The 72,089-nt window shown below is 40.2% G+C and overlaps 2 protein-coding genes and 2 pseudogenes across 4 annotated transcripts; 1 reads left to right on the forward strand and 3 right to left on the reverse strand.

Annotated features, from left to right (window-relative positions):
- The first annotated feature begins 17,651 nt into the window (after nucleotides 1–17,651).
- LOC143543901 (replication factor C subunit 3-like) lies at nucleotides 17,652–20,785 on the forward strand (annotated as a pseudogene). Its single transcript, XR_013137164.1, has 11 exons — nucleotides 17,652–17,802; nucleotides 17,891–18,001; nucleotides 18,074–18,106; nucleotides 18,461–18,630; nucleotides 18,714–18,895; nucleotides 19,001–19,136; nucleotides 19,211–19,308; nucleotides 19,415–19,484; nucleotides 19,567–19,641; nucleotides 19,929–19,974; nucleotides 20,494–20,785. The product of XR_013137164.1 is annotated as a replication factor C subunit 3-like (transcript).
- Nucleotides 20,786–21,021: 236 nt separating this feature from the next.
- LOC143543900 (cationic amino acid transporter 2, vacuolar-like) lies at nucleotides 21,022–25,452 on the reverse strand (annotated as a pseudogene). The gene is made up of 14 exons (XR_013137163.1): nucleotides 25,019–25,452; nucleotides 24,078–24,279; nucleotides 23,911–23,995; nucleotides 23,686–23,826; nucleotides 23,478–23,596; nucleotides 23,296–23,392; nucleotides 23,045–23,217; nucleotides 22,890–22,956; nucleotides 22,651–22,809; nucleotides 22,300–22,571; nucleotides 22,090–22,198; nucleotides 21,874–21,986; nucleotides 21,688–21,763; nucleotides 21,022–21,387 (listed from the first exon to the last, which is right to left on the reverse strand). The product of XR_013137163.1 is annotated as a cationic amino acid transporter 2, vacuolar-like (transcript).
- Nucleotides 25,453–49,310: 23,858 nt separating this feature from the next.
- On the reverse strand, nucleotides 49,311–51,280 carry LOC143543883 (membrin-11-like). Its single transcript, XM_077036102.1, has 4 exons — nucleotides 50,955–51,280; nucleotides 49,965–50,085; nucleotides 49,707–49,856; nucleotides 49,311–49,630 (listed from the first exon to the last, which is right to left on the reverse strand). Exons 1-4 carry the CDS (start codon nucleotides 51,182–51,184, stop codon nucleotides 49,469–49,471), a joined length of 663 nt encoding a protein of 220 aa, XP_076892217.1. The 5' UTR covers nucleotides 51,185–51,280; the 3' UTR covers nucleotides 49,311–49,468.
- A 641-nt stretch (nucleotides 51,281–51,921) lies between these two features.
- Nucleotides 51,922–57,095, reverse strand: LOC143543902 (protein RRP6-like 2). The gene is made up of 14 exons (XM_077036119.1): nucleotides 56,295–57,095; nucleotides 55,140–55,295; nucleotides 54,866–55,024; nucleotides 54,700–54,783; nucleotides 54,522–54,601; nucleotides 54,381–54,431; nucleotides 54,186–54,294; nucleotides 54,016–54,098; nucleotides 53,867–53,912; nucleotides 53,701–53,788; nucleotides 53,451–53,620; nucleotides 53,178–53,336; nucleotides 52,802–52,903; nucleotides 51,922–52,696 (listed from the first exon to the last, which is right to left on the reverse strand). Exons 1-14 carry the CDS (start codon nucleotides 57,006–57,008, stop codon nucleotides 52,046–52,048), a joined length of 2,652 nt encoding a protein of 883 aa, XP_076892234.1. The 5' UTR covers nucleotides 57,009–57,095; the 3' UTR covers nucleotides 51,922–52,045.
- Nucleotides 57,096–72,089: the final 14,994 nt, after the last annotated feature.

Raw genomic sequence — 72,089 nt, forward strand, 5'->3', positions numbered from 1 at the left:
AACTCAACCATTGAAAGTTGAAACCGAATCGTTACTAACGGTCTAGTTCCAGTTTGGCTTCACAGTTTAAACTTTAATAATAAATTTAGTTTAAAATAATTAATAATTTAAATGTACCATCAATTTTAACTAAAAACCAACATAATATGATATTTGTAAGGCCCCGTTACCGGTAGCCCTACTTTCGTGTTGGATTTACTCATAAACGCAGTTCTAAATATCAGAGTTAATTAAAACATTCGCGGAATATAAAAGCTTTCATAAAACATTTCATAACAAAACACGTCTTGTCTTAAAACATCATTTTGTCTTTCAAAATAAACGAAACATTAAACTTAAACGTCTTGAGTCTTCCAATGCCAGCCTCTTATTCAGTGTCACGTGTCTCCTCAAGCGAGCTGCCTCATCCTACTCACCTGCGTGCATACTAAAAGTCAGCTACGCTGAGTGAGTTCTAGTTAATCATACACTATACAATACACATAAACTTATATTCTTTCATTCATACTTTCATACTTTCTTTTGTATTAACTTACTTTCAAATCTTACGTTATAAAGAGCATTACGCCCTACATTCCTCGAGTATTATTAGGGCTCGGTACCCTCCTTCCTCGAGTATTATTAGGGCTTGGTACCCTCCTTCCTCGAGTATTATTAGGGCTCGGTACCCTCTTTCCTCGAGTATTATTAGGGCTCGGTACCCTAGTTCTCGAATATTAGTAGGGTTCGATTCCCTCTTCATTACCATACAACCATACATCATACCTCGAGTATTATTAGGGCCTGGTACCCTCTTCGTAACCATACAACCATCATTTCCTTCTTTTATTAACTTTATCACATTCATACACATAAGCATACATATCATACTTACTTATACTTAGCGTTACAACCTGACAGTACGTGCAATATGTAACACCCCGACCAAAGGCGGATTATACATCGGGGCGCCACATATTGTTTCATTACTCGTGACACTATTGGGTGTCAATATTTAATAAATACATTCATTCGCGCACGCGCAAAGTAAACACAAGATAGCATAAAGCAACATAATTCAATATATTATAAGGCAAAATATTAGAACAACAAATAACTTGTCTTGATACATTTTAATCTAGGTCCAAAATAAAGAAAACTTCCTATGTGTCCACAAGCTCCAAAACAGCTACTGCAAACCTGAACATGTGTTAAAATAAACGTCAAACACTTGCGTGTTGGTGAGAAATCAAGTTTAATATCATACATAGATAACAATAAATCTGCGCGCAACACGTGTATGTCTGGTGTTTAACAAGGGTGCAATCAGATTGTGATCAAGCCTAAATAGATCATAACTCATAGTTCATAGTTCAATCCGTGCTCCCAATTGAGCACAAAAACGAGAAAACATCTGTGCAAGTGTAAACAAAGAAAACCGTAAACGATAGGTCTCCCGTGTTCATCTAATGGATCCATGAAAACTTCGGAATAGGCCGAACAAAGCGGTTAATGATACACACATACAAATAAACAGCCAAGTAAACGTCCTCAACACATGGGATACTGCGCGACTAAAGTTCATAAATAAGTTTAAGACTCTAAGTTTGTATGAACACATGAACATCCCAAAACATTAAAAATAGAAAGGGATTAGGTACGAGATTACTCACTTGATAACGATGCGGTGTAAGATAAAGCAAGAACCAACTTTAAACAAGCACAAGTTAACCTATAAACAAGATTATTGTTTTAATGATTTGTTTTAAGTCTTGAATATAAGTTAGCATAATTAATAAGTAAGTTATTATATATAATATATATTACCCGAAAAGCAGGGCAGAACAGGGAGGAAGACGGAGGCAGAGAGGAGGCGGCAGAGAGAGCAAGGAAGAGGAAGATAATAAGTGTTTGTGTGTGTAGTGTTAAGAAAATATTATTATTATTTATAGAGAAACCCTAGGGAACACAATCCCTAGAAAAGGGGAAAAGATCTCCAAAAAGCAAAAGATTCCAAAAGCAAAAGATATCAAAAGATATGGCAGCTGCAGGGGGCAAGATAAAGCTGACAGGGAACAGTAAAAAGGCATGGGAGGGTCAGATAAAGGTACTGGTCAAGCAAGGAAAAAGCAGATCTCAAAAGATTATGTCAGTCACTTTTTCTGCCAACCAATGGGGTTGGTGCGCATGCTGCGCCGAAAGTGGCTTTTCAGACATAAAGCAGATTAGGTCAACGGCTCAAAGATAAGACATCACCAAAAGCAAACGGCTAGATTCAACAGAAGAAAACTCAAAAGGGTTAAGCGCGAGAAGGCTGCGCGCGAGAAGGCTGCGCGCGAGAAGGCTAAGGCGCGCCGCGGGAAGAATCACATTTCTTAGCGCGCCGCGGGAGGAACTATAATTCCTAGCGCGCCGCGGGAAGAACTATAATTCTTCGCGCGTCGAGGGATGAACTACGATTCTTAGCGCGCTGCGAGAAGAACTACAAATCCTTAGCGCGTCGCGGGAAGAACTACCGTTCTTCGCGCGCTGCGAGAAGAATTATAATTCTTAGCGCGCTGCGAGAAGAGTTCGTCTCGCGCATCGCTGGAACAGATGGTCTTCACGCAGGCTTCCTTGAAAGGAGTCTGGTGCGTGGAGCTGCGCAGACAACCTTAGGCGGGAAGGAACAAAGGACAAGCAAAGAGTTAGAAGAAAAAGAGGGAAACAAGGCGTAAGGGCGGGACGGCGACAAGAGGGAAAAGAAGGCGGAAAGAGAGAAGGAGAGGGATGGGACGGCGGAAAGAAAGAGAGAGAAAAAGGCGGGAAGGAAAATATATTATTATTATTAAAAGTAAAATATAAGTATAAATAAATATTAAATCATAAAAGAAAGAGATCGGGTCAGAGAAACGGGTACCTGGGTCGGGTCGGATCGGGGCAGATGTCACAGTCTCCCCTACTTTAAGAAATTTCGTCCCGAAATTTATCTCGAAGTAGGTTGCGCAGAGAACAGGTGCGGGTACTTGATATTCATCTGATCTTCCCTTTCCCATGTAAACTCGGCTCCGCGCTTGGACTCCCAACGAACTTTCACGATAGGGATGCGACTGCGCTTGGTTTGCTTAACCTCGCGATCCATAATCTCAACAGGCTTCTCAACGAAATGCATAGTTTTATCAACTTGAACTTCATCAAGTGGAATGTGAAGGTTCTCGTCAGCTAAACACTTCTTGAGATTTGATACATGGAACGTTGGATGCACATTACTGAGCGCGGGCGGCAGGTCAAGTCTGTAGGCAACTTTTCCTACACGCGCGAGAATCTTGAATGGTCCAACATATCGAGGAGCAAGCTTACCTTTCTTCCCAAAGCGGACAACACCTTTCCAAGGCGACACTTTGAGGAGAACAAGATCACCAACTTGAAATTCGAGAGGCTTCCGCCTACGATCTGCGTAACTCTTCTGTCGGCTTCTGGCAGTCAGCAGATGATCACGGATCTTGGCGATTTTATCGGTTGTCTCTTGAACAAGTTCGGGTCCTGTGATTTGAGCTTCACCCACTTCGTTCCAACAAATCGGGGAGCGGCACTTACGACCGTAAAGTGCTTCAAATGGGGCCATACCGATACTGGAATGATAGCTGTTATTATAAGAGAACTCGATCAAAGGCAGGTGCGAATCCCAATTACCTCCAAAATCAAGAACACAAGATCGGAGCATATCCTCAAGAGTTTGAATAGTTCGCTCCGACTGACCGTCAGTCTGAGGATGATATGCCGTACTCATGTCCAAGCGAGTTCCTAGCGCAGATTGGAGAGATTTCCAAAAGCGAGATATAAAACGGCCTTCGCGATCGGATATGATGCTCAAAGGAGTACCATGGCGGCAGACAATCTCTTTGACATAAAGCTGCGCGAGTTGCTCAACACGGTAGTTTTCACGAATGGGCAGAAAGTGAGCAGACTTAGTCAAACGATCCACTATTACCCAAATGCTATCATGTTTGCTTGCTGTCAAAGGTAACTTGGTGATAAAGTCCATCGCTATACCTTCCCATTTCCACGTAGGATTTTCTGGTTGTTCGAGCAAACCAGATGGGCGTTGGTGTTCAGCTTTCACCTTAGAACAAGTCAGGCATTTAGCTACGAACACAGCAATATCCTTCTTCATACCGGGCCACCAATAAGTAATGCGCAAATCCTTGTACATCTTATCAGCGCCAGGATGAATAGAATATCGAGATTTGTGCGCTTCACTCAGGATATCAGCGCGAAGATTCTCATCAAAGGGAATCCAGATGCGATTAAGATAGCAGAGAATTCCACTCAGATTGGGCACAAAATGCGCTTCCGCGCCACACGCTAACTCGGCGCGAAGGTTACCATTACTGATGGATGCGCGCTGCGCGTCACGAATACGCGATTCAAGGTTGCTCTGAATCGGCGCAAAGTGAAGCTGCGTGCGCGGCAAAATACAGTTAAGCTGGCAGGGTTTTCGGCTGAGCGCATCAGCTACCACATTAGCCTTACCAGGATGATACCGGATCTCACAATCGTAATCGCTGATGAGTTCGTTCCATCGGCGTTGCCTCATGTTGAGTTCCTTTTGATCAAAGATATGCTGAAGGCTTTTATGGTCAGTGTAGAGGATACACTTAGTACCATAAAGGTAGTGTCTCCAGATCTTCAAGGCAAAAACAACTGCACCAAGCTCGAGGTCGTGAGTTGTATAATTCTTTTCATGAACCTTGAGTTGCCTTGATGCGTAAGCGATAACCTTGCCTCGTTGCATAAGAACACAACCGAGACCTTGGTTGGATGCATCGCAATACACGACAAAATCTTCATTACCCTCAGGTAGCGCAAGAACAGGAGCTTCACACAACAAACGCTTGAGCGTCAGAAAGGCTTCTTCTTGCTTCGAGCCCCAAATATACGGTTTACCTTTGTGCGTTAGAGCTGTTAAAGGCAAAGCGATCTTTGAGAAGTTCGAAATAAAGCGCCGGTAATAACCAGCTAAGCCCAGAAAGGAACGGATCTCAGAAGGAGTGGTCGGCGTAATCCAGTTCTTGATTGCTTCAATCTTGGATGGGTCGACATGAATACCCATCTTGTTTACAACATGACCAAGAAACTGTACTTCATCAGACCAAAATTCACACTTGGAGAGCTTGGCAAAGAGCTGCTCGGCTCTAAGCTTTTGCAATACCAATCGGAGATGTTGCTCATGCTCGGCCTTGGTCTTAGAATACACCAGAACATCATCGATAAACACAATCACAAATCGGTCCAAGAAAGGCCTACACACCCGATTCATCAGATCCATGAAAACGGCGGGTGCGTTGGTTAAACCGAAGGACATGACCAAGAATTCAAAATGGCCATAACGAGTTCGAAAAGCAGTCTTGGGAATATCTTCTTCGCGGATACGCAACTGGTGATAACCAGAACGGAGATCGATCTTGGAAAAACAAGAGGCACCTTGGAGTTGATCAAAGAGGTCGTCAATGCGCGGTAAGGGATACCGGTTCTTAATGGTGAGTTTGTTCAACTCGCGGTAATCAATACACATGCGAAACGATCCATCTTTCTTTTTAACGAACAACACCGGAGCACCCCAGGGCGAAGAGCTAGGGCGAATGAATCCTTTAGCAGTCAACTCTTGAAGTTGGCTTGCCAATTCTTGCATCTCAGCGGGCGCAAGACGGTAAGGAGATTTAGCTACTGGGGAAGCACCAGGGACAAGATCAACACGAAACTCGACTTCACTAGCGGGAGGGATACCAGGAAGATCATCAGGAAAAACTTCAGGGAAATCACGCACAACAGGGATATCGCGAAGCTTCTTCTTTTCTTCAGCAGGTTTAACCACATGGGCTAAAAATGCAATGCACTTCTTCCGCATGAGTCTTTGGGCTTCGGCGCAAGACATAAGCTTAAGACCACTGGAGGGTTTTTCGCCGTAGATATGAAGATCACCATTTTCTCGAGGTATGCGAATCATCTTCTTGGCGCAAATAACTTCGGCGCGATTATGCGTAAGCCAGTCCATACCAATAATAACATCAAAGCTTCCAAGAGGCATGGGGATGAGGTCGATCAGAAAATCGTTTTCGTTAAGGTTAAGCGTGCAATCTTTAATCACGGAGTTAATTAAAACAGTTTCGCCATTAGCCAATTCAACTGAAAAATTTTCTTTTAAGTTATCGCGCGGTCGCGCAAGCTTCTGCTTGAAGGCGCGAGAGATAAAACTTCGATCGGCGCCTGAATCAAAAAGTACAGAAGCATAAAATCCGTTAAGCAAAAATGTACCATTAACTACGTCATTATTCGCTTGCGCTTGGTGCGCGGTTATGTTAAAAGCTCGTCCACGCGTTACTTGGTTTGAAATCTGGTTCACCGGATTCGCTTGCGTGATCTGAACTTGTAGCCTTGGGCACGCGTTCCGGAAATGACTGGGATCACCGAAGTTAAAGCACGATCTGGGTCGTGGGTTTTGATATGTTGGTTGAGGGTTTTGCGGGTAGACTGGTGTTGGCGCAATTGGATTGGCGGGAAGGATTCTACAGAACTCAGCAGAGTGACCAACGCGGCCACATCGGTTACATTGACGACACGGGGTTTGGGTTGGGTGGTGAAGTCTACAGGTTGGGCAAAAGGGTTGATTTCCTGTATAAGGTTTCTTAGGTGGCGGGGCAGGGAGTGCTGGATTGGTTAAGGCATAGTTATGGATTATAGGAGTTGGGTAGGCTGACAGAGGGTTAGGCGCATAAACTGGAGGTTGGTAGATGGGTTGCTGGACAATGGGCGGGTTGGTAAGCGCATAGGCTTTGCGCCTGCGCTTGAGGTTGTTACGGTTAGAGGGTTCATGTAACATCCGGCCCCTCGCACCACCAATATTGTCCGCTCTGCCCACGAAGAACTCACGGATTTGTTTTTGGTTTCCCAAAACGCGTTGGTGATGTTAAGAGGCAGGACATTACTTATGAACCAGTGATCTCTCTTGTCCACGGCCGATATGGGATAGCCTAAGAGTGGGACGATGTTGTGTTTGCCAAGGGTGTTACAGACAACCCCCCTTTGGACTCATCGTCCTCGATGAGGCGTGTCCCAACATCCCGAACGGCACAAGAGTGGCTCTGATACCAACTGTAACATCCGGCCCCTCGCACCACCAATATTGTCCGCTCTGCCCACGAAGAACTCACGGATTTGTTTTTGGTTTCCCAAAACGCGTTGGTGATATTAAGAGGCAGGACATTACTTATGAACCAGTGATCTCTCTTGTCCACGGCCGATATGGGATAGCCTAAGAGTGGGACGATGTTGTGTTTGCCAAGGGTGTTACAGTTCAGGTTTGGTTTCTGTTGGTTCAGGAACAGTCTTGGTGGGTTTGGTCTTCTCAGATCCCCGCAGGAACAGGGTTCCTGCTCTGACATGGTTGTCGCTGAGCACAGCGGCCAACTCGATGGCGTCAGAGAGTGTAACTGGGTTTCTGGCCCATACAGAATCTTGAATTTCCATGGGGAGGCCCCCAAGGAATTTCTCTATGGCTCGGCGGGAAGGGGTAACAAGGTGAGGGACAAGCAAACTTAGTTCATGGAAGCGCGTCGCGTACTCGCGCGCTTCACCGCTGCATTGCTTCAAGTTCCAGAATTCTTCCTCCAAGCGCTTAACTTCGTTGGGATGGCAGAATTCTCGCGTCAGAATTTCCTTAAATTCCTCCCAAAGCATGCTGGAAGCAGCTTCTGCGCCACGCGCATGAGCTACTCCATTCCACCATGTAAGCGCTCTAGATTCCAGGACACTGGAAGCATATAGGGTTCGTCTGTCTGAGGGGCATTGGGTGTGGAGGAAAGTGTTTTCTATTTTCTCAAGCCACTGGAGCATCACGGTGGCTCCTTCAAGACCTGTGAACTTTGGAGGGTTACCCGCGTTAAAGGACTTAATGTTGTAACCAGAGGTGTTGGTACTGTTTTGGCTCAAAGCTTGGGCTATTGCGGTGGCCATTTCCTGGGAACGTTGCTGCGAACGTCTGCGCGCGGCTTCTTTCTTCTTGAGATGGCGAGCTGATAGCGGAGGCATTCTATAAAAGTTTTAATTTTAGTTAATATCTTGGTTTTAGCGCAAAGTATAACCTTACAAAGCTTGGTTTCGCAGAGTTAGATACTATCAAAAGTTAAAGTAAAATAAATGACTTTAAATGCAGACTTAATAAAGGTAACAAATTCGAATCAAGAATCGACAATTCATGTATCACCATGACTTTCCGAATTCCCAATTTAAAATATACGAGCAAACGAGTATTGGAGATTGACGATTCATGTATCACCATGACTTTTCAATCCTCAATATAAAATATACAAGAAAATGAGTATTGGAGGTTGACAATTCATGTATCACCATGACTTTTCAAGTTTCCAACCTCAGAACATAATCGTAAATGGAAATTGAAAATCAACTATTCATGTATCACCATGACTTTTCGGATTTTCAAATCCAACAAACGAATATGTAAGTAAAATCAATAAAAATCGAAATTCAACAAAAATCGAAATATCGCGGAATAAAACATAAAATCATATACTGCGCAAGCGCGAGCATATTCATAAATAACGAGTAATTAACAATAAGCGCGCAAACATGAGATTTCTCTCATGCGCGAGAAGGGACTCTTAGGTATTCTAGGCCGTTACGTCTAACCACCTATCCTAAAGTCAACGAGCTCTAATACCAATCTGTAACACCCCGACCAAAGGCGGATTATACATCGGGGCGCCACATATTGTTTCATTACTCGTGACACTATTGGGTGTCAATATTTAATAAATACATTCATTCGCGCACGCGCAAAGTAAACACAAGATAGCATAAAGCAACATAATTCAATATATTATAAGGCAAAATATTAGAACAACAAATAACTTGTCTTGATACATTTTAATCTAGGTCCAAAATAAAGAAAACTTCCTATGTGTCCACAAGCTCCAAAACAGCTACTGCAAACCTGAACATGTGTTAAAATAAACGTCAAACACTTGCGTGTTGGTGAGAAATCAAGTTTAATATCATACATAGATAACAATAAATCTACGCGCAACACGTGTATGTCTGGTGTTTAACAAGGGTGCAATCAGATTGTGATCAAGCCTAAATAGATCATAACTCATAGTTCATAGTTCAATCCGTGCTCCCAATTGAGCACAAAAACGAGAAAACATCTGTGCAAGTGTAAACAAAGAAAACCGTAAACGATAGGTCTCCCGTGTTCATCTAATGGATCCATGAAAACTTCGGAATAGGCCGAACAAAGCGGTTAATGATACACACATACAAATAAACAGCCAAGTAAACGTCCTCAACACATGGGATACTGCGCGACTAAAGTTCATAAATAAGTTTAAGACTCTAAGTTTGTATGAACACATGAACATCCCAAAACATTAAAAATAAAAAGGGATTAGGTACGAGATTACTCACTTGATAACGATGCGGTGTAAGATAAAGCAAGAACCAACTTTAAACAAGCACAAGTTAACCTATAAACAAGATTATTGTTTTAATGATTTGTTTTAAGTCTTGAATATAAGTTAGCATAATTAATAAGTAAGTTATTATATATAATATATATTACCGGAAAAGCAGGGCAGAACAGGGAGGAAGACGGAGGCAGAGAGGAGGCGGCAGAGAGAGCAAGGAAGAGGAAGATAATAAGTGTTTGTGTGTGTAGTGTTAAGAAAATATTATTATTATTTATAGAGAAACCCTAGGGAACACAATCCCTAGAAAAGGGGAAAAGATCTCCAAAAAGCAAAAGATTCCAAAAGCAAAAGATATCAAAAGATATGGCAGCTGCAGGGGGCAAGATAAAGCTGACAGGGAACAGTAAAAAGGCATGGGAGGGTCAGATAAAGGTACTGGTCAAGCAAGGAAAAAGCAGATCTCAAAAGATTATGTCAGTCACTTTTTCTGCCAACCAATGGGGTTGGTGCGCATGCTGCGCCGAAAGTGGCTTTTCAGACATAAAGCAGATTAGGTCAACGGCTCAAAGATAAGACATCACCAAAAGCAAACGGCTAGATTCAACAGAAGAAAACTCAAAAGGGTTAAGCGCGAGAAGGCTGCGCGCGAGAAGGCTAAGGCGCGCCGCGGGAAGAATCACATTTCTTAGCGCGCCGCGGGAGGAACTATAATTCCTAGCGCGCCGCGGGAAGAACTATAATTCTTCGCGCGTCGAGGGATGAACTACGATTCTTAGCGCGCTGCGAGAAGAACTACAAATCCTTAGCGCGTCGCGGGAAGAACTACCGTTCTTCGCGCGCTGCGAGAAGAATTATAATTCTTAGCGCTCTGCGAGAAGAGTTCGTCTCGCGCATCGCTGGAACAGATGGTCTTCACGCAGGCTTCCTTGAAAGGAGTCTGGTGCGTGGAGCTGCGCAGACAACCTTAGGCGGGAAGGAACAAAGGACAAGCAAAGAGTTAGAAGAAAAAGAGGGAAACAAGGCGTAAGGGCGGGACGGCGACAAGAGGGAAAAGAAGGCGGAAAGAGAGAAGGAGAGGGATGGGACGGCGGAAAGAAAGAGAGAGAAAAAGGCGGGAAGGAAAATATATTATTATTATTAAAAGTAAAATATAAGTATAAATAAATATTAAATCATAAAAGAAAGAGATCGGGTCAGAGAAACGGGTACCTGGGTCGGGTCGGATCGGGGCAGATGTCACACAATATCCGAAGATCATTCACGTACCGTCAAGCCATCATTCATACATATCACATCATTCACATAAGGCATACACTTATCTCTTAGGATAAGCGTATTAACAAACATATCGAGTATGCACACAGCCCCGAAAACATAACACATAATTGGGGCTAGAAACTCACCTGAACACGGTTACGTTCACCGTTAATCGTAATCCCTTTCTTCAGTTGTGCACGGCTGACTGTATAACAAGTATACGTATCAATTAACTATCACTACTCATATCATCTTTCTAGTCTTAACTACTACCCACAACGAACGGGGATCCGGGGGCAGCGCCCCTGGCAGCGGGGTCTAGGGGCGGCAGCCCCTAGCAGGGTCCAAGGGGCAGAGCCCCTGGCTGGGGTCGAGCTTGGAAAAATTTTATTTACGTTAACTGTCTTAACACATTTTCCATTAGGTTTTTAATTTATTTTCTAAGCGAACTTAACTTTAGGCGAAGTTAAACCTTAAGCGAACTTAGCTTTAGGCGAAGTTATCAGTTAGACGAACTTGGCCTTAGGCGAAGTTATCAGTTAGGCGAACTTGGCCGTAGGCGAAGTTACCAGTTAGGCGAACTTGGCCTTAGGCGAAGTTACCAGTTAGGCGAACTTGGCCTTAGGCGAAGTTACCAGTTAGGCGAACTTGGCCGTAGGCGAAGTTAAGCTTTGAAGGCGAAGTTATGCTTTGAAGGCGAAGTTAAGCTTTTGCAGACGAAGTTGTTCAGGTCAGCTACAGGTTTGGTTTTTATCAAGCATTTTGGCGATTTTAATACCCTTGTTATGGTTCGACATCACCCCCTACGTTCCCTAACCGTTTTCGTTCGTATATATATCCCGTATATACTATAAAGCTTGGACCTTTAAGGTAAAAACGTTCAATACTACGTAAACTTTAAAGGTCAAGAACATACCTTTTATACGTTCGGTGTGGTCGCGGTTTGCTTGGTTATCTCGTATATTAAAGATCTAATAATGGTCGGCTTGATTCTTGGTCTCGGATGTCTCTCTCTCTCTCCCGGCCGAATATGGTGTAGTGTATGTGTGTGTTTTTGAGTGTGTAGAGATTATGATGGAAATGAAATGAGGGTTTAGGGTTTTAGGTTGGTTTAGGGGATATTTATATCCCTTAAAGCCCATGGACCTAAGACCCATTCTCATTTAACCCATCTTAATTAATCTAAGTCCATGATCCGTTCTTTACTCGACATTAATTAATTAATAACGCGAAATCACTAAACGTAACTTTTTTTATTTAACATTATAAATTTTAGGTTGTTACAATATTTGAGATGATCATAAATAAAAAATGATAATTTTAGCCACATAAATAGTAAATATTAATGGAAGATCTAGGACGTGAAATAATAACAACAAAAATTACAAAATGAATCATATGGCAATTAGGTTAAATTACAGTCTTTTCTGGTTTCATATGACCGGTTGCCGATATAAACCGCGAACCAACTGTTCACTACGTTTTGAAAATTTTGAAACCGACCAACAAAACGAAAATAAAAAGGTAAAAGAAGTCAAACCAATGACCGATTTAAACGATTTCAAGGTTTTAACCTAACCATAAACACTTATATTTATACGTGATTAACAGGTTCAAACACCCGCTACATCGCGCGGGCACCTGTCTAGTAGTACATAATATATTAAAAACTTAATAAAAAAGTCACAAATAAAATTTATTATGTGAAATAATTAAATTTACGTATTACATATAATAATTTTTTATTTTTATTATATTTTCTACATGTGTGAAGCATGGTGATATAATGCTAAATACATATGTTTCCCTTGTTTATTTTATTTAATATTTTGATAGTTTTTATTCGTTTTTAGTCGAGATTTGTATACTACTAACATTTTTATGTTTCGTAGGTTCCGGGATTTGATCGTGATTAAAAAGGGCGAAAAACGAGCTAAAACGAGCTGAAACGGAGATCCGGAACGCGTCAGGAAGAACCAGAACAAAGAACCGGTCAGACCGGGCCGGTCAACCCATAAAAAAGCACGCCGCGTCGCGCGAAGGGGGAAGGTCAAATGCCCTCCGCACGGCGCCTAGGGGATACTGGGCTAGATTTATTTCGTTTTTGCTTCTTGTTGGGCCTTGTTTTGGTTATTTAAACACCTTTAACTTAAACCTGACATAACCTGAAAGCCACCAGCCGAATTGGAGAGTTCTTTGAGCTATTTTACGAGTCTTGTGGTGATTTTGAAGGCAAGAGGACAGCCGGTGAAGAGCTACACGTTTACCTTTGGAGATTACGGGTTTTATCGCCTTTAATTCTTCGTTCTTTAGATTTTCACCATGTTTTCGTTATTATTTGTTTTGTTTGATTTAGACTTTATGATGCTAGGCTAAATTCCAAAAACTACCTAGGTCGTGATGAACCTTAGTTCGGTCTGATTTTTATTTGGATTTCGTTTCGTTATGGATTTTATGTTCTAAGTAAACGGTTGAGTTTGATTTAATTGGTGTGTTTGATTGCTTGGTTTTGTTTACTTGAATTTCTTGTTTCACATTGCCCTTGTTGATTGTTTCATAGGATAGGGTTTTGTTAGGTCATTTACTGTGTGTTATTGGCTAGTTTTTGATTAATATGCATTAAAAGCATAGAAGCAATAAAATCAATTAAATAGATAAAAGTGAACTGCCAGCCTAGAAAGCTGTAAGGTGATAGGTTGTTGATAGATCTTTGCTTGTCGGGATTGCTAGATTTAGTTCTTCGTAAGGAGTCCGTCTATGTTTGATTGTCAGCTTAGTCTATTAAGTTAATTGAGTCTGCTTTGCTATCTTTTGAATTCCGCGCTGTAAGGTAGGTTTTCGTCATAAAAGATACTTAGACATAAGCTATTAAATAACCGTAAGGAAGTTTAATATAAAACTTGTGAGTCTTAAAACTTGTTAGAAATCCATATGCGTCTTCTTGAGGTTCAAGGGTCCTGTTCGGGTTTTCTGTCAAGGGTCTATTTTATGATCCCGATTCCATAACTTGCGTTTTTCCATTTAAATTAATAACCACAACATTGGGGATTCTGGCCTGGGTAGTATCTTTATCATCTGAATTGAGTTTATTATATTTTATTTAATTAGGGTTAAGTTTATTATATTTAATTAATTAGGTTTTAAGTAATGATTATGTTTTATTATTATTTAATTAATTAGGGTTTAGTTTATTAGCTTATTAATAATTAGTTTAAAAATCCCCCTCACATTATTATTAAATAGTCGTGTCTTTAGTCGAGTCTAATTAGCTAGTTTCGTAATTTAAAGAGTCTCGTGGGTTCGATATCCGGACTTACTTAGCTGTACTATAGTCGATCGGTTCACTTGCCGGTTAGTAGTTTAAGTTAAGTTTAAGGGTCTAGAGTATTACTTAGTGTCTAGATTAGTATAATTTTAGTTAATAATTATTTGACTACTTTTAGCACATCACATGGACATGCTGAAACCTAGTGAAGTAAATAAAGGAATACACACATCTCAGCCCGACTCATCCTAAAAATCACTAATTGAACTTAGAATAAAATACATATTACGAATTAGAATTATTCTTTTACAATCACCAGATTGGTGTCTTGGCTAGTGGTAAAAGTTTATGATTACAATCAAATTATTCTTTTAGTCTCATTTGAGATATGTGATAAAACAGATAGGAAAAACTATTTTAGTTGTTAAAGAAAAATAGAAAAGAAGAATTATTCTTTCTTCAAACGGTTGTATCGAACATACTCAACATAATAAAATAAAAAACTTTATAGTTGTAAATTAGTTAGATTCAAAAAGGATTAAAATAGCACAAATTGTATTGACTTTGTTTTATTTTTTTATTTAAATTATATGTTTAAGTTGAGAACTTTTCAGGGTTTAGCCTATGTTCGTCGTTAATTAAGAAAAAGTTACGCGGGGGAATCAATAGGGACGCATTGTCTGGCTACATTGAATGTAGATATATTTTGAGGAAAAAAGTTGTTCTCTTGATTTACTTTTATTTAAGGTATTGATGATGCCTACCTTCCAACTGATTCATTTGCATTGATTTCCCCCTTTAATTTACTTCTTTTACTTTTAAGTTTTTTAACTCATTAACACTCTTTTCTTTGGTCATTGAAAATAGTCTTTAAATTATTTTTACAAAATCAAAATTTATGGAATTAGTATGTTTAATGAAGGTTTTTTTAACGATGAATCAATTTCTTACTTTAGAGTGTTTAACTCTGTATTTCTCTCTCTCTAGTTTTTTTTCTTTTTTGAATGGTGACTTTCATAGTGGTTGAATATTCAGCCACAGCTCTCAGAGTGAGCCTCAACCGTCCCACTCGGGCCAAGACTATGTTGTCTTAACCGGGCCCACGCTTGGCATCCAAGTTTGGCTAGGCATTTCACGAGAAAATTTCGAGCCCCTTGCCACTTGACAGAAGTTGTTCGCCCACAAAAGCAAACTCTCTGGAAAGGGACACTCTAATAGAAAGCTCGTGTCAAGCTATAGAAAGAAATAACATATTCCCCAGTAATATGTACAATACACTTTCTAAATAGTGTTATCAATAATTGTGTGCAACTGCTAACGAACAATATGTTTACATATTGTATACTGTATACATACTAGCAAATACAAGTTTTAGTTGTGTTAATGCAAAATAATAATAATAATAATAATATCACACACCATTTGGATTTCTGAAATCTGAATAATGTTTTCACCGATGAGTGTGTTGGTGTTGATTTATTTTCAACAGTAAATACAACGTTAATTATGAAAATGCAATCACATTTGATATTCCCAACTCTTTCTCAAATGTTGATGGTTCTCATTTGAAGACATGGGTTAAATAAAATTCTTTTTCCATGTAAACAGCGTAGGTTTGTTTTGGACCATTTAGTTTTTTTTTTTTTTTGAAAAAAAATGACATGTTATAAAAACCGATAAGAAACTAGAAAAGACAAAGAAACGTTACTACGAGTTTAAAAAAAAAAGCAAACCCAGTTGCCATGAAATGTCGGAAAATTAGTTCTTGTCTAGAACAAACCCAATTGCTTCCGGGCTATGCGGCCTGTAGTCCGGAAACGACCCCCCCCCCTCCCCCCTCAAAAATACCCGGTGGATAGTAAAAGCGGGTGGTATAACCTAATAAAAAGAACTTATTGTGTGTTCAATACAGCTAGAAGCAAGACAAGTACAAGGCGAGAAGGTAAATCCATGTTTATAATACTGCTTTTCCAACTTTATTAAATTGAAGGTGCAATTTTAGAGAGAATAAAAACTTACCACGCATCAATTTTGGGTGAATTCAGTTCTATATGCGTGTTTTTCTCGCATTTTGCTATGTTCAATTGTATGATATTAAAAATTAATGATGATGAAAACTAGGGTTTCTCGTAAGTCGACACGAGCACATAATTTAGCAAGCAAGAGTAGTGAAATTGAGGTATCGTATGGTTGAGTTGAAAATTGTTTTTAGCTGTATTGTTTGATCAATTATTTTTAATGGAAACCATCCGACGAAAAATTGTTTGATCAAACTAATATTTTGTTAAGTTAGTAATTAGTACTCATTAAGATTTATTTAAGCTTGGTACCGGAAACAATGATACCGTAATTCACAAAAAATAGGTATCAGCACCGATAGCAAAATTTTGTATCAAACCGTACTATACGATCTCAAAATCTCAAAAGGTTGGTACCAAATTAAAACTGACGATACGCGATACTCATACAGGGCTCATTTATATCCTCACAAAAATATAGTAATATATAGAACCAATATAAATAAGAAAGAGAGATGATAGAAGAAATGGAACAAAGTGTGGTCAGGTTCTCAAATCACAATTGATGTCTCTTTCAATCTTTGTTGGTGGGGTAATTATGGATGATGTTTATGATATAGTTGCTTTTACTAATTGTTTTTTTAGGTACAACTCATAACTCGATCTTAAATCATTAAAAAATCACATGATGTAATCAATATATAAGTTTTAGCTACGCTTCTAATATGTTTAAAAATAGGAATATGGGATCAATTTTTGAAGACAATTTTAAGCAACATTATAAAATTGATTTACAAAAAGTAGTGTAGCAAAAAACGTTAATACAATTAAAGGGAAATACAGACTGATAAATACAACAAAACAAACAATTATGACCAGAACATGTCTGACATGAAACACGATAAAGTTGTGTATAACTGAAGACGAACATTCGGTGAAGATCAAATCATTCGTTGAAGATTAGAACCCTTGAGATATTAAATAAGAAGATACATGAAGTAACGATGAAAGACCGGCGAAAGTGATCGAGAGCGTGACGAACCAGATGATGAATTAAGACTAGTTTATTTTTATGTATTCTAGACCATGGACCTTGCCTTGAGCCCAAATGCAAATATCTAAGCCCAATTAAAACACCAATCAGCTGCAAGTCTTTAGCCCACAATCAAAACCTTAGCAGCCGAAATCAATTATCCTCAACATATATCATGAAATGAAAAATGAAAGACATAAAAAGTAAGTTAATCAGTCATTAGATAAGAAAACATATAGCATATGCTTGATATTGCAGGGAATTGAAACATTCATATATAACAAGAAAACATATAACATATGTTTGATATTGGCTTGGACCAATTTACTTGAAATAGTTAATTATTTTTTCATGTGCTGACGAACCCTGAGTTAATAGTTGAGTTGTTCAATCCAATCACGACTCAAAGTTTTATTCGTGAATTGTGATCGACCTCACACACAAATACTTATGTAACTTGAACATGAATTACTTATAAAGCTATTTCTCTTAAACATGTTAACAGTCGATAAATAATAATCAAGTTGTAAACATGTTAACGAGGTTAATGGATAGTAAAAAGATCAAACAGGCCACACGGATCAATCCAAACCCAATAAATATATATATTAACGGGCCCTGTTATTAAATTGGCTCCAAGAACAACCCCCATACTTCGCTTCCCGCCAGTTCTTCACCATACCAATCCACTGATCTTGAATCATGCTCTGGGTGGACAAATACAGACCTAAAACCCTAGACAAGGTTCTTGTACACCAAGATGTTGCTCAAAATCTCAAGAAATTGGTACTCTCTACTATTATTATTATATAACTTCAAAAGCTAGGGTTTTTATTTACAAAGCTTGGATTTTGATCATGTATGTATGTTTCAGGTCACCGAGCAAGATTGCCCACATCTATTGTTCTATGGCCCACCGGGTTCCGGCAAGAAAACCCTAATTATGGCCCTGCTCAGGCAGATGTTTGGGGCTAGTGCTGAAAAGGTTTTTTTTTTTTTTGCTAATATTAAAAATGATTTGTATATTATTTTTCTGAATTCGATTAATTTATTACAGGTGAAAGTAGAGAACAAAAGCTGGAAAGTGGATGTAAGTGTGTTCATTTTAAAGTTCAATTATACCTATACTTGATTATTATGCAAACAGTTTATTAATGCAAGATTGAAACCTGCATTTCAAGTACTTGAGTTGTAAATTGTAATCAGTGTTGTAGAACTCGCTAGGCACTAGTCAAGTAATGTAGTGATTAATCGGGATTAATCATATTGGAATTTATATGTAATTTTCCGGATATACATATATTATAAAATTTTCAATTTAACGACGCCTAGGTGCGAGTTTTACAACCATGCTTGTACTTGCAGTACTGGAAATACATATATTTACTGCATTTTTTAAGTTCATATGTTGTGGCTTAAGAAACGAAGTATGGTTTTTTTTTAGGCTGGAAGTAGAACTATTGATTTGGAACTCACAACTTTATCAAGCACCCATCATGTGGAAACTGAACCCTAGTGATGCAGGGTTTAAAGACCGGTACGTCGTTCAAGAAATCATCAAAGAAATGGCAAAGAACAGACCAATTGATACTAAAGGAAAGAAGGGTTTCAAAGGTTGGTTTTAAAGTATACTTTGATTGATTTATGTTAGTGATAGCCCGTCGTTTGATCTTTTTTATTTATGTATCTTGTATCAGTATTGGTGCTGAATGAGGTTGATAAGCTTTCGAGAGAAGCACAGCATTCTTTAAGAAGAACAATGGAGAAATACAGTGCCTCTTGCCGTTTGATTTTGTGTTGTGACAGCTCGTCAAAGGTTACTGAAGCGGTGCGGTCTCGTTGTCTTAATATCAGAATCAATGCACCAAAAGAAGATGAGGTCAGTATTTGAAATTTGAGTTTAAATGGAGTTTTATAATTAAACATATGAAAATCCAGAGTGTAAATTTGCAGTGAACTTAATATGCTTGAATTTGTATTTCAGATAGTGAAAGTTTTGGAATTTTTGGAAAGAAAGAGGGGTTACAACTTCCTCCTGGATTTGCTGCTCGTATAGCCAAAAACTCAGCTCGGAGTTTAAGGAGGGCAATACTGTCATTTGAGACTTGTCGTGTCCAACAGTTGAGATCAATTCTGAAATTTTATTTGTGTGTGGTTTTGGAAGCAATGTTAAAATGAGATTATTTTCACATAGGTACCCTTTTACAATAATCAAGTAATTCCTCCAATGGACTGGGAACAGTATGTTACTGAGATAGCATCTGACATTATGAAAGAACAGAGCCCAAAAAGGTTGTCATTTACTCATTTTCTTTGTACACTTTCTACAGTACGTATAAGTTATTTTATAATTATATTCCTGTCATTAAATTAATACATGGTTTTATTATTGATATAGGTTGTTTCAAGTTCGTGGAAAGTTGTATGAGTTGCTTGTCAACTGTATCCCTCCTGAAATCATATTAAAGGTTATAACCTCCTGTTGCATGATTACTCTTTTTTATCTTTTAGCAAGTTCTAATTAAAACTGAATGTTTTTTGTTAATTCAGAGGCTGCTTTTTGAATTGCTGAAGAAACTGGATGCTGAATTGAAGCATGAGGTCTGCCATTGGGCTGCATATTATGTAAGTTCATGACAATGTCTCATCAAAGACTCCTAAAACTCTAATATCTCCTTTTATGGAATTTTTATGCTGTTTACTACTTATTTTCCCCGTCATTATGTTATATCTATGGGTTTTCTATCTGTAGAAGTTACAATTTTTAAAAGAGTGCCGGGCATTTCTTGGTATTTGACAAATTAATAATCTTCCTGAACTATATGTAGTTGTGTAGAAGTTACTTTTGTAATTAGACACATGGAGTAAATAGTTTCTATAATGTTGATTTATTATTATTTTATATTTCTCAGGAACATAGGATGCGTCTCGGACAGAAAGCTATCTTTCACCTTGAAGGTATGTTGTGCATCTCATTAGTAATTTACGGTATTTGCTATTAACATGCGTGCATTAGGCTGAATTGTGAATCAGTTAAGCTTCTATCTTTTATCTTTTATCTTTTATCTTTTATCTTTTGTGATCAGCATCATTAGCATGTGCAGTTTACCTTTTGAAATCGTTATACAACACATAATTAGTTTATGCTTATGATAATATTTGACATGATTAAATATACCGATCCAAAATCCACCTTCAATACTAAGAAAATAATTACCAGATGCATCCGGCGTAAATTGCTACGATTAACATGCTTACATATTTAAAAATAATTAGTTAGCCATTAGTCTTTATTATAATGACAAGTTTTGCATATGTAACTTCAATGTTTAGACATACTTAAAAGAGGAAATGCTGCATTTTTATCAGGAAAAGAAGGGGATTTTATTTTTTCATGTTATTTCAAGAGTTTTTTTGTAATCGTTGAGTTACTAAAACAAGGTGGTTGATATATCTTTCTTTACATGCTATTTGCAGCATTTGTAGCCAAGTTCATGAGCATTTACAAAGGCTTCTTGATTGCAGCATTCGGTTGAGGTCCACCAAGACACTGTATGAACTTGTTATGTGTTTCAGACCCGACAGTATCGGATTCATCAATGTTGGCTTCTGAAGTTTTAGTTTTAGCTGTTATTGTTGAAAATACGTTTTGCACCCTCAGCTTTTGTTTTTAATTTGTACTGTTTTCTACTTGAAACAATCTTTCAGTTTGAGGAGTATTGCAACTTCTATGTTTTGAATGAGTATTGTCAAGCTGACCAACAAGCCCTTCTCATTTAATAATCCATCTCTTCGGAAGGTATAAACCAGCGGGGCCACTCGTGAGCTCTGCTTGTTAAAAGCTCGATTTGAGCTGATTTTAAATGAGCTTGAGCCCAAACTTTTTATATATGTAACTTTTATTTAATATATAAAGTATTTACATTTCAATTTATTATTTTATATTAAATTATAGCAAAATAACTGTATATATAATTCATAAAATAAACAACCTGGCGATATTAGAAAGCAAGATAATACAACAGGATTTCACAAACCTTAATATTCCACAAGTACATATGCATGTATAAATATATTTACATCAAATGAATGTCCTTTGGTTTTTAACTGAAGCACATATATATAATACAGGTTGCTTAAATCACAAGGTACACAACGCGAACACATGCCAAACAATCTAAGTTTGATCATGTTTCTTATTGTCCTGCTTCTTAAGAAGGCACTGATTCTACACTGCTCTGGTAAATTTCATCCACATGTGACGCAGGCACATAAACCGCATGTTGTATCGAGCTGTGGGTCCGCCCATAGACCACATATACAAATACTCCAATCAACAGCCATATTGACACTCGCAGCCAAGTATCCGCCCTACAGTTTTAATACAAAATTAGTCTTCCAATAATAATATTAATCTTTTTTTTTAATGAAATGAACAATCTTTTTTCATTTTACATCTTTTGACCTGTTTAACAGCCTGATCTATCCATTTATAAATAGATGGGTCAAAATTGTTACCTTTAATTATTATATTATATCATTTTTCAAAAGAGACCCATTACAATGTTGTTTATGGTGTTAACGATTCATCCCTTGTCAAATATTTGACTTTTTCAAAAGTCAAATGCTGACTAGGCAGAAAGATGCATAAACAATGACAATAGTACTCACCCAAGATTGAGAAGCAAATACATATTGATGAGAATTGAAAGGATCGGCAATAACGGAACAAATGGGCATATGAAACCTGAACACAGCAATTAGTATGATTCAAAATCTTCCATGAAAAGTCAACTATAGCCTGAAAACAATGAATATCTCCAGCAAGAAAAAAAAGATAAATAACAGATGTATTACCGCCCGTGTGCCCAAAGTTGTGCCTGGCATCATCCTGCTCAATGTAAGTGAGAACACCTAGACCCAATAATAACAGAATTCCACCAATTCCACATACTGTCAACCGCAAATAACTGTTCACAGAAGCAACAGCAACAATGGAGTCAATTTTTATACTCAACTAAAACATAGTCCAAATTTTAGGCTGGTTAACATAGAAACCGGAAACGAACCAACCTAGGAATACCAAGATTTGAGGCTGAATATGTAAGAATCAATGCTCCAACACAAGTAAGCATTATAGTCCACCCTGCAATTTTTCGTCTCCTTTTTTCATTAAATAAGGCTGCAAATATTTAAAAAAAAAAACACTCATTAACCCTTCAATTTTTGTATAATAAGATAGTGTATATGAATGCTAATAAATCTGGATTATAATTTATAAACCTTCAGCTGCTACTTTAGCAATTAGAGGATATTCGACTGAATCTGGATTATTTGTGTGAACGTTTATTTTTCCCCCGAGAAACGCCAATTTGACCATTGCTAACCTCAACATCGGCTTCATCAGTTCTAATAATATTGCTATAACGCAAAGAAACCGAATCTATGGCAGCCTGAAGTGAAGATGGAAGTGGGACCTCATCTGGCGGGACATACCGAAGTATCAGAACCGAAATTGCCACCATTGTGAATGCAAGAAGGGTGCCTACACTAACCTGCAACACAAAGAAGAAATTATTAATAATAAACATCTTATAATTTATTAAAAGTGACAGGATGATACATATTACATACCATCCCTGCCAACTGTTCAACATCCATCAAAAATGCCAGGGTGGCAGCGATAAAACCGGTAAGAATTGTACTCTTCACGGGAACTTGCGTGCGCGTGTTTACTTCTGAAAAGAATGACGGGAGCAAACCGTCTCTAGCCATTGCCATCAGGATTCGAGGCTTCACGACAGGAAAACCTCAGTTAGTCAAAAAAAATTACATAATGCACATATTGTCATTTAATATTATAAAAGAAGTACCTGAGGCAAAAGTGAGCCCATTAATGTCGAGCAGAGAGCGGTTACAGCTCCTATGGTTATAATATACCTGTGAAATGATCAAAGATTAATATTAAATGGAAATAAACAAAAGATTTGTAGAACGATAACCGGATGAAATAAATTTATTAACTTACGCGGCCCATTGAATACCATGGCTTGCAAACGCAGAAGAGATAGGGGTGTCGGGATCCATTTCATAATAAGGTACTAGACCAACAATTACTGCAGAGACCAACATATATAACGTGCAACAAATTGATAGCGCAGCCCCAATTCCTAACGGTAGATCCCGTTGAGGATTTTTCACCTGTAAAATTCATGAATTTTTTAAATACTTAATATTATTTTAGACAAATAGTCCAACATTTGATTAAACTATATGTACCTCTTCTGCTGTGCTGGCAACGGAATCAAACCCTATGTATGAGAAAAAGACGGTAGAAGCACCTGCAAGCATCCCATCTACTCCAAATGGGAAGTATCTATCACACAAAAAATAAAATAAAAAATTTTAAAAATGTTTTTATTGATGCGCATTTATAAGTATAAATTTTTTATGCCATTTACCCTGTAGGGAGTTTATAGCCAACCCATCCATTCTTAAACCCTAGATATCCACCGGCTATAATCACAAATATCATTGCACATAAGTTTGCAGTTGTCACGATCGATTGCACAAAAGTACTCTGCCACACAACACAATCAATTTTAAGAATCTTTTTAAAATATAAAAAAAGATTGAATTAATAAATAAATACAACACTATAATTACTACCTCCTTGATTCCTGCACATAATAATCCTGTAACAACAAACACCAAAATGGCTGCACACGGGTCAACCACAATATCAAGCCCGGGAACAGTATGTCGGGACAGAAAAGCCGGAAGACTATCCGGGCCTCCAAAAAGCAATGCCTAAAGGAAGAAATTCACGAACTTTGTATATAATTAGCATCTTTTCATATAAATCTTTTATTAAATAATGTAAAAGGCACACACCAGATTAGGAGAAATGCCACGGGCGACAGCAGATCCACCAATTGTATATTCCAAAATCAAAGCCCAACCAATTATCCAAGCAAGACTAAAAAATCAAGAAATAATAACAGTATCAACATCCAAAAAAGTTATACAACACGAATAAGTATTACAGTAACAAAACATACCCTTCGCCGACACAGATGTAGGAATAATGATACGCGCTCCCAGCCGAAGGGCAACGACTTGCCAGCTCAGCATAACAAAAGGCGGAAAGAGCAGCTGCTATTCCAGCTATCAGGAAAGAAAAGGCTAGAGCCGGACCCGAATGCTCTCGCGCTACAGTCCCCACGAGAATGTAGACTCCAGCTCCAATTGTTGAACCAACACCTAATTCATTTCATTTCATATTCCCAAAATTAATCATCTTTAACATCAAAAACCTTAATTTTTTAAAAAAAAAAATTAAACTTGATCTATGATCAAATAATAAAATAACAAAATTCTCTGTATTTTATGATAAAATCATAAAATGTTGAACAAACACCTAATTCATTTCATTCCATATTCCCAAAATTTATCACCTTTAACATCAAAACCCCTAAATTAAAAAAAAAAATCAAACTTGATCTATGATCAAATAATAAAATAGCATAATTCTCTGTATTTTATGATAAAATCATAAAATGTTGAACAAAAACCTAATTCATTTCATTCCATATTCCCAAAATTTATCACCTTTAACATCAAAACCCCTAAATTAAAAAAAAAATCAAACTTGATCTATGATCAAATAATAAAATAGCACAATTCTCTGTATTTTATGATAAAATCATAAAATGTTGAACAAACACCTAATTCATTTCATTCCATATTCCCAAAATTAATCACCTTTAACATCAAAACCCCTATTTTATTTTATTTTTTTTAAATCAAAGATTCCAAACTTGATGTATGATAAAACTATAAAATATCATAATTCTCTGTATTTTATGATAAAATCATAGAATTAGCCACTTTTAACATAAAATATCCAAACTTTAAAAAAAAATCAAATTCATTCAAAATCAAAAGAGAATGTTACAAAATCAAAGATTCAAACTTTATCAATAATAAAATCATAAAGTACCTATAGCAATTAAATGAAGAACCGATAATTCTCTAGCTAACTGATGATGTCCTGTGTCTGAAGATTTAGAGTGAATTGAATCAGCTCTCTTCCTTCTTACCAAACTTCTAAACCCTGATTTTGCTCCATCATTATTACTCCCCTGATTCGGATCCGAAACCAAACCCATCTAATAACCAACAAGATTCAACAATTACCAACTGGGTTTTGTTAATTAACCCTGATTATGAACAAAATCAAGGTTATTTGTTCTAAAGTTTGCAACTTTAAGCTGCCAGCATAGAAGTGATAACAAATATGAAATACCAAACTCAAATCTTGGATTAAAGATTAAAGATTGAATCTTTTTGAATCTTTAAGAATAAAGATGGATTTGTTGGCAGATTCTGAGGATCCCTAGATGGAGTATCGGTGGAAGTGTGGTGTTTGTCAGGGTGAGAATGGTTGTGTTTTGTGCTCTGTTTTTGAAGCACTGTTTTTTATTGGGTAAGTGGGGCCCACTGGTGGTGGTGGTCGGGCCAGTCTGGAATCTGCTTTGTTTATATCCAATCAAACTTTAACTTGTTCCATTATTAGGTTTTGGGATGTTTCAATTTGGTACCCATAGTTTTGGGTTTCAAAGGATGTTGGGTTTAAAAACAAATCAAGTAATGATTTTTTTTTTTTTAATTTTTGTTGAGTTTAAAACAAATTAAGCAATAAATAAAATCTTTTTGATTTTTAATAATGATAAAATTTAGTAATATAAAAAGTATTGTCATGTCAAACATGACATGTGTGTTTAGATTTGAGATCTTGATGTTATATTGGGCTATCAAAGAAAGTGTCATATTTTCTATGAAAACTCGAATGAGAAAAGCGATGAACACCTGATGAGAAGAATTTGGTTGGTTATTTTGTTTTAAATAAATAAGTTTAGGAAATGCTAATCGGAGGGAAAGCAAAGACTTGTGTCAGAGGCCGCAAGGTTACAATTTCAATATAACATTGTTATAGGACAATATAATACTGTATATCCTATAAATATTTCAACTTTATCTCTTACCATTTTTTTTCCCAAAGATTTTATACATGCATCCCTCTTAGGAACGAAGAAAGAAATAAATCGAGGGTAGTTAAAATTTGATTGTCCAACGAGTTCGCTAATGAGTCTCAATCTATCAATGGCATTTGGCTTTCATCGTCATATAAAGTTATAACCAAGTGTTATCCATTGATTTTGACCTTTGTCCTATTAATCTTTTCTGCAAGAAGATGGCAACTTTTGAAAATTGAAAAGAATTACTCTAAATTTTTTTTCAAATTGGTGGAAGAATCAAAATAATGACAGTGAAGAAAACTATGAAACACAGTTGATCATATGATTCTTGACCCTATTATTTTTCTTGATTATTGGTCTCATTATTTACATGTGAATCTTATCGCAATATCTTCATACGTTATATATTTTTGTCTTCAATCTTCATCCCATTATCTTCTTGATTTTTTCTATAAATTTATTTGGATATCACCATTCCTTGATCTATCCCAACTTTATCTTTAATGGTTTCCTTTATATATATATATATATATTTGTTTTTGTTGTTTATCTATACTTGGTCTCCACGGGAGGCTTTGTTTACTCTTTTGCAATAGATACATAATAGTTGGTTTTGTTTCAATGATATTCGAAAAGGTATATCATTTTTATTAAATGAAATGAAACATATGACCAAAATGAGAACTTTACATAGCCTAGGGATGAAATGAAAAGTTTTGATATAGATTACCGGGGGGGGGGGGGGGGGGAGAATCTTGGTCCTATAAAATAACATAGATTATGCTTTCACCATAATCTAGCGTCGTCATCAACAATATAAAATTACAAGTTCAAAAGGCAACGCGTAAGTGCGTCTTATTATATTTTAATCATAATTTCCCCATAGTTTTTATATTCTAAACAAAACACAACTTCCCAAACCCTTGTTTAACATATTATTGTTGTACAACTTAATATATAATCAGTTAAGCCAAATGGGATGGTCTAAGCTATCGACACACAATATTTATAATATAATATTTTTTCGTGTTAAAATGTTTTCTCTATGCTGCTTAAGTCTTAAGGTATTATATTTGTATTGGTAAAACTTTATTTAAAAAAAATGTTTTTGATAATTAGAGCTTTAGTTAGCAAGATAACCATCACCAGTCGTGTTAAATTCTTGATCACTACATGAGTTAACGATAACATGATACATGTTATACATCTATAAAATATAGATGATGATTAAATGTATATCGGAATTATTGTCTTGTTTTCTTTTAAAACAATCAAGCAATTCTTGGAAGGTAAGATTGAATCGTGAAACTCGATCAGCGTGTTAAAACTTCGTAATACGGTAATACCAATTTCCATTGTATGTAAGAAGTAAAGTTTTATGGTGAATCGTATAGTATTTATTATTTAAGCTATGTTAAGTTCAACATTTAAAAAATATATAACTAGTCTAATATTAAAATGATGATCCTTGTTTTTGGTCAACTTTGTAATGGACTGCTTACAAAGTCAAAGCCAACAATGAACAACTCATCCAAAGTTGATCAACGAAAGCAAACGGTTTCCCTGTCCAAGTATCCAATCGACTAATCAAAGAAGTTGGGTCTGAAAAGGTCAAGTTTTGACTTTCCAGTGTCTGATAGTATGTTTGTATAGAATCTCTAGGGAATGATAATAAAAAAAAATACAGAAATTCATTGAACTTATACAATTAACAATTATCAGCACCAATTTTGACCAACAAAGTCAAAATGAAAATTCTAATGTTTTAAAAGTAGAAATGGATTGTGGACATGTAACCCAAGTAAACGTTACTATTGAATATAATGTTTTAATAAAATAATCGTCTTTGATGCAATTGCCTAGACCAAAGTGTATATATTACATATAATTCAGTAATTCAAAATTTACAGTTGATTTGATCCAAATTATTTGCTACAATATGGTCTCAAACACTTATAAATAGATTTCATGCTAATGAAAGAATAACCATTCTACATGTGTGTTCTTAGGATATACTCAAAAGGTCTACAAACATTTCCGCTGGGTGTTATTGATTCTTGAAGATGTACTCAAACCCAGGCATGAAAATCGTATATCCCAATCACAAATGTTCCTTATTTATAGAAACCTTCACATCATTTCTTAACACATATTATTGGTTGTTAAAGGTGCACAAAAAACCAATCCTTTTGACTTCGTTTAACCTAGTTCCGACCGAACCAGTTCCAACAAAAAAAAAACTGTTTTGACTTTTGTTGACCAAACTGGTTTTGGGGAAAACACCAGTTTGTGCACTTCTATGGCTAAAGCATCCTAAATCTTTAAAAAAAATTCAAATTCATTCAAAATCAAAAGAAAATGCTACAAAATCAAAGATTCAAATTTTATCAATGATAAAATAATAAAATAGCATAATAATCGGAGGGAAAGTGAGGACTTGTGCCGGAGGCCACAGGGTCACAATTTCGAATGTGTTTCAGCTGGGATTTATTGCAATGGGCATTTGGGCACGGGTTTTCCTTGAAACGGGAAATGATTGGTTTGGACGGACTACCTGGTGTTGTTTGTGATTTTAATGCCATCTCTCCCCCTCACTCTCTTTAGCTCACGTGTGATATAATACCATCTATCCTTTAAGTATCCCTAATTTATTTCTCTCATTTTTTTTCAAATATTTTATACATGCATAACAAAGAAAGAAAGAAATCGAGGTTGGTTAAAATTCGACAGTCCAATGAGTTCGACAATGAGTCTCAATTTATCAACGACACTTAGTTTTCATCGTCTTACAAAGTTATAAGTCTTATCCATTGATTTTGACATTTGTCTTATCAAACTTTTTTGCAATAAGATGGGACTTTTGAAAAGAATTACTCTAAATTATTGACCTTTTTTCCTTTCAAATTGGTGGAAGGATCAAAATAATGATAGTGAAGAAAAACTATGAAACACAATTGATCATATGATTCTTGATCCTATTATTTTTCCTGATTACTGGTCTCATTATTTACATGTGAATCTTATCCCAATGTCTTCATACATTATATATTTTTGTCTTCAATCTTCATCCCATTATTTTCTTGATTTTTTCTACAAATTTATTTGGATATCACCATTCCTTGATCTATCCCTACTTTATCTTTAACGGTTTCCTCCATATTTGTTTGTCGTTTATCTACACTGGGTATCCACGTGAGGCTTTGGTTACTCTTTTGCAATAGATGCATAATTGTTGGTTTTGTTTCAATAATATTTGAAAAGGTATATAATTATCTTAAATGAAATGAAACATACGACCAAATAAGAACTTTACGAAACCTAGGGACCAAAGTGAAAAGTTTTGATAGAGAATATAAAGTGGGAAGAATCTACGCATGACCCAAGTACCCTACTAACTTAAATATAGAATTGAATATGACCCATTAGCTATTGGATCTTAATCTACACATGACCCAACTAACTTAAATAGATCATCCAATTGACTAAGTCACTAAAGTTAGATATTCATGTGGTGGTGTTCATAATATTCCAGTATTGAATACGTTATTATTACTATGGGTGTTTAAAAACTATCTAAATTCGTATTCGAATTATCCGACATCCGTATTCGAACTATCCGAAAATTCGGATATCCGAATCCCGGATATCCGAAAATTCGGATTCGGATAGTAGTTTTCCTGATTTTTCGGATATCCGAATTATCCGAATCATCCGGTATTTTAATTTTAATTTCAATTTCTTTTTGTATTATACACAAATCCCTAAGATATATCATATATCACATAAATTAACAGCACCACTCGCTCTCACTTAAAACATAGCAGCGACGACACTCTCACACTTAAAACATAGATCTGCAGCCAGCCGGCCATCGTCTCCGGCCGTCTGTATCACGGCCTCCCGTCTCCCGTCCATCATCTTCCACTCTAAACAAGTACCCGTCGCCATCATCACAACACCCGTCGCCGTCCGTCTCACTTAAAACAGCCTCTCGTCTCCCGTCGCCATCCGTCCTCAGTTCTCACAGCACCCGTCGCCGTCCAACATCCATTCAGCCACCCGTCGCTGTCCATATTATGCGATATACAAACTTGTATGTTTGATTTGGTGGTTGTATGTTTGATTTGGAAACTTAGAATTCTTAAGATAGATGTATGGTTTTGTTTAGTAAAACAAAGTTTTTTTTATTGTATTTTCGGATATTCTGATATCCGGTTTTGGATATCCGAAAATTTCGGATATCCGAAGTTTCGGATTCGGATAGTGATTCTCACTATCCGAAAGGTTCGGATATCCGGTTTTGAACAGCCATAATTATTATATGTATAGTTAGAGCATTCACAACCAAATCATCAAATTACTTGAGTAGAGTTTTTACAATTTAGGAATGGTTTAAAGTGTCGTGAGTATATGTGAGAGAAATGCAATAATTTTTCTATATGATTGAAAAACCATTGTTCACCATTTATAATTTTTTTAAAATATATTTTGAAAGTGATTATGAGGGAAGTAGAGAGAAAATATAGCAATAAATGTATAAAAAATATTATTTAATTGAAATGAAGAGATAAAAGATAATAACTTAGTGTAATTTTGGATTTGAGAATAGGGGAAGGGCTATGAATGCTTTTAGAACATTCTCATTAGGGATGAGCAAAATCGGTACCGGTACCGATTTGATACCGTCGGTACCGAATCGGTACCAAAGTTTTAAGTTTCGGGATCGGTACGGTACCGTCACCGGTTTTTCCCCGATTTTTTATCTTCGGTACCGGTATAATCCCGGTACCGTACCGGTACCGAACCGAATATTTCGGTACCGGTACCAAGAATTAGCGATTTTCTGGATCGGGATTTTCGGTACGGGTACCGGTCGGTACCGGTCCGATACAATGCTCATCCCTAATTCTCATCAAACCCTATATTTTATGAGAGATATTTATAACTTAGAGCGTGAGTTATGGTGTTGTGAGTAAAAAGTTTTTATATTTTAGAATACATAGTGATTTTTTAGTAAATTTGAAAATTTACTGTTCACTCCCCTACAAAATTTTAATATATTTTGAAGTCGTTGTGAGTTTAGAAAAGACAATATATAATGATAAATGTGTAAAAATTATTATTTAATTGAAATGAAAAGAGAAAATGCAGTTAGTATTAGTGTAATTACAAATAGGAGTTTGGATGAGAATGCTCTTATAACCTTAAAAATAAAATTACGACTCTTTGATTATTATGATTATTATTATTATTATTATTATTATTTTGAACAAAAGTTGGTCCGAATACCCAAAATCACCCTAACAAATAGATCGCCTTTGCACCCGAAAACATATGGGTGGTGACTCGGTCCACCTGCATTAAAAGAAACTCACAACTGAGAAAGCCTACTAACTCAACCTGAAACAAAATGCTGAAAGCAATACTCTAACTTACGACCTTCAATAACAAAAATTACGGAGCCTCCGCCAGACCAATTATTATTATTATTTTAAACAAATAAATGAATACTTTTTGGGAAAATTTCGAAAATAAGTGTTTATGATAACAAATTACAAGTTTTTGGTGTCATTTGCAACAAAATTCCAGAAATAGGTATTTTAAACTAGTCATAACGATTATATTATGATAACATACGAGTACTTTGTATAAACAATTAAAGCTTGTCACATTCCCTTAAACTAACCATAATGAGTAGATTCACTAATCATTTACTCGTCGCGACAAAATAAGTTTCATGTTTTGTAATCAACACCACGAGTAATTCATAAGTCTTTTAGTCGCGACGACTAGTTTACCTGGTTTACATTCTCTACATGAGTAGTTTGTTAGTAGTTAACTTATCGCGACTAATTTAACCTTGCAATATACTCGTCGCAACTAAAAGACTTATGAATTACTCGTGGGTGTTGATTACGAGGCATGGAACTTATTTAGTCATGACGAGTTAATGATTAGTGAACGTGCTTATTAGGATTATACGCGACAAACTTTAATTGGTTCTACAAACTACTCGTCACTGCTAGTTTATAATACGTATTTTTAAAATTTCTTGAAAATAACACATAAAATTTGAAATTTATTTTCATAAACGTTTATTTTCAAAATTTTCTGATATTGTGTCATCACTTACATAATTGAGTTATAAAAATAAAAATTATACACATAAAGTGACGTGATATTCTAGAACGTGACACCATCATCCGAAACCCTAATTTGTTTTGTTTTTACAACCTACCATAAATACTTTACTCATTTCACAAACACAACCTACCCACTATCGGCCGCCACCAACTTCACCACCGTTGACCGACGGCCGTGCTTTCAGGTGAGTTTTATCTTTATTATTTTACTTTGTTCACAAGAATTATAGTAAAATAGATACCTGTTTGCTTTTTGTTCATATGTCAAATATTAGTTATAGATATGAATTGATAACCAGTATTGTATGTATATGTAGATCCAAGCTCATATTGTTGTCATATATTAATTACAGATCTGGATTGATAACCATGAATATGTACCGTATGGCCGGGGATGATGATGATGATTGCGATGACGATGATCCAAGCATGGGTTTGTGGGCTATCTATGTTGTTTAAGTGGCCTAGACTACTTTCATAAATGTATCCAAGCATGGATTCGTGTCCCGATTGATGTGAATCTCCGATTCCGGCCGGAATCGAGCGATTGGGGTTCGGTTTTTGGTCACCTTAGCTGGCCATAACCAAATTAACTTCCGCAGGACGTGGAATCTTGGGCGCGTCTTCATATGCTATTGTTGTAAAATCCCGAAGTTTATAATTCGGGTGAAAAGTTATAAGTATGTTATGTATGTAAAATCTCGAAGTTTATAATTTGGATGTTTTGTTATATGTATTTTGTGTTCGTGTTATATATATAAAACAAATGTTTGTGTTCATTGTGTTCGGGTGAAAAGTTTATATAAAAAGGTGGAATATATACGTTCGTTTTGGTTGTTTTTGGGTGAAAAGTTTATAAAAAAAACGGTTCGTTGAGTTGTTTTCGGGTGAAAAGTTTACTAAAAAACGGTTCGTTTGTTGTTTTCGTGTGAAAAGTTTACTAAAAAACGGTTCGTTTTGGTTGTTTTTGGGTGAAAAAGTTTATAAAAAAACGGTTCGTTGGGTTGTTTTCGGGTGTAAAGTTTACTAAAAAACAGTTCGTTTGTTGTTTTCGTGTGAAAAGTTTACTAAACAACAGTTCGTTTTGATTGTTTTCGGGTGAAAAGTTTATTCAAAAACGGTTCGTTTTGGTTGTTTTCGGGTGAAAAGTTTACTAAAAAGCGGTTCGTTTGGGTTATTTTCGAGAGAAAAGTTTACTAAAAACAGTTCGTTGGGTTGTTTTCGGGTGAAAACTTTACTAAAAAACGGTCGTTTGTTTGTTTTCGAGTGAAAAGTTTACTAAAAAACTGTTCGCTTTGGTTGTTTTCGGGTGAAAAGTTTACTAAAAAGCGGTTCGTTTGGTTGTTTTTGGGTGAAGATTTTACTAAAAAATGTTCGTTTAGTTGTTTTCGGGTGAAAAGTTTACTAAAAAACAGTTCATTTGGTTGTTTTCGGGTGAAAGTTTTACTAAAAAACGGTTCGTTTTGATTGTTTTCGGGTGAAAAGTTTAAGTGGACTAGACTACTTTCATAAATGTATCCAAGCATGGATTCGTGTCCCGATTGATGTGAATCTTCGATTCCGGCCGGAATCGAGCGATTGCGGTTCGGTTTTTGGTCACCTTAGTTGCCAAAACCGAATTAACTTTCGCAGGACATGCAATCTTGGGCGCGTCTCCGTATGCTACCGTTGTAAAATCCCGAAGTTTATAATTCGGGTGAAAAGTTATAAGTATGTTATGTATGTAAAATCCCGAAGTTTTTAATTCGGATGTTTTGTTATATGTATTTTGTGTTCGTGTTATATATATCACAGAAAACGAAAACATATCGTTTTCTGACCCGCCAAAATATCACAAACGTGCAGCATGCGCAATTTCGTTTTCTGTGGTTATTCCATCTCCTGACGATATAACCCACGGAGGCAAATTTGAATATTCTCTTTTTATAACTCAATTATGTAAGTAACAATATCATAAAATTTTGAAAATAAACGTTTATGAAAACAAATTTCAAATTTTATGTGTAATTTTCAAGAAATTTCAAAACTTGGTATTATAAACTAGCAGTGACGAGTAGTTTGTGGAACCAATTAAAATTTGTCACGTGTAACCGTAATGAGTATGTTCACTAATCATTTACTCGTCACGACTAAATAAGTTCCATGTCTCGTAATCAACACTCACGAGTAATTCATAAGTCTTTTAGTTGCGACGAGTATATTGTAAGGTTAAATTAATCGTGATAAGTTAACTACTAATAAGTTCACACCCTGACCCGCCAAAATTTAACACTGGCATATCATGCGCAAATTTTTTTTCAGTGATCAATCCATCTCGCGACGATATATTACAAGGAGGCAAATGCTAATTTTCTCTATTCTTAAAATGTTATTATCGTACAATGTAATAAATTTAATCAGCTAAGCCAAATAGGGATGGTCTTAGCTATCGACAAACAATATTTATAATCAAAATATCATTACTATTTGTTTTGTGTTAAAATGTTTTCTCTATGCTTTCAAAGATATTATAGCTGTATTAGTAAAACTTTAATTAAAAAACACTTTTGATTAACGTTGCCTCTAGACGGTGTTGTAAAATTCGCTAGTCCATTGGCGAAGGGTGGTTGGGGCCAGAGGTGGCCCCGCTCACTCCGTTTTTTTACGTGGTAGTGTAAATGTACCCTTTTTCGTCCTGCATTTTTCATATGTAGTGTATATTTACCCGTTCTCAACTGAATATTTGATCCCGACCCCCTCCGTTTACGGTTTTCTTTAATGCGTATTGTCGTCTGACCCCCTCGATATCTTCGTCCAAGCTTCGCCACTGCGCTAGTCGGTAGTCGGGCGGTGGGGTGGAGACTAGTGATTAATCGGGAGTTATAGGATCGGACTTTAATGTACAATTTTCAGTTTTATATATATAGGCACACATTTTTATCTGTAATTTTCAGTTTTATACATACACAAACGTATTTTGGCCGGAAATTGGCTGGAATCTCTCTGGAAACCGTAGTTTTTGTTGGAATCTTGCAGGAAATTGTTGATTTTGGTCGAAATCTGGCCGGAAATTGTTAATGTTGGTCGTAATTTTGTCGGAAACCGCCGGTTTTGGCCGAATCCGACCATTGACCGATTAATTAGCCGACTAGCCCAAAATTATTCATTGAAGTGAGGCTAGCGATTAATTGGAGATTAATCGATGCCTGGTCGGGATTTTTACAATACTGCCTCTAGAGCTTTGGTTAGGAAGATAATCATCACCTCTTTTGTTAGATTCTTGATCATTGCATGATTTAGCAATTCTTGTAAGGTTAGACACTTAGATTGAATCATTGAACTCGATCAACATATTAAAAGTTCAAAATACAAATTTCCATAGTATGTAAGAGTTAAAGTTTTATAGGTGAATCGTATAGTATTCAAATTATCTTAAATTTTACATTTCAATAAAAATAAATAAACTAGTCTGAGGTTAAAATGATGAACATTGTTTTTGGTCAACTTCGTAATGGATTGCCTACAAAGTCAAAGCCAACCATGAACAACTCATCCAAAGTTGATCAGCTTTGATACGAAGCAAGTGGTTTCCTTGTCCATGTATCTAATCGACTAATCAAAGAAGTTGGGTCTGATTAGGCCAAGTTTGACTTTCTAGTGTGTTTAATAGTATTTTGTATAGAAACTGTAGGGAATTAGGGATAATGATAAAAATACAAAAATTCATTGAACTTATGCATTTAGCAATACTAATTTTGACCAATAAAGTCAAAATGAAAATTCAATTTTATTTAAAACTAGAAATACATTATGAACATGTAAGCAAAAGTAAACGTTACTATTGTATATAATTTTAAGCTTTATAAGAAACGGTGTTTATTTGTGTTGTTTTATCAACAAAACATAAGATCATCTTCTTCCTATATTCCTTTTTGTTTTGCTTTGCTAGTAGACCAGTTTTACAACATACTGTTTTTTTTAATATAATAATCTTGTTTGATGCAACTGAAAAAATGTGAGTTGCCTAGACCAAAGCGTATATATAACACATAATTTACTTTTAAAATTACAGCTGATCTGATCTATACTATTTGGTACAAAGGTCATATATACATGCTAATGAAGAATAACTATTTTTCCCTTTCTATTAAAAAAATTATATATTTTCTACATGTGTGTTCTTAAGATATACTCAAAAGGTCTACAAACATGCCCGCAGGGTGTTCTTGATTCTTGAAGATGTACTCAAAGACATGAAGATCATATATCCCAATCACAAACGTCCCTAATCTATAGAAACCTTCACATCAATTTTAACGCATATTATTGGTTGATAGAGGTACACAAAAAACCGATCCTTCGACTTCATTTAACCTGGTTCCAACCCGAACCAGTTCTAACAAAAAAAAATTGTTTTGACTTTTGTTGGCCCAAAATGGTTTTAGTGAAATACCCCAGTTTGTGCACTTCTATGGCTAGAAACCAAAAGCGTTACAATGTGGCAAACGACACGGATGGTACCAAATCTATAACTTTTCAAAAGTAAGGATTAAATAAAAAATATGAGCAACCCTTGTGATTTAGTCGAGTTTTTATTTACATAGATAAAATCGGTCAACAACTGAAGAGGTAGGTCCCAGCAGAGACCAGTTGGTCCCGCAAGACTCACCTTGAACAGGGACGTCTGCGCAAAGGCCATCTGCTCCCGCAGGACCCACCATGCTCATAGAATCTTACGCGCAGTACGCAAGCTGTACACGCAGGGAAAGCCTCCCAATGGTGAAGTACCCCGCCTGTTCCCGCAGTTGCGGATACAAGCCATCAGGGAAGGCTACCCGCAGACAGCAGGGCTACACGCACAAGACACTAGATACTTCAGTAGTCACATGAAGGAATGAGCAAGGCGGGAACAATCCCGCCTAAATGAGCCAGTCTGTATGATTCTGAAAGATCTTGTACTATACCTACCAAGGTATGGATAGGACAGACGATCTGACCAGAACAGCCCATGAGCCAATCACAGGGTGATAGCTCACCGACAACAGTGCGAGGAGGAGCACCCTCTAGTACTGTTTGTCACTATTAGCCGCTGCCTACTCACCAACCCTTACTGTGGGGCATGCGCAGCCTACAGTTGGTGGAATAGTTTTACTGTTGGCCGTAGCCTATTCACCAACCAGCATGGCCTGCGTACAATCCACAGTAGGTGGGACGTGCATAATCTGCAGTTGGTGGAATAGTGCAGCCGACTTTGTTACTGTTGGCCGTAACCTACCCACCAACCAGTATGGCCTGTGCATAGTCCACTGTTGGTAGAACATGAACACTATTCAGCCGGCTGTACCTTCTAGGAAACCTACCTTCGGCTATAAATACTCCAACATCTTGGAATGGTAAGATCATCTGCTATCCAGTTATCTAGCAATCTCTTAATATACACTTATATTCAGAGCAATCTAGTCTGATTCTCACGCCGGAGGGTGGTCACAAGGAGGAACCCCCCCTTCTCAGTGACGAGCTTACGGTGTTTGTTTTGCAGGTCCCCTGAAGAACAACCGTCTCTGTTGGACCTCATTCTCGTGGGAAACATTACTTAACCCCCAGATTATCTATAATCTGTACCGGGTCACTTAGTGTTTCTTCATTGGCGCCATCCGTGCATAAAAGCTAGAACTATTTTAGTTTTTTCACAATTTCTGAAGAAATGGTTAACGTTACTCCGGTCCAAAGGCCTGTAACCGACCAAGATACCCCGGTAACAACCCCAGCAACTGGGGGAACACCGGCGGTTATACAATCCTTACGAACACTACCCCGACTACCCAAGCCGGGGCAAGTGCAGTAAATATTCCACTGGGGTTCACCGATACCCAGCTGGAAAAACGAACGAGGGTCCCTCGCCAAACACTAGAACAAGTGAAGGCGTGGGCCGAAGCACGGCAAAGAGAATTCCAAGCCGAATTGGATGAACGCTTGCGTTCAGCTCAACAGGCTGACGAATTCGGCAGTACTCGCCAACACCTCAATATGGGCAGTGACTGCGAGTACTCAGACGACGAGTTGGAGTCCGATACCGACGCAAACCCTCGCCATAAGGCGAAAGGGAAGCGTAAAGAAACGGACGTCCAACCAAAAAGGAATTTTGGGGAAGCTTTTAAACCAATCGCGGAGAGAAACCCGCGTGACTTCTCCAAAACCTTTAGACCAACTGCTACAAATGCAGGAAAGTCAAAATTCGCAAGGGACATTGCGGAAGCAATCGCCCCGAGAAGTGCCAAACAAATGTCCAACATTGGCACTTATGATGGTCTATCCGACCCAGACGACCATTTGAACAGGTTCATTGCGGGGGCTACCGTCAGCAACTGGACGGAACCCACGTGGTGCTACATGTTCCAGATGACTCTGGTCGGAGCGGCCAGGGCATGGTTCGATCGTTTACCGATCCACCACATATATGACTGGGCGGACTTTCAGAACAAGTTCAGCCAACACTTCAGCCAACAGAGGAAGTACACTGAAGAGCAGTGGACGATCCTCAACTGCGTGAGAGAGGAGGATGAATCTTTACTAGACTTCATCACCCGTTTCAACTCCAAAAAGCTAAGCCTCGGCAACATAAGTGAGGATCTGGTTCGCGCCGCCTTCATCCAAGGCGCCGAATACCCAGAACTTATCCGCACATTGACGGGTAAGGATGGCATGCCATCAACATGGGATGCCATCATGACGGCGGCAAAGCGCTTTGCCGAGACGGAAAAGCAACTGGGAAGGGATCTTCCCCAGAGTACACACCTCTACACGCAGAGGACAAGAGAAAACAATGTCCGGATCGCCCGGCAGAACAAAAAGAGGAGGCTAGGTATTTGGCAGTCAAGGGTAAACTTTGACACCTCATCCAGCTCTCGCCCTCTTGTTGGCGGAAGGGACAACACACACCCTTCAAACCGAAAACACCGGTGGACGCCACTCACGAAGAGCGTCACGGAGATATTTGCCACGGAAAAATTGCCATGGCCAAAAGCCCCATTGATCCGGCAGAAACCTAATGCGGATCAAAGCAAATCCTGTGATTTCCACGGGACAAAGGGTCATGGTACTGAAGAGTGCACATCCTTGAAGGATATTATTGAGACATTTGTCAAGGATGGAAGACTTGCACATCTCGTGGCATCAATCAGGAAGGGAGGAAGGAATGACAACCGGTACAGAGGTAACGGACGAAAGCCCGTCGACATCAGCATCAACATGGTTCATGGCAAGGTCAGAGGAAGAAAAAGACGAGTGACAGAACCATGCGTGTGGAAGGAAGCTGAGGTGCGCTTCCCGCGAGTGCCAGGAGGCCCCAGCAAAGAAGGCCCCATCGTCATCAGAAGCCAGCTAGGGCATTACATCACTTCCCGCACTCTTGCTGACAACGGCGCTTCGTCGACAGTGATGTACAGGCAGTTCTTTGATAAACTGGATGATGAAGACAAAGAACGCTTGGAAACGGTCTACGCTTCAATGGAAGGGTTTGACGGCAGTACAGAAACCCCCCTGGGTATCCTATCTTTCCCCGTTACTCTTACTGATGGGAATCATTCACGCACAGAAGACGTGGATTTTGTCGTGATGAAAAAGCCACACCACACGTACGACATCCTATTCGGAAGAGACGGGATGGCAAGATTCAACGCCGTGGTATCTTCAGTCCACGGCATGATGGGATGGCCAACAGCTGAGGGTGTAGCGATGATCACTGGCATTCCCCAGGTATGCATCGCATCTGTCTCATCTAAACCCAAACCGAAAAAGGCTAAACCAACCATCACCGAACCGGAAAAATGGGCCTTCAATGGAAAATACCCCGACCAGGCCGTTACCATTGGACCAACAATTGTTGATCCCACCCGCACCCTACTCAAACGCTTACTGCAGAAAAACGCTGACATCTTTGCGTGGGCACCAGCTGACATGACTGGTGTACCCCGAAGTAAGGCGGAGCATAAGCTCAAGTGCGATCCGGCTGTTACGCCAGTCGTACAAAAGCGCAGAGTAATGGGGCCTGAACAAACTAACGCGTGTAGAACCCAAGTCAAGGAACTCCTTGACGCAGGCATCGTACGCGTTAGCAGATATCAAACATGGGTTGCAAATCCCGTAATGGTACCGAAGAATGACAAACAATGGCGCATGTGCATAGATTTCAAAGATTTGAACAAAGCATGCCCCAAAGATTGTTATCCGTTACCAGAAATTGATCTTAAGGTGGATTCGTTGGTACCATTTCGCCTTAAATGCTTCTTGGATGCGTATAAGGGGTACCATCAAATCCACATGGCCGTAGATGACCAGGACAAAACCGCATTTCGGACGCCCGATGGTACATTTTGTTATAAAATGATGCCATTCGGGCTTAAGAATGCAGGGTCCACGTACCAACGACTGATGGACAAAGAGTTTCATGTCCAAATCGGGAGAAACTTGGAAGTCTATATGGATGATTTGGTCATCAAAAGCCCCGAGCCAGAAGCGATGTTGAAAGACATTGAAGAAACTTTCAACACGCTCAGAAAGATAAACATGAAGCTCAACCCGAGCAAGTGTTCATTTGGGATGGAAGAAGGGAAGTTCTTGGGGGTCATTGTTACTAAAGATGGCTTCAGAGCGAACCCTGAAAAGGTCGAAGCCATTATTAAAATGGAATCACCTACCACCATCAAACAGGCTCAGACACTGAATGGACGACTAGTCGCACTTAATCGCTTTTTGGCAAACCATGCGGATAAGTCGTTTCCTTTCGTGTCAACATTGAGAAACTGCTTAAAGAAAACGCACTTACGCTGGACACCAGAAGCGGAAGCAGCTTTTCAGGAGATTCGGTCACGCCTGATCGAACTCCCAACACTTACAGCACCACAAGCGGGAGAGGAGTTAATCCTATACCTTTCCGCAACAGATAGAGCAACCGGGGCAGTCCTGCTAATAGAACGAAAAGGCATCCAGATGCCAATCTATTATGTTAGCCGTGTACTAACAGACGTAGAAACCCGGTACTCTACCCTCGAAAAATTGGTCTTAGCACTTATACACGCTTCACGCAGGTTAAGGCGATATTTCCAGGGCCACCCAATCACCATTCTCACCAACTTCAAACTCTCAAACGTTCTAGGCAAACCCGAATTATCGGGACGTCTAGCCAAATGGGCAATTGAATTGGGAGATATGCAATTAAGTACAAGCCAAGACCAGCCATAAAGGGCCAGGTCCTGGCCGATTTTATTGCAGAAGTCCCCGCTTCGCGGGAGAAAGAGTGCCAGGAGGAGGCTCAACCCTCCCTAGCACAAGACATCAATGATGTCTGGCGACTCTACACTGATGGAGCAGCCAGTAACGAGGGTTCAGGCGCAGGGTTAAAATTAACCAACCCAGCAGGCCAAGAATATACTTACGCTATTCGGTTGGATTTTCCAAGTACGAATAACGAAGCCGAATATGAAGCATTCTTGGCCGGTTTGAGAATTGCGCGTAAGATGGGAGTGAAAAACTTGGAAGCCCACGTGGATTCCATGCTGGTGGCCAACCAAATAAATGGGACGTACACGGCTGTGAACGACACAATGGCCCTGTACCTCGCCCAGGCAAAAACCCTTATGCGTGATTTTAGTGATTGTAAAGTCATACACGTCAAGCGCAGCGAAAACAAATCTGCGGATGCGTTAAGCAAGCTTGCATCACTAGCCTTCACCCACTTGGGAAAGGACATCCGCATTGAACTCCTCGAAGCACCATCAGTCCCGCACAAGGAAATTTGTGTCATCCAAACCGGTACAGAAACGTGGATGACACCAATAATAAATTACCTTGCAGCAGGAACACTACCAGAGTCAAAAACACAGGCAAGAAAACTACGCTGTAAAGCACTGAATTATCAGCTCGTCAATGACATCCTTTACAGACGTAACTTTCTTGGCCCACTCTTGAGATGCGTGGACAACCAAGATGCTGACTACCTCCTAAGGGAAGTACACGAAGGCATCTGTGGAGTACACGCAGGTCCCCGCGCTGTTGTAGCTAAGCTAAACAACGCGGGATACTTTTGGCCGGGAATGCATACGGATGCACTGGCATACATCAGAAAATGCAGGTCTTGCCAGCTTTACGCACCCAACACGCACCGTCCGAAGAATGAACTTGTTCCAGTCACTTCTTCATGGCCATTTCAGAAGTGGGCCATCGATGTGACAGGCCCATTTCCTACAGCAGCAGGAAATGTTCAGTTCCTTGTGGTAGCCATCGACTACTTCACCAAGTGGATAGAAGCAAAACCTTTAGCCCAAACAACCGCGAAACATATCAAAAAATTTATTTGGGAATTTATTATTTGTCGTTTTGGACTTCCACAGAATTTGGTGAGCGACAACGGCACCAACTTTGCTGACAAGAAGCTACAACAGTGGCTGAAAGAACTTCAAATCACCCACACCTTTACCTCAGTGGCACACCCGCAAGGTAATGGTGAGGTGGAAAGAGCAAACAAGAGCATCGTCGAAGGCATCAAGAAAAGACTCTTGGAACACAGATCCGGCTGGGTGGACGAGCTTCCGCACGTCCTTTGGGCAAACAGAACGCTGAAGAAGGCCAGTACGGGAGAAACCCCGTTCAGCCTCACTTATGGCACTGAAGCCATGGTCCCGGTCGAAATTGGTCTACCCTCGCCAAGGGTTTTGATTCAGCCAGAAGACAATGATGCGGAAAGACGGTTGGATCTCATGCTAACCGAGGAACGCAGAGACTTAGCCGCAGTGCGTGAAGAGAACTACAAACGACAAATGCAAAAGTACTACAACACGCGGGTAAAACTCTGCAACTTCAAGATAGGAGACTACATACTGCGTAACAACGAAGCTTCAAACCAAGAGCGCCCGGGAAAGCTGGCCCCGGTTTGGGAAGGGCCATACATTATCAAAGAAGTCCTGGGAAAGGGCGCATACCGGCTCGAAAGGCTCGATGGCACTCCCATCCCAAGAACATGGAATGGAGCTCAATTACGCAAATGTTATATGTAGATCAATTCCAAAACTTGTAAAGAAAAGGCCTAGAGCCACTTCTAATGGAAATGATTCTCCTTTCATAATGTGTTTACCTTTATACTTATGAACTTCCCACTGGTCGGTATTTACCGCATAAACGGGAAGAAGTAAGTCGTTACGTGTGGAATGCGGCAAAACCCGCATAAACAACGTTAAAAATAAGGGAAACCTACACGCAGGACAGATGTAAGTAAAGTTTAGCCATCCTTGTAAGTGCAAGTGACGGTCTTACCCGCACAATCACGAACAAGGAAGCAAAACTTCAACCTATCATCTACCACGTTCAAAGGTTATCCTAAAAAAAACAAAAACAAAAAAAAAAAAAATATGAGGAAAACCTACACGCAGGTCAGATATGGGTAAAGTTTAGCCATCCTACTAAGTGCAAGTGACGGTCATACCCGCACAATCACGAAAGAGGAAGCAAAACTTCACACCTATTATCTACCACGTTCAAAGGTTAACTTATCCTCAAATAAGGTAAACCTATACGCAGGTCAGATGGTAAAGTTAGCCATCCTACTACGTGCAAGTGACGGTCCTACCCGCACAATCACGGAAGAGGAAGCAAAACTTCACACCTATCTACCACGTTCAAAGGTTAACTTATTCTAAACACTTGGAAAATTGCTAATTTAAACTTAAGTCATATAACGTTTATAAAGCAAGGAATCCAATGAATCAAGCGGTCTTAGCCGCGCAAAGATTTACATTTCATAAATATTCGTTACAAGAATGGCCGGGTAACTACCCGCCTACAAGAAAGTAAATGTGTACAAACTAAATCTATCCTAGCAGCGGGAAGGGATCTTCAGGATCAGGCTTCAGGGCCACTTCCACTTGGACCAGCGCCGTCAGTAGAGCGTGGCTGTTCAAGGTAAGCCTTAAGGATAAGTAGCCCGTCATCAGCAGCAGCAATTTCATTCACCTTCTCCACCACCGGATGCGGGAAGGCGGCGTATTGATTTACTGCTTGGTCATATATGGCTTCAGTATCTACATTGTACAAAGGGAAGTTGGATGGCGGGACGCCTTTCTCAACAAACCCTAGGCCAAGCAGGAAGCCGACCCGTTCCCCATCCTCGTGAGAAGCGTTGAGGGCTGCGCTCATTGCATCGTCGTAAGATGTGTCTGAAAAGACCCGATGCACAACCTGCATAAGAAAATATACAAGTGTCAACACCCTATCTACAAAGAAAAGCGTGAAGACATGAAGATAGACATACCTGAGACAACGCTTCTCGAAGAAGCCATTCCTTGGCAACCAGAGCTTCTTTAAGGGCGGCTTGAGCTTGGGTGCAGGCGCGTTCGGCTTCGCTTTTGTTAAGGTTGGCAAGTAGCACTTCCTTTGCGGCAGCCTCTTCGACGCCCTTAAGCTTCCGCTCGGTTTGGTTAAGCACGCCCCTCTGGTCCAAGATTTCCTGGAGCTTCTTGGCATCTTCCATCGCCAAGGCATCATGAGCACGTTGGAGAGCCTCTAATTTGGCCTTGAGCTCCTCGTTCTCCATGCGTAAAGGCTCAGCAACGGCTTCAGCCTTGGTGGCCCTCTCGGTCGCGTTCCTCGCAGTCTCCTTAGCTAGCCGAAGCTGTTCGTTAACAGCTTGGGCAGCCTTGGAGCGGGCCTCGAGTCGCGCTTGAAACTCAACCTCGAGGGCCTTGAAGGCCTTCTCCTTCTCCGTAGCAGCTGCGGACAGCTTTTGGTTCTCCTCCCGAAGAGCCCGCGCTTGAGATACTTCTTTGGCGCGAGCTGCTTTCAACTTGTCGTTTTCACGACAAAGCAGCTCGACGCGCGGCTGCATCCGGGCTTGGAGAACTCGAAGCTCGTTGGTTAGCCTACCCTCCTGGTAGCTAGCCATGGCTTCCCCCAACGCACCATGGGGAGCAGCGTGGCGAGCCCATTCCACGCACTCCACAGGGGTACGAAAGGGTTGTTCCTCGGCGTATGTTCCATCGCGGAACATACACTTCATTGGAATCCGACACTGCAAAAGAAACAAAAAGCAGTTAGGAAAAGATGATAAATTATATATAGAAAAAAGGGCCAAAAGAACCCTACGCACCTGTAGGGTCAATTACAGGCCGATAGCCGCCGAACCCATCACCTGAACCCAATGGAAATCCGTCCAAGAGGTCAGGCAGATGGGAAGGTGGCGGAAAGATGCGAGAAGCCCCACGCGTACCTGAAGGACCGGCCGTCGGTGCCGATGACAGGGGCAGGGTAGCAGACGCCGTAGTTGCCGCCGCGGTCGCTGCCGCAGAATCCGCGGCAAAAGTAACCGCCGGCTCTGTGAAGAATGCTGTAAAAATCGCACTCACAGCCGGCGGTGACGTCATCTCGGCTGGAACAGTCGGCTCAGAATGAGCAACTGAACCAGCGGAAGCAGGCGCAGGCGCCTGGGTCGATGCCTCAGGTAGGCTGACCAAACCTACCGTCATTGGCGGAGAGGTAGTACTCGGCCCCTCACCCTGGAATGCGCCAACATCCACACCTGCGTAAAGAAGAAAAGTGTTAAAAGACTTGGAAGATTAAACTACGAAGATAAAAGCCAGGAGTTGTACTTACGGGTTTTCTTGAGCTTAAACGTACGGACGGGCGGGGACGAACCTGATGGAGCCGGTCTCTTGATGCCGGTCACCGTCGTCGCCATTGGTTCTCCGGAGGTAACAGTCGTAGCCTCCGGAACAGTGGTCTTCTCACCACCGGGGTTCCCCGCCACCTCTTCACTATCTGACTCAGTGTCAGATAGGAGCACTGGATCGGCTGTGGAGGCCGCCTTCTCCTTCCCTTTCCCGCCGGCAGCCCTCTTCTTCCGCACTAACGGAGGACCATCTGCGGATTCCTTAGAAGAAGACAGGATGTCAGGAATTCCAGCAGCGGGTACAACACTGAGGGGTGGAGGAGAGAATAACGCCTTACCTGGCCGCCGGTGGCTCAGGATCTCGTGGCCCAGCGGATAGATCTCCACGAACCGATCCGCTGTTTGCTCCAGGATGGGCAACTCGTTCTCGTCAAGAGCACGAGTACCCACCCGCACGGGACCGTCAGCTTCCCGCGGGTACAGGAGCGACTCCAAATTGTTCCCCTCTGAAAGAAAAGAAACAGTTAGAAGACAAACTCATATCAGCAAGAAAGACAAGACATACCATAAGGAGTAGAGTTCAAACCGTATTCGAGAAGGATGGGAACCTGAGACGCCTCCTTCCATACCCGGCTCATCCCCAGCATCACCATCCCGGATTCCGCAAACCGGTAAACCGGAGATTGGACCCGGGATATTTTCGCAAACCATTCCGCCATTGGTAGTTGGTGGCGTGGTGGCTCGGAATTGCTTGGCCATTTTTAAACTTCATGGCAATGGGGACGGCGCGGGCAGAAATGTAGAAGAACTCCTGCTTCCACGATCGGAGACTGCGCTCGGTCGCGCAAATCTTCAAACCCTTGATCCGGGTTGTCAGGGTGTACCACCCCTGGATGCACCTCCAAGTATAGAAGGTCATCAGGCGGTCCACATAGGGCTCAATGCCCAAAATCCGGCACACCCACTCGAAGTGGCGAATCTTGGCGATCGCCATGGGGTGCAACTCGGTCAAATGCACACCGTGTCTCTCCAGGACACGGTATACAAACTTTGTCAATGGGAACCTAAGGTTCCCATAAACAAAGAATGCAGCATATACCCCGATCTTGCCACTGGGGGCATCGTACACGGTCTGATGGGGTTCAGGAAACTCAGGCTCGAGAGGATCGAGCATGAACTTCCTAACAATATACTTGTACTGATCGCCGGGCAGAGCACACTGGCACTCGCCAGCAGTACTCTTATCATCGACTACAGCTTCAGTATCATGTGAAGACATACTGCAAAGGAAGAAGAAACGATTTCGGAGGAATGCTCAACTGAATAAGAGAGTATTCACCAGAAATCGCCTTAAGAGATGAAAGAGAAGAAGTGAAGATGTGAATTACATATGACCCTCTCCCCCTTTATATAGTGATCGCAATTAATGCGGTGAATTTAATGCGAAGGAGAGAGAAATCGAAGGTGCAATGAAACTATGACACGTGGCAGAGAACAGGCTGGCAACAGCTGTTGACAGGACGCGTACCATTAATTTCGCGGTCACACGCCCGAAAAATCACGCCCACGCGCCTGAAAAAGCGTCTGGAATGACCATGTACTGTCACGTCACCATAACTTCCTGCACGTCCTGACACAGTCAGAAGAAACCGTCGCACGACGTTTCAGATGTTTGGACTGTTCTTATCCTCACCAACCTTTCGAATTTCAAAATTCAAAATTCAAAATTCAAAAAGATTCAAAAGTAAGAGGGAAAATACCCCTTACCTTGGCAACCAAGTAACTATAAGACGGGTGCGGGTACAGTGTTAAGGCAAAACCCTTCACATACCTAGCACCCGCAGGGAATTGAAGCCAAGAATACCCCGGCAACAAAGTAACTATAAGACGGGTGCGGATACAGTGTTAAGGCAAGACCCTTCACATACCTAGCACCCGCAGGGAATTGACGCCAGGGGTACCTTAAAAGTAAAGTAACCTTAAGACGAGCGCGGGTACAGTGTTCAGGCAAAACCCTTCACATACCTAGCGCTCCGCAGGGAATTGAAACCAAGAAGGATCTTCTGGGCAATGCTTGCGGAAACGGAAATAACACCCCCGCAAAGCGGGAACGTCGAGAACTACATTGTTTGAGGCTCCAGGATGGAATTGGTGGTTTAAACATAATTGATCACTATGTTCAAAACTACCAAAACCTCAAGGAGAATCCACACAAGTGAGACTCAACGCTCCTGACTTGCGAGAAGGTTACATACCTACCCGCATCATACCCAAAGATCAAGCAAAAAAATTGGGAATTTTTGCAAGTGACATTAGGAAACCCGCGGGAAGAATCCCCACGGAGAACCTTAAAACTAAAAACCCTTTTCAAAACCCCTTGCTTAAAGTCCAAAAGTTCACCTCACTTTATTAAACATTCATGAGAAGAACATTGGACTGGGGGGACTTGAAGAGGTAGGTCCCAGCAGAGACCAGTTGGTCCCGCAAGACTCACCTTGAACAGGGACGTCTGCGCAAAGGCCATCTGCTCCCGCAGGACCCACCATGCTCATAGAATCTTACGCGCAGTACGCAAGCTGTACACGCAGGGAAAGCCTCCCAATGGTGAAGTACCCCGCCTGTTCCCGCAGTTGCGGATACAAGCCATCAGGGAAGGCTACCCGCAGACAGCAGGGCTACACGCACAAGACACTAGATACTTCAGTAGTCACATGAAGGAATGAGCAAGGCGGGAACAATCCCGCCTAAATGAGCCAGTCTGTATGATTCTGAAAGATCTTGTACTATACCTACCAAGGTATGGATAGGACAGACGATCTGACCAGAACAGCCCATGAGCCAATCACAGGGTGACAGCTCACCGACAACAGTGCGAGGAGGAGCACCCTCTAGTACTGTTTGTCACTATTAGCCGCTGCCTACTCACCAACCCTTACTGTGGGGCATGCGCAGCCTACAGTTGGTGGAATAGTGTTACTGTTGGCCGTAGCCTATTCACCAACCAGCATGGCCTGCGTACAATCCACAGTAGGTGGGACGTGCATAATCTGCAGTTGGTGGAATAGTGCAGCCGACTTTGTTACTGTTGGCCGTAACCTACCCACCAACCAGTATGGCCTGTGCATAGTCCACTGTTGGTAGAACAGGAACACTATTCAGCCGGCTGTACCTTCTAGGAAACCTACCTTCGGCTATAAATACTCCAACATCTTGGAATGGTAAGATCATCTGCTATCCAGTTATCTAGCAATCTCTTAATATACACTTATATTCAGAGCAATCTAGTCTGATTCTCACGCCGGAGGGTGGTCACAAGGAGGAACCCCCCCCTTCTCAGTGACGAGCTTACGGTGTTTGTTTTGCAGGTCCCCTGAAGAACAACCGTCTCTGTTGGACCTCATTCTCGTGGGAAACATTACTTAACCCCCAGATTATCTATAATCTGTACCGGGTCACTTAGTGTTTCTTCAACAACTAAAGAATAAAGGGCATACACTAAATAGAGACTCTTTATATAATCCAAATACTACAAAATAATGCTCTTAACAACCAAAATTCCTTCTCAGTATATAATAAAAGTAAAGATAAGGGTGAAATACATCAAGAGACTATTTATAGTGAATAATAAGAAGAGATCACCGAGCCCACCTCAAGAAAGCAATTACTATGATTAATGTAAGAATCATGCCTGCGTATTTAATCCATTGGTCAACTCGATTTCGCCTCTCAATTACCCTCAACAGAGAATTTGATAGTCCCAGTGTGTTGAGCACATCCAATGCTTTCCTTTGAGCTCCCTGCACAGAAGTTTAAGTCCAAATTTTAAAAGTGTATATGCATATGCATTTAGCAAATACATATATATCAAACTACCTTTAAGCGCTCCCTTTGTTCAGAATAGTTAGCAAGAATGGCTGTTCCAGTTGCAGTTGCCTCTTCCAACATTCTAGAAGAATTGCGGGCAGACTGCATTGCTTGTGCTTCCTCATCAAAAATTCTCAAAATATGAGACGATTCACCATTCTGAATCAAAGTTCAAACAAAAGCATTATTACAGTTAGAATTGCTGAATAGTGTATGATATTGATTCTTGATCCGAGCACAATAAAGTGATAGAAACAATTTACATACAGATCTACCGAGCAATTCTGCCCTCTCTTGTGCTTCTTGCATCCTTCTCTGCTGCCTCTGCATATACCTATCTAAACTTTCTCTCAAAGAATCAGCCTCTTCTGCTACTTGCTCCACTTTTCTGTAGATTTCACCATCATGCATGCATATTAATGTTTTGTTGAATCTCAAATTAAGATCGAATTTCACCTCTTTTAGTTTCTTACTGTAACAGTTGTTATTAGGTCAGTAAACGAACCGAATTAAACAGGGTCTTGTTCATGTTCGCCCATTAAGCTTTTATCGGGCAAACAAACGGTTCCGAACAGCTAACCAAATGAAACTTTTTCTCAAATGAACTTGTTCGTGAACTGTTAACGAACCCAAACGACAGAACAAAAACAACGTTTAATTCGATTTAGCTACCAATGATGGTCCGTGTATACGGTTCAGCTACCAAGTTTATGTTGATTTTTTGTTAGCATTCATATTCATAAGTTAAATTTGCATATAAATTAATCAAATAATACTCATATATATTTCTGTTTTATAGTTACTAAGTTTGCTTAAATATATATAATACTATTAGAAAAGTCATCAAAAAGTATTAAAATCATTCAATTAACAAACATTAACGAACATAAACAGACATAAATTAACACATTATCAAACGTTCACGAACACAGTTGAACGAACACGTTCATTGAACCAAAATCCTTGTATATGTACGTCCGTTCATATACTAAACGAATGAACATAAACGAACTTCCCAGCGAACAGTTGGCCGAGCATTCAGTTCATTTCCAGCCCTAGGTATCATCAATCCACGTATAAAAAGGTCTTCTACACTACAGTACAATTTTCATTTCATAGCTCTTACTTACAGTTTCTCTATGTTTATATCACAATCAGTTTAAAGCAACTACAGCTAATTTAACATCAGATTCAACTCGATCAAACTAAACAAATTCTATCAAAAATCCAGATCACGCATTATATAAGAAACCGAACCTCTTCCATAGATCTCTCTGCGGCTTTGATGCGACAGATCGCCAGAGAGCGTCCATCTCGGAGCATAGGGTTTGGATTTGAGATATGTCTCTCCGGACGCCAGCGGACAGCTCCGGTGAGTCCACGGACACGGCCAGACGCTCGAGCCTCTCGAGATCATCTCTCGTCTTCAACAGTAACCGCCGGGATCTCTGGTACACCTCCGACAGACTCCCTCCGTTCACAGCCATACGAAAGAAAGAGTAGAGACGAAGGCAATGAATATATTACAGTTTAAGCTTCTTCTTTCAAAGACTAACATTTTTCCTCCTTGTAAAGTTATATGTATGACTTGACTACGTGTTACAAACTTACAATCACTCGTTGTAAATGTGTCATCCTCGATAAAGTTTACCCCGACGGTCTAATTATGGTTGTGGAATCTCCCTAAGGTGTTCTATGGTTCGTCATAATGTGTCCAGTTTTGAAAATTGTGGAACGAAAAAGTTACAATAGCTATGCATTCGTATTACATTTCAAAATCAATGTATTCCTCCTAACTATTTTGAACCCACATAATAAATATAGGTGCATTCACGAGTATATATTTTTAAAAAAGTAATAACAGCTAGCTTGAAGCGCTAAAATAAAATCGATAAAAAAAAATTGAAATAATCTATGGAAGTAAGTTACATGACACTAATGTAGAAGAGAGAGTGTTAAATACGTTAGGCATTGCCCTTAAAGATAATATCATATACCATCACTAAATCATATAAACAAGCAAACATATCCAGCAAAATCTCGCTAGCAGCAAAAGCTACTTGAAGGGACTAGGAAGATAAGAAAAGGATAATCCATTCCTTTGTAATAACCAAGGTATAGAGGTTGCTTCTACTTGTATCCCCAGCCATCATTGAATCATTAAAGCACAAAATACATACACATAACAGTAATATAAAAGCCATGAAATTTGATGATGCCTGAGTAAAGATAAAATCCAATCTAAATTGTATAAAAATCATTTTTCGATGTTTTTCTTCTCACAGTCAAAAGTTTCCTTTAAAAGTTCTTAAAACAGTTCCTACACATGTATCAAAGAAACACCTCCTCTACTCTCGGAAAGTTGAACTCCGGTTACCGGTCGCCGGAAAAGCCTGACGCCGCTTACCCAACTGAAAATCGCCACTCCTTTCACTACCACCAGCATCTTTCTTCCGACCACCACCGGCCGACTTCTTCCTTTCACGCTTACCCTGATTGCCCTCATCTTCCCCACCAGACCCCGGCCCGTCTTCCCCAAACCTCACTTCTTTCCTAGCTGCTGCATAGTCAAAAGGCACCACGTTGACCAGCCCAGCTGAACCACCTTCCACTTTCTGCTTTGATGTTTTCTTCTCGTCGGCGGTCTTTACAAACTTCTGGAAGCTCGATGAAAGGTCTGAAAGCGACATGTTTCCATCTTTTTCTTCATCAGAACAAGAATCAGAATCCAACAACTTCACATTGTTTTCATCTTCTGTTTTCTGCTCATTATTCTCAGCTTTTGCTGGTTCTTCCTCTTTCTCAACATCACAATCAGTTTCCAACAAAATAATGTCATTTTCTGGTTCAGAGACCGTTGCCGAGGGTAAAATTGAAGCCTCTTGAGGTTTCGGGCATTCTTTCACAATAGGGAGTGACGCTTCTGTTTTATCAGCGAAAGAACGAAACGGGAGGGACACAGAAGATTTGATCTGTTCAACTTTAATCGCCTCTGTTGCCTGTTTGTTAACATACATATATTTATCAAAATGGTTTTGGTATATAAAAAATGACTCAGATAAACTTTAACCAACTAAATAGTTGCACATGTTTTCATTCTTCACCTTTGATTCAAGACTGGATTTTTTCTTTCCTGCTGCATTTCCAAACATGGCTCCAAAGGCACGACTTGACTTCTTTTGTACTTCAATGCTTACTCTGGAAGCCTGCATTTCCAAACAGGTCGAAATTCACTAAATGTGCATTTATAATGAATAACTTCATTCAAACACTCAGATTATTTGTTGGATAATATAAGATTAATACTCATACTTAACACAACTGTTTCTAAAAAAAATATTTTGGGGCAAAAAGTATTTCGGGCCAACCCGACCCTTTTGAATTGTTACCCAACCAGCTTGGCCTACGTATTTTACCACCTACAAAAAAATTTTTTTAAAAAAAAGAGGAAACAAAAGAAAAGGCAAGCCAGTGACATACAGAAGAGGCATCCAATTTATGGTTTTGGTTCGCTCCCGCAATTAAGTTTACTACTCTCTTTTCCGAAGAGGCGTCTTCTGCAACTTTACTAACACTTCCATTTCTTGCAACTTCTGCTGCTTCTTCACCATTAGCAATTTTAGCATTTCTTGCAGCTATCTGCACCACATACCATCAAAACAATTCATTGTATCAAATAAAGTTTACAACTTTCTTGAATTCTGCTTAAAAAGATAAAAAAATTTGAAGCCAGAAAAAAGTAAGAAACTTCACCATTTCAATGTGTTCCTCCCTCAGTTTCTTGGCAACAGGTTCAAACGCTGCCCCATTCTGCATGGAATGTCTAATAATGCTAACAACGGGACCAAGATTCCGCTCAATATACGGGTGTCTAGATTTCAATAAGTGGCGCAATTCTCCAGTTGTCGCCGGCATTTGCTTTGCTTTTAAAGAGAGAGCAAATAAAAAATAAATTAATATTAAAACTCAAAAAAGAAAAAACATAAAAGAATTACTTCATTACCAATTTCAATAAGAACTTTGTTTGGCAATATATAACCAGTACTTTCATCTTCTGAACGAGCAATAACATCCCTCCATTCAAAAAGCCCCTACATTCCATCAAAAAAACCCTTAAAAATATTATCTACCGTATCTTCTCACAAAAAAAATAAAATGCAATGACTTACTGCAGCAATCGCAAGTTGCTGACCGCTGAGAGCGGCATCATACAACCTGAATCAGCAAAAATAAGTGCTTTCATAAAACAAATACAAAACTGGAATCTGTGAATGTATCAGTCAAAATGTAAAGCTTGAAAATCATAAAGAGAATCTACCCGTATATGTTTAAATACGAGTCCTCGTTCAGAATCTCTTTCTGATAGAGTTGCATGCATAGATCATAACTACGCTGGTATACCTGGAACCAACAGAACTTTAAAATTTAATAAAATTAAAGAAAAAGTAGTATTCACATATCATACAACAAAAATTGAAGATTACTTACCTCTACAAGAAGTGCTTCAGGGCAGTCTGGATCAGTTGATGACGAAAGCAACATTCTTTTCATAACATCGTATATATACAGAAGATAATGTGTGTCTTCTCTAGCATATCTATTAAAATAACGATAAAAAGGCGCATATAAGTACAAAGAAATATGTAATAAAATAAAGCGTAAATTCATGAAAGGAACTACTACCTCAACATTTCATCAGTTAACGGTCGCAATCGCCAGTCTGCATTTTGGTATCTGTAAAGAAATAGAAAGTTCAATTGAAAAATATAAGATAGAATTCTTTTATGTGTTATTTGAGTGTAAAATTGGACAAAACAAACATACTCTTTATTCGCAGCAACGTCACAAAAGTGTTTCAATAGGTATTCTAAGGAGTTTCTCTCCAGCTTCAACGCCTTTGAAGCCTATACAATTTGAAATTCACACTCAAATTGAGCATACTCGATATGAATAAATAATGAATAAAGCATACTCAATATGAAATGAGATTATGAAAGATAACCTGTCCAGTATCAAACATATTGCAAACGTATATACCAAAGTCACGTTGCAGCCATATGATATCCCGATCAGCTCCATGCATAACCTGATGCATTGTAGTGTCATGAAATGGTTAAAATCTGTTTAAAAAGTAGGTTCTAAATTCTCCTTCAGACAAAAGAGATTACCTTTCTTTTGGTAGGATCTTTAAAAACCTCTCGCAGATACGGTCCAATTTGAACCCGCAGTTTCAGTGTATCTACAATAAAATCTTCGGTTCTAGTTGATATTTGCATCAAGCAAGTCAACCCTTGAAAAGACCGATATTGATTGTGCTCTAAATCAACCTAAACAACACCAAATCATAATAGTGACCAATATTAGACATAGAATCCATGCATTTATATTATGAAGCATTAACAAATCAACCAATTAAATAAAAGTTTAACATAAAAAGAATACCGCAAATTCATTAGCATCACGCAATTTAGCAGCTAACTCCTTCAAATCTTTGACATCTTCTATGAGCTTGAAAGGTGTACTTTCAACTGGAGTAGGTTTTACAGGCTCTACATCACTTACTGTCTTATCAATGAAATCCATGACTGAAAGTTTCTCCTACAATACATGAGAAGCAAAACTTAATATATTGTGGAACCCATCTATATATATCATTGCACTAGATAAAGGAACCACAAGACACGATATGAAGATGAAATTGCCAAAAGGCAAAAACAAGTTCCAGCATCTTCTCGATAATAAAAAATTCAAGACAAAACAAATCAATCTCCTTTCTACTTACACTAATACATGACGAGTTAAAGAGCAATAAGCTTATTATATTGAAAGATTCTACCATTCTTTCATCAAATCACATGGAAAACCTAAAATCAAAGATGAACCAGAGAAAGATAAAAATAATTTTTGCACAAAAACAAAGGAACTGATAAAGTAAAATGTTAAATGGCTTGTACAGATAACTAAATAAGGCCTAACAAATTTTGTCAGAATTTAACACTGATAAATTCACTAGAATTCCATTTATGCTAAGGCACAACAGATTAAGTATTAAAAGTAAAAGTACAACGTGTTCTTGTCATTCTTTGAATCAGTTGTAAACCTAAAATCGATCCGAACAATAGAGACCCACAATAATTTTTTTTGGTCTCTTACACCATCAACAAGACCAAAAAAATAAAAAATAAAAACTCAAAACAGCCAGATTGGGAGACCCTCTTTATGAACAAAAAAAATCTTCAAAAAAAATCATGAAAAAACAAGCACACTCACTAGCCTCTACTCATAGTCATGCATAACATGCAGCAAACACTTTAATGTGTTTCTAGAGTTCTTCTATAAAACCACTTTAGAAACTAAAACTAACATGCAGCAAACACTTTAATGTGTTTCTAGAGTTCTTCCATAAAACAACTTTAGAAACTAAAACTAAGAACATGTATTAACAATTAACATCTTCATTTCTTACAAAGTATAAGTGAACAGCTAACCAGAATAGCCCTACAATTTAAAAAAAAAAACTAATAAATGTGCTGCTATTCACTTAAGATCACTTCAAATTCAACCCAAACTACAGATATTCCAATATCAGTAACTCACCAATGGGTGTATCAAACTGGACCCATCCTCATTTCTCTGCAACCAAACATGCTCAAACGGCTGATTATTATTATTCACCAGTATCTTATACTCATCCTGCGGCCTGGGAATCGACGCGATATGAAATGAAACTTTCCCCTTCGATGCCCCGACCGCATTACCGTCCCGAGAAACAACCTTCACAGATGATGAATTAGATTCACCCAAATTATAACCACCACCATTATTATTATTATTATTATAACCTACAAAATCTTTATCAAACACTTTTTTCTTTCTGCCTTGAACCAGCTGAAACCCATCACTATCAACCGAATTGATAGCCGTAACACCGGTAGCTTCTTCTATACTTCGAACCCTCTTAAACTCATCGACAGACGCATCAAATCTTTCAAACACTTCATCGTTGAAATTAACCAACCAGTCATACGCTTCATCGTCATCTTCAAGATACCCAGATGGGAAATTAGCCTGATTTCCGCCAAACAATTGATCTGCTGATGACCCAATTGATTCAAGAATGGATTGGGAGCCTTTAGCCATTTCCTGAATTGGGTTCTTGAAATCTTGGAAATTGAAGTAGAAGTGAAAATCTTTGTTGTACGGAATGGCGCGAGAAGAGCCGGATAGGTTTGAAATTGAAGATGGGAACGATGTGGGTTTGGTTGAGGAAGATGTGAATTGCTTTAAAGCTTCGGTTTTGGATTGATCCATGGCGGAATTAGGGCATTGGGGTTTTGGGGGTGAAAGGTTAGGCGATTAGGGTTTAGGGATTGGAGAGTGAAGAACGTTGTGTGTTTTACTTTTGACAGAATTACAAATTTTGTCCTTTAAAAAAAGCCAAATTACGGTTCGTGTCCTTTTCTAAGTTTCCTTACAGGCGGTGTACTTTAAACTTTTTTTTTCTACACGTTATGTCCTTTACGCTAACTGGGTTAGAAAAACTCAGTTAAGTATGACATGTGCCAGACATGTGATGGGCATTTTTGTCTTTTCGTCTACTGGTAGTTATTTATAATTAAAAAATAAATTAATATATTATAACAAAAATAAATAATATATATTAAATATATACTCTCTCTCTCTCTTCCCGTCTTCTTTCTCTCTCTCTACTCTCTCCTCCCTCTCACTACACCAACACCACCACTACCTAACCACCAAACCAACCACCGTTCTATTTCTTTTCTCTCTCATCTCACTTCACACTCCCACTCAGACACTAAAACTAAATCCCATCTGGGTTAACCTTAATCATGGAAAAAAAACAAGGGTTTTTCTCCACATTGAAGGACGAGGTAGTACGAGGTTTATCTTGTGACATCTGCCCCGATCCGACCCGACCCAGGTACCCGTTTCTCTGACCCGATCTCTTTCTTTTATGATTTAATATTTATTTATACTTATATTTTACTTTTAGTAATAATAATATATATTTTCCTTCCCGCCTCTTTCTCTCTCTTTCTTTCCGCCGTCCCGTCCCTCTTCTTCTCTCTTTCCGCTTTCTGTTCCCTCTTGTCGCCGTTCCGCCCTTAAGCCTCGTTTCCTCCTTTTTCATCTCTCCTGTCCTCTCTTGCTCCTCTGCCGTCTCCTCTCTCTTTGCCTCCGTCTTCCTCCCTGTTCTGCCCTGCTTTTCCGGTAATATATATTATATATAATAACTTACTTATTAATTATGCTAACTTGTAATCAAGACTTAAAACAAATCATTAAAACAATAATCTTATTTATAGGTTAACTTGTACTTGTTTAAAGTTGGTTCTTGCATTATCTTTCACCGCATCTTTATCAAGTGAGTAATCTCGTACCTAATCCCTTTTTATTTTTAATGTTTTGGGATGTTCATGTGTTCGTACAAACTTAGTCTTAAACTTGTTTATGAACTTTAGTCGCGCAGTATCCCATGTGTTGAGGACGTTTACTTGGCTGTTATTTGTATGTGTGTATCATTAACCGCTTTGTTCGGCCTATTCCGAAGTTTTCATGGATCCATTAGATGAACACGGGAGACCTATCGTTTACGGTTTTCTTTGTTTACACTTGCACAGATGTTTTCTTGTTTTTGTGCTCATTTGGGAGCACGGATTGAACTATGAACTATGAGCTATGATCTATTTAGGCTTGATCACAATCTGATTGCACCCTTGTAAAACACCAGACATACACGTGTTGCGCGCAGATTTATTGTTATCTATTATCTATTAAACTTGATTTCTCACCAACACGCAAGTGTTTGACGTTTATTTTAACACATGTTCAGGTTTGCTGTAGCTACATTTGGAGCTTGTGGACACGTATGACGTTTTTACTTTTGGACCTAGATTAAAATGTATCAAGACAAGTTATTGTTGTTCGAATATTTTGCCTTATAATATATTGAATTATGTTGCTTTATGTTATCTTGTGTTTACTTTGCGCGTGCGCGAATGAATATATTTATTAAATATTGACACCCAAATAGTGTCACGAGTAATGAAACAATATGTGGCGCCCCGATGTATAATCCGCCTTTGGTCGGGGTGTTACAGATTGGTATCAGAGCTCGTTGACTTTAGGATATGTGGTTAGACGTAACGGCCTAGAATACCTAAGAGTCCCTTCTCGCGCATGAGAGAAATCTCATGTTTGCGCGCTTATTGTTAATTACTCGTTGTTTATAAATATGCTCGCGCTTGCGCAGTATATGATTTTATGTTTTATTCCGCGATATTTCGATTTTTGTTGAATTTCGATTTTTATTGATTTTACTTACATACTCGTTTGTTGGATTTGAAAATCCGAAAAGTCATGGTGATACATGAATAGTTGATTTTCAATTTCCATTTGCGATTATGTTCTGAGGTTGGAGACTTGAAAAGTCATGGTGATACATGAATTGTCAACCTCCAATACTCATTTTCTTGTATATTTTATATTGAAGATTGAAAAGTCATGGTGATACATGAATCGTCAATCCCCAATACTCGTTTGCTCGTATATTTTAAATTGGGAATTCGGAAAGTCATGGTGATACATTAATTGTCGATTCTTGATTCGAATTTGTTACCTTTATTAAAGTCTGCATTTAGGGTCATTCATTTCACTTTAACTTTTGACAGTAACTGACTCCGCGAAACCAAGCTTTTCGAGGTTATACTTTGCGCTAAAACCAAGATATTAACTAAAATTAAAACTTTTATAGAATGCCTCCGCTATCTCGCCGCCATCTGAGGAGAGAAGCCTCGCGCAGACGTAGACAGCAACGTTCCCAGGAAATGGCCGCCGCAATAGCCCAAGCCTTAAACCAAAACAATGCCAACACCTCTGGTTACAACATTAAGTCATTTAACGCGGGTAACCCTCCAAGGTTCACAGGTCTTGAAGGAGCCACCGTGATGCTCCAGTGGCTTGAGAAAATAGAAAACACTTTCCTCCATACCCAATGCCCTTCAGACAGACGAACCCTATATGCTTCCAGTGTCCTGGAATCTAGAGCGCTTACATGGTGGAATGGAGTAGCTCATGCGCGTGGCGCAGAAGCTGCTTCTAGCATGACATGGGAGGAATTCAAGGAAATTCTGACGCGAGAATTCTGCCCTCCCAACGAAGTTAAGCGCCTGGAGGAAGAATTTTGGAATCTTAAGCAATATAGCGGTGAAGCGCGCGAGTACGCGACGCGCTTCCATGAACTAAGCCTGCTTGTCCCTCACCTTGTTACCCCTTCCCGCCGAGCCATAGAGAAATTCCTTGGGGGTCTCCCCATGGAAATTCAAGATTCTGTATGGGCCAGAAACCCAGTTACCCTCTCTGACGCTATCGAATTGGCCGCTGTGCTCAGCGACAACCATGTCAGAGCAGGAACCTTGTTCCTGCGGGGATCTGAGAAGACCAAACCCACCAAAACTGTCCCTGAACCAACAGAAACCAAACCTGAACCCTCAAACCATAACCAGAAACGTAGGCGCAGACAAGTTTACGCGCTTACCAACCCGCCCATAGTCCAGCAACCCGCCTACCAACCTCTAGTATACGCGCCTAACCCACTGCCAGCCTACCCAACACCTCCTGTAGTCCACAACTATACCCTAACCAATCCAGCACTCCCTGCCCCGCCAACTAAGAAACCTTACACAGGAAACCACCCCTTTTGCCCAACCTGTAGACTCCACCACCCACCTCAAGTCCCATGTCGACTTTGTAACCGATGTGGCCGCGCTGGTCACCTTGCAGAAAACTGTAGAGTCCTTCCCGCCAACCCAATTGCGCCAACACCACCAGTCTACCCGCAGAACCCACAACCAACCTACCAAAACCCACGACCCAGGTCGTGCTTTAATTGCGGTGATCCCAGTCATTTCCGGAACGCGTGCCCGAGACTACAAGTTCAGATTACGCAAGCGAATCCGGTGAACCAAATTTCGAACCAAGTGGCACGCGGACGAGCTTTTAACATAACCGCGCACCAAGCGCAAGCGAATAATGACGTAGTTAATTGTACATTTTTGCTTAACGGATTTTATGCTTCTGTACTTTTTGATACTGGCGTCGATCGAAGTTTTATTTCTCGCGCGTTTGAGCAGAAGCTTGCGCGACCGCGCAACGACTTAAAAGAAAATTTTTCAGTTGAATTGGCTAATGGCGAAACTGTTTTAATTAACTCAGTGATTAAAGATTGCACGCTTAACCTTAACGAAAACGATTTTCTGATCGACCTCATCCCCATGCCTCTTGGAAGCTTTGATGTTATTATTGGTATGGACTGGCTCTCGAAGAATCGCGCCGAAGTTATTTGCGCCAAGAAGTTGATTCGCATACCTCGAGAAAATGGTGATCTTCATATCTACGGCGAAAAACCCTCCCGCGGTCTTAAGCTTATGTCTTGCGCCGAAGCCCGAAGGCTCATGAGGAAAGGTGTATTGCATTCTTAGCCCATGTGGTTAAACCCGATGAAGGAAAGAAGAAGCTTCGCGATATCCCTGTTGTGCGCGATTTTCCTGAAGTTTTTCCTGATGATCTTCCTGGTATCCCTCCCGCTCGTGAAGTCGAGTTTCGTATTGATCTTGTCCCTGGTGCTTCCCCCGTAGCTAAATCTCCTTACCGTCTTGCGCCCGCTGAGATGCAAGAATTGGCAAGCCAACTTCAAGAGTTGACTGCTAAAGGATTCATTCGCCCTAGCTCTTCGCCCTGGGGTGCTCCGGTGTTGTTCGTTAAAAAGAAAGATGGATCGTTTCGCATGTGTATTGATTACCGCGAGTTGAACAAACTCACCATTAAGAACCGGTATCCCTTACCGCGCATTGACGACCTCTTTGATCAACTCCAAGGTGCCTCTTGTTTTTCCAAGATTGATCTCCACTCTGGCTATCACCAGTTGCGCATCCGCGATGAAGATGTTCCGAAGACTGCTTTTCGAACTCGTTATGGCCACTTTGAATTCTTGGTCATGTCCTTCGGTTTAACCAACGCACCCGCCGTTTTCATGGATCTAATGAATCGGGTGTGTAGGCCTTTCTTGGATAAATTCGTGATTGTGTTTATCGATGACGTTCTGATTTATTCTAAGACCAAGGCCGAGCATGAGCAACATCTTCGGTTGGTGTTGCAAAAGCTTAGAACCGAGCAGCTCTTTGCCAAGCTCTCCAAGTGTGAATTCTGGTCTGATGAAGTACAGTTTCTTGGCCATGTTGTTAACAAGATGGGTATTCATGTCGACCCATCCAAAATTGAAGCAATCAAGAACTGGATTACGCCATCCACTCCTACCGAGATCCGTTCCTTTCTGGGCTTAGCTGGTTATTACCGGCGCTTCATTTCGAACTTCTCGAAGATCGCTTTGCCTTTAACAGCTTTAACGCACAAAGGTAAACCGTATATTTGGGGCTCGAAGCAAGAAGAAGCCTTTCTGACGCTCAAGCGATTGTTGTGTGAAGCTCCTGTTCTTGCGCTACCTGAGGGTAATGATGATTTTGTCGTGTACTGCGATGCCTCCAACCAAGGTCTCGGTTGTGTTCTTATGCAACGAGGCAAGGTTATCGCTTACGCATCAAGGCAACTTAAGGTTCATGAAAAGAATTATACAAATCACGATCTCGAACTTGGTGCAGTAATTTTTGCCTTGAAGATCTGGAGACACTACCTTTATGGTACTAAGTGTATCCTCTACACTGACCATAAAAGCCTTCAGCGTATCTTTGATCAAAAGGAACTTAACATGAGGCAACGCCGATGGAACGAACTCATCAGCGACTACGATTGTGAGATCCGGTATCATCCTGGTAAGGCTAATGTGGTAGCCGATGCGCTCAGCCGAAAACCCTGCCAGCTTAACTGTATCTTGCCGCGCACGCAGCTTCACTTCGCGCCGATCCAAAGCAACTTTGAATCGCGCATTCGTGACGCGCAGCGCGCATCCATCTGTAATGGTAACCTTCGCGCCGAGTTAGCGTGTGGCGCGGAAGCGCATTTTGTGCCCAATCTGAGTGGAATTCTCTGCTATCTTAATCGCATCTGGATTCCCTTTGATGAGAATCTTCGCGCTGATATCCTGAGTGAGGCGCACAAATCTCGGTATTCCATTCATCCCGGCGCTGATAAGATATACAAGGATTTGCGCGTTACTTATTGGTGGCCCGGTATGAAAAAGGATATTGCTATGTTCGTAGCTAGATGCCTGACTTGTTCTAAGGTAAAAGCTGAACACCAACGCCCATCTGGTTTGCTCGAACAACCAGAAATTCCTACGTGGAAATGGGAAGGTATAGCGATGGATTTCATTACCAAGTTACCTTTGACAGCAAGCAAACATGATAGCATTTGGGTAATAGTGGATCGTTTGACTAAGTCTGCTCACTTTCTGCCCATTCGTGAAAACTACCGTGTTGAGCAACTCGCGCAGCTTTATGTCAAGGAAATTGTCTGCCGCCATGGTACTCCTTTGAGCATCATATCCGATCGCGATGGCCGTTTTATATCTCGCTTTTGGAAATCTCTCCAATCTGCGCTAGGAACTCGCTTGGACATGAGTACGGCATATCATCCTCAGACTGACGGTCAGTCTGAGCGAACTATTCAAACTCTTGAGGATATGCTCCGATCTTGTGTTCTTGATTTTGGAGGTAATTGGGATTCGCACCTGCCTTTGATCGAGTTCTCTTATAATAACAGCTATCATTCCAGTATTGGTATGGCCCCATTTGAAGCACTTTACGGTCGTAAGTGCCGCTCCCCGATTTGTTGGAGCGAAGTGGGAGAAGCTCAAATCACAGGACCCGAACTTGTTCAAGAGACAACCGATAAAATCGCCAAGATCCGTGATCATCTGCTAACTGCCAGAAGCCGACAGAAGAGTTACGCAGATCGTAGGCGGAAGCCTCTCGAATTTCAAGTTGGTGATCTTGTTCTCCTCAAAGTGTCGCCCTGGAAGGGTGTTGTCCGCTTTGGGAAGAAAGGTAAGCTTGCTCCTCGATATGTTGGACCATTTAAGATTCTCGCGCGTGTAGGAAAAGTTGCCTACAGACTTGACCTGCCGCCCGCGCTCGGTAATGTGCATCCAACGTTCCATGTATCCAATCTCAAGAAGTGTTTAGCTGACGAGAACCTTCACATTCCACTTGATGAAGTTCAAGTTGATGAAACTATGCATTTCGTTGAGAAGCCTGTTGAGATTATGGATCGCGAGGTAAAGCAAACCAAGCGCAGTCGTATCCCTATCGTGAAAGTTCGCTGGGAGTCCAAGCGCGGAGCCGAGTTTACATGGGAAAGGGAAGATCAAATGAAGATCAAGTACCCGCACCTGTTCTCTGCGCAACCTACTTCGAGATAAATTTCGGGACGAAATTTCTTAAAGTAGGGGAGACTGTGACATCTGCCCCGATCCGACCCGACCCAGGTACCCGTTTCTCTGACCCGATCTCTTTCTTTTATGATTTAATATTTATTTATACTTATATTTTACTTTTAGTAATAATAATATATATTTTCCTTCCCGCCTCTTTCTCTCTCTTTCTTTCCGCCGTCCCGTCCCTCTTCTTCTCTCTTTCCGCCTTCTGTTCCCTCTTGTCGCCGTTCCGCCCTTAAGCCTCGTTTCCTCCTTTTTCATCTCTCCTGTCCTCTCTTGCTCCTCTGCCGTCTCCTCTGTGACATCTGCCCCGATCCGACCCGACCCAGGTACCCGTTTCCCTTATCCGATCTCTTTCTTTTATGATTTAATATTTATTTATACTTATATTTTACTTTTAATAATAATAACATATTTTCCTTCCCGCCTCTTTCTCTCTCTTTCTTTCCGCCGTCCCGTCCTTCTTCCTCTTTTCTTTCCGCCTTCTTTTCCCTCTTGTCGCCGTCCCGCCCTTAAGCCTTGTTTCCCTCTCTAACACTCTTTGCTTGTTCTGTTTCTTCCCGCCTAAGGTTGTCTGCGCAGCTCCACGCGCCAGACTCCTTTCAAGGAAGCCTGCGTGAAGACCATCTGTTCCAGCGATACGCGAGACGAACTCTTCTCGCAGCGCGCTAAGAATTGTAATTCTTCTCGCAGCGCGCGAAGAACGGTAGTTCTTCCCGCGACGCGCTAAGGATTTGTAGTTCTTCTCGCAGCGCGCTAAGAATCGTAGTTCATCCCTCGACGCGCGAAGAATTATAGTTCTTCCCGCGGCGCGCTAGGAATTGTAGTTCCTCCCGCGGCACGCTAAGAAATGTGATTCTTCCCGCGGCGCGCCTTAGCTTTCTCGCGCTAACCCTTTGAGTTTTCTTCTGTTTAATCTAGCCGTTTGCTTTTGTGATGTCTTATCTTTTGTGCTGTTGACCTAATCTGCTTTATGTCTGAAAAGTTACTTTCGGCGCAGCATGCGCACCAACCCCATTGGTTGGCAGAAAAAGTGACTGACATTATCTTTTGAGATCTGCTTTTTCCATGCTTGACCGGTACCTTTATCTGAACCGCCCATGTTTTTTTTTACTGTTCCCTGTCAGCCTTTTTCTCTTTTTCCCTGCTGCCATATCTTTTAATATCTTTTACTTTTCTGAACTTGCTTTTGATATCTTTTGTTATCTTTTGTTTTGTCTTGTTCTGTTTGTCTTGGGATCTTTTCCCCTTTTCTAGGGATTGTGTTCCCTAGGGTTTCTCTATAAATAATAATGTTATTTTCCTAACACATCACACACAAACACTTATTATCTTTCTCCTCCTTGCTCTCTCTGCCGCCTCCTCTCTTGCCTCCATTCTCTCCTCTCTTCTGCCCAGATTTTCGGTAATATATGTATATAATAATTTACTTATGCAAACTTATAATCAAGACTTAAATCAAATCGTTAAAACAATAATCTTATTTATAGGTTAACTTGTGCTTGTTTAAAGTTGGTTCTTGCTTTATCTTACACCGCATCGTTTATCAAGTGAGTAATCTCGTACCTAATCCCTTTTTATTTTTAATGTTTTGGGATGTTCATGTGTTCGTACAAACTTAGAGTCTTAAACTTGTTTATGAACTTTAGTCGCGCAGTATCCCATGTGTTGAGGACGTTTACTTGGCTGTTTATTTGTATGTGTGTATCATTAACCGCTTTGTTCGGCCTATTCCGAAGTTTTCATGGATCCATTAGATGAACACTGGAGACCTATCGTTTACGGTTTTCTTTGTTTACACTTGCACAGATGTTTTCTTGTTTTTGTGCTCAATTGGGAGCACGGATTGAACTATGAACTATGAGCTATGATCTATTTAGGCTTGATCACAATCTGATTGCACCCTTGTTAAACACCAGACATACACGTGTTGCGCGCAGATTTATTGTTATCTATGTATTGTATTAAACTTGATTTCTCACCAACACGCAAGTGTTTGACGTTTATTTTAACACATGTTCAGGTTTGCAGTAGCTGTTTTGGAGCTTGTGAACACGTAGGAAGTTTTCTTTATTTTTGACCTAGATTAAAATGTATCAAGACAAGCTATTGATTGTTCGAACATTTTGCCTTATAATATAATGATTTATGTTGATTTATGTTATCTTGTGTCTACTCTGCGCGTGTGCGAATGAATGTATTTATTAATTATTGACACCCAATAGTGTCACGAGTAATGTAACAATATGTGGCGCCCCGATGTATAATCCGCCTTTGGTCGGGGTGTTACTGTAACACCCCGACCAAAGGCGGATTATACATCGGGGCGCCACATATTGCTTCATTACTCGCGACACTATTGGTGTCAATATTTATTAATACACATTTTATCGCGCACGCGCAGCGGGGAAAATAAAGAACATAAATCAAACATAAATCAATATATTATAAATTATAACATTCAAACAACATTAACTTGTCTTGATACATTTTAATTCTAGGTCCAAAAGTAAAAACGTCCTACGTGTCCACAAGCTCCAAAACAGCTACTGCAAACCTGAACATGTGTTAAAATAAACGTCAAACACTTGCGTGTTGGTGAGAAATCAAGTTTAATACAATACATAGATAGCCATAAATCTGCGCGCAACACGTGTATGTCTGGTGTTTAACAAGGGTGCAATCAGATTGTGATCAAGCCTAGATAGATCATAGCTCATAGTTCATAGTTCAATCCGTGCTCCCAATTGAGCACAAAAACGAGAAAACATCTGTGCAAGTGTAAACAAAGAAAACCGTAAACGATAGGTCTCCCGTGTTCATCTAATGGATCCATGAAAACTGCGGAATAGGCCGAACAAAGCGGTTAATGATACACACATACAAATAAACAGCCAAGTAAACGTCCTCAACACATGGGATACTGCGCGACTAAAGCTCATAAACAAGTTTAAGACTCTAAGTTTGTATGAACACATGAACATCCCAAAACGTTAAAAGCAAAAAGGGATTAGGTACGAGATTACTCACTTGATAAAGATGCGATGATAGATAAAGCAAGAACCAACTTTAAACAAGCACAAGTTAACCTATAAATAAGATTATTGTTTTAATGATTTGTTTTAAGTCTTGATTATAAGTTAGCATAATTAATAAGTTATTATATATAATATATTACCGGAAAACAGGGCAGAGGAGAGGAGAAAACGGAGGCAAGAGAGGAGGGAGGCGGCTGAAGAACAACGGCAGAGAGCAAAAAGGGAGGAAGAGAATAAGTGTAGTGTGTGAAGTGTTAAGAAAATAGTACTATATATAGGCAAACCCTAGGGGACACAAACCCTAGAAAAGATCTCCAAAAGTAAAAGAAAAGATATCAACAGTAAAAAGTTCTGAAAAGTAAAGATATCAAAAGATATGGTAGCAGGGAAAAAGAGAAAAAGGCTGACAGGATTCAGAAAAAGGCATGGGAGAGGACAGATAAAGTTACTGGTTAAAGCATGGCAAAAGCAGATCTCAAAAGATAATGTCAGTCACTTTTTCTACCAACCAATGGGGTTGGTACGCATGCTGCGCCGAAAGTAACCATTCAGACATTAGATAGGTTAGGTCAACAGCTCAGAAGAAAAGACATGACAAAAGCAAACGGCTAGAATAAACAGAAGATACAAGGGTTAAGCGCGGGAAGGCTGAGTGCGCGAGCGCGAAGGCTGGCACAACAATTCTTAGCGCACTGCGGGAAGAATCACAAATCCTTAGTGTGCTGTGTGAAGAACTAGAATTCTAAGCGCATCGCGGGAAGAACATACATTCTTAGCGCATTGCGGGAAGAACATTCATTCTTAGCGCGCTGCGAGAAGAGTTCTCTTCACGCATCGCAGGAACAAGATGTCTTCACGCAGGCTTCCATGTAAGGAGTCTGGCGCGTGGAGCTGCAGACATCCTTAGGCGGGAAGAACCAAAGGACAAGCAAAGAGTTAAGGAAAAGGGTTCAAGGCTTAAGGGCGGGACGGCGACAAGAGGGAAAAGAAGGCGGAAAGAGAGGAGAGGGACGGAACGGCGGAAAGAAAGAGAGAGGAAGAGGCGGGAGGGAAAAGTATATTATTATTATTAAAAGTAAAATATAAGTATAAATATTAAATAATAAAAGAAAGAGATCGGGTCAGAGAAACGGGTACCTGGGTCGGGTTGGATCGGGTCAGATGTCACAGTCTCCCCTACTTTAAGAAATTTCGTCCCGAAATTTATCTCGAAGTAGGTTGCGCAGAGAACAGGTGCGGGTACTTGATCTTCATTTGATCTTCCCTTTCCCATGTAAACTCGGCTCCGCGCTTGGACTCCCAGCGAACTTTCACGATAGGGATACGACTGCGCTTGGTTTGCTTAACCTCGCGATCCATAATCTCAACAGGCTTCTCAACGAAATGCATAGTTTCATCAACTTGAACTTCATCAAGTGGAATGCGAAGGTTCTCGTCAGCTAAACACTTCTTGAGATTGGATACATGGAACGTTGGATGCACATTACTGAGCGCGGGCGGCAGGTCAAGTCTGTAGGCAACTTTTCCCACACGCGCGAGAATCTTAAATGGTCCAACATATCGAGGAGCAAGCTTACCTTTCTTCCCAAAGCGGACAACACCTTTCCAGGGCGACACTTTGAGGAGAACAAGATCACCAACTTGAAATTCGAGAGGCTTCCGCCTATGATCTGCGTAACTCTTCTGTCGGCTTCTGGCAGTCAGCAGATGATCACGGATCTTGGCGATTTTATCGGTTGTCTCTTGAACAAGTTCGGGTCCTGTGATTTGAGCTTCTCCCACCTCGCTCCAACAAATCGGGGAGCGGCACTTACGACCGTAAAGTGCTTCAAATGGGGCCATACCAATACTGGAATGATAGCTGTTATTATAAGAGAACTCGATCAAAGATAGGTGCGAATCCCAATTACCTCCAAAATCAAGAACACAAGATCGGAGCATATCCTCAAGAGTTTGAATAGTTCGCTCAGACTGACCGTCAGTCTGAGGATGATATGCCGTACTCATGTCCAAGCGAGTTCCTAGCGCAGATTGGAGAGATTTCCAAAAGCGAGATATAAAACGGCCATCGCGATCGGATATGATGCTCAAAGGAGTACCATGGCGGCAGACAATTTCCTTGACATAAAGCTGCGCGAGTTGCTCAACACGGTAGTTTTCACGAATGGGCAGAAAGTGAGCAGACTTAGTCAAACGATCCACTATTACCCAAATGCTATCATGTTTGCTTGCTGTCAAAGGTAACTTGGTAATAAAGTCCATTGCTACACATTCCCATTTCCACGTAGGAATTTCTGGTTGTTCGAGCAAACCAGATGGGCGTTGGTGTTCAGCTTTCACTTTAGAACAAGTCAGGCATTTAGCTACGAACACAGCAATATCCTTTTTCATACCGGGCCACCAATAAGTTATGCGCAAATCCTTGTACATCTTATCAGCGCCAGGATGAATAGAATACCGAGATTTGTGCGCTTCACTCAGGATATCAGCGCGAAGATTCTCATCAAAGGGAATCCAGATGCGATTAAGATAGCAGAGAATTCCACTCAGATTAGGGACAAAGAGTGCTTCCGCGCCACACGCTAACTCGGCGCGAAGGTTACCGTTACTGATGGATGCGCGCTGCGCGTCACGAATACGCGATTCAAGGTTGCTTTGAATCGGCGCGAAGTGAAGCTGGGTGCGCGGCAAGATACAGTTAAGCTGGCAGGGTTTTCGGCTGAGCGCATCGGCTACCACATTAGCCTTACAAGGATGATACCGGATCTCACAATCGTAATCGCTGATGAGTTCGTTCCATCGGCGTTGCCTCATGTTGAGTTCCTTTTGATCAAAGATATGCTGAAGGCTTTTATGGTCAGTGTAGAGGATGCACCTAGTACCATAAAGGTAGTGTCTCCAGATCTTCAAGGCAAAAACAACTGCACCAAGTTCGAGGTCGTGAGTTGTATAATTCTTTTCATGAACCTTAAGTTGCCTTGATGCGTAAGCGATAACCTTGCCTCGTTGCATAAGAACACAACCGAGACCTTGGTTGGATGCATCGCAATACACGACAAAATCATCATTACCCTCAGGTAGCGCAAGAACAGGAGCTTCACACAACAAACGCTTGAGCGTTAGAAAGGCTTCTTCTTGCTTCGAGCCCCAAATATATAGTTTACCTTTGTGCGTTAGAGCTGTTAAAGGCAAAGCGATCTTTGAGAAGTTCGAAATAAATCGCCGGTAGTAACCAGCTAAGCCCAGAAAGGAACGGATCTCAGAAGGAGAGGATGGCGTAATCCAGTTCTTGATTGCTTCAATCTTGGATGGGTCGACATGAATACCCATCTTGTTAACAACATGACCAAGAAACTGTACTTCATCAGACCAGAATTCACACTTGGAAAGCTTAGCATAGAGCTGCTCGGTTCGAAGCTTCTGCAACACCAACCGGAGATGTTGCTCATGCTCGGCCTTGGTCTTAGAATACACCAGGACATCATCGATAAATACAATCACGAATTTATCCAAGAAGGGCCTACACACCCGATTCATTAGATCCATGAAAACGGCGGGTGCATTGGTTAGACCGAAGGACATGACCAAGAATTCAAAATGGCCATAACGAGTTCGAAAAGCAGTCTTCGGAACATCTTCATCGCGGATGCGCAACTGGTGATAGCCAGAGCGGAGATCAATCTTCGAGAAACAAGAGGCACCTTGGAGTTGATCAAAGAGGTCGTCAATACGCGGTAAGGGATACCGGTTCTTAATGGTGAGTTTGTTCAACTCGCGGTAATCAATACACATGCGAAACGATCCATCTTTCTTTTTAACGAACAACACCGGAGCACCCCAGGGCGAAGAGCTAGGGCGGATGAATCCTTTAGCAGTCAACTCTTGAAGTTGGCTTGCCAATTCTTGCATCTCAGCGGGCGCAAGACGGTAAGGAGATTTAGCTACGGGGGAAGCACCAGGGACAAGATCAATACGAAACTCGACTTCACGAGCGGGAGGGATACCAGGAAGATCATCAGGAAAAACTTCAGGGAAATCACGCACAACAGGGATATCGCGAAGCTTCTTTTCTTCAGCAGGTTTAACCACATGGGCTAAGAATGCAATACACTTCTTCCGCATGAGTCTTTGGGCTTCGGCGCAAGACATAAGTTTAAGACCACTGGAAGGTTTTTCGCCGTAAATATGAAGATCACCATTTTCTCGAGGTATGCGAATCAATTTCTTGGCGCAAATAACTTCGGCGCGATTCTTCGAGAGCCAGTCCATACCAATGATAACATCAAAGCTTCCAAGAGGCATGGGGATGAGGTCGATCAGAAAATCGTTTTCGTTAAGGTTAAGCGTACAATCTTTAATCACTGAGTTTATTAAAACAGTTTTACCATTAGCCAATTCAACTGAAAAATCTTCTTTTAAGTCATCGCGCGGTCGCGCAAGCTTCTGTTCGAAGGCGCGAGAAATAAAACTTCGATCGGCGCCAGTATCAAAAAGTACAGAAGCATAAAATCCGTTAAGCAAAAATGTACCATTAACTACGTCATTATTCGCTTGCGCTTGGTGCGCGGTTATATTAAAAGCTCGTCCACGCGTCACTTGGTTTGAAATCTGGTTCACCGGATTCGCTTGTGTAATCTGAACTTGTAGTCTCGGGCACGCGTTCCGGAAATGACTGGGATCACCGCAGTTAAAGCACGACCTGGGTCGTGGGTTTTGGTATGTTGGTTGTGGGTTCTGCGGGTAAACTGGTGGTGTTGGCGCAATTGGATTGGCGGGAGGGACTCTACAGAACTCAGCAGAGTGACCAACGCGGCCACATCGGTTACATTGACGACACGGGGTTTGGGTTGGGTGGTGAAGTCTACAGGTTGGGCAAAAGGGTTGATTTCCTGTGTAAGGTTTCTTAGGTGGCGGGGCAGGGAGTGCTGGATTGGTTAAGGCATA

This window comes from Bidens hawaiensis, unplaced genomic scaffold (assembly GCF_021521415.1).
Source record: "Bidens hawaiensis isolate Kalapana, Puna unplaced genomic scaffold, B.hawaiensis_p1.1 tig00013347_1, whole genome shotgun sequence".
Taxonomy (NCBI): Eukaryota; Viridiplantae; Streptophyta; class Magnoliopsida; order Asterales; family Asteraceae; genus Bidens; species Bidens hawaiensis.

Bases quoted from the DNA above. Each gene is read 5' to 3' on its own strand.
- LOC143543902 (XM_077036119.1), bottom strand. From the start codon at position 57,008: ATGGATCAATCCAAAACCGAAGCTTTAAAGCAATTCACATCTTCCTCA. The intron at 54,602-54,699 runs GTTATCTTTCAT...CAAATTGTATAG, and splicing joins ATATGTTTGATACTGGACAG to GCTTCAAAGGCGTTGAAGCT. The intron at 52,904-53,177 runs GTATGTCACTGG...TTGGAAATGCAG, and splicing joins ATAAATTGGATGCCTCTTCT to GCTTCCAGAGTAAGCATTGA.
- LOC143543883 (XM_077036102.1), bottom strand. From the start codon at position 51,184: ATGGCTGTGAACGGAGGGAGTCTGTCGGAGGTGTACCAGAGATCCCGG. The intron at 50,086-50,954 runs GTTCGGTTTCTT...TGAAATCTACAG, and splicing joins CAGAGAGATCTATGGAAGAG to AAAAGTGGAGCAAGTAGCAG. The intron at 49,631-49,706 runs GTAGTTTGATAT...ACTTCTGTGCAG, and splicing joins AACAAAGGGAGCGCTTAAAG to GGAGCTCAAAGGAAAGCATT.